Source organism: Myotis daubentonii, chromosome 2, assembly GCF_963259705.1.
Source record: "Myotis daubentonii chromosome 2, mMyoDau2.1, whole genome shotgun sequence".
Classification (NCBI taxonomy): Eukaryota; Metazoa; Chordata; class Mammalia; order Chiroptera; family Vespertilionidae; genus Myotis; species Myotis daubentonii.
The window spans coordinates 165,027,886-165,099,974 of NC_081841.1; the positions used below are offsets into that span (position 1 = coordinate 165,027,886).

A 72,089-nucleotide genomic window follows, 5' to 3' on the forward strand; every position below is an offset into this window, starting at 1 on the left:
AATTACAAATTGCTATCAAAATCCTCTAACTTCTGCTTAAACTTGTTTTAGATTTTTTTTTTTTTAATGAATAGCTTACTGGTCAAGTCATAATTACCTCACCTATTTTGGCAGAGTGTCAAGTGGCAGGCTAGTTTAGCCTCTCAGGCTGGGCTTTCCTTGACAGTGTAGCTCAACTTCTAGCTTTATGGGTGCCATCATGTTCAACCCCTGCCTTCTCCAGACACTGCCACTGGAATTGACAATGGCCTTCATCTGTAGTTTAGGATTCCTTAAATGCCACAGTCATCCTGACCCAGTCAGAAGGTCAGCAAAACTATCAGCCCACAGTGGCAGAGAAATGGTTCTGCTGCCCTAAACCTCATCTCCATTATCCCTCTCCCTGCTCCCCTCTCCTTTGGCCCAGACCACAGACCAGATTTCTGCCCTGATTTCCCTCTGAACCTCCAGTTGTAGCTGGAACAGAAACTCTGTTCTACTCCCTGAGCTTCTTGGATGACTCTCCACATCCCAGCCAGGAACTGAGCCTATGCTATGGAGGCCTCAGCAGTCACCTGCCAGGCTTTGATTTCATCTGCTCCCCAGAGAAGAAGTGTCTTGTTCAGGTCTTCATATCTGGACTTATCCAGCTACTGACCAGGCTCAAGGATGCAGAAGGATGAACCTAGGATTCTGCCAGGATCAGTCTCTGAAAAGAATTTCATTTCTCCAAGCCCTTTTCTTATCTTGTCCAGGGTCATCATCACCAAGCTCAGGAGTTAGCTAACTGAGGCTATTCCACCTGTGGACCTTCTGCTCCTTCTCCATGCCACTTAAATAGCCACCAGCAAGGGTTAGTATGTCACTGATGAGTGACAAAATTTTTATGTTAACATAATTTTTAAGAACTCACTGTTTTATACTTTTCACCCTCCACATCTACTGATTATTGGCATAGTCACTACTTGACCATGCCAAGGGTCATTTCTACTCTTGATGATGCTTTTATGGCTTTCCATATGCCTCATAGTCTCTTGGAAATGCACTTCAGGAAAAATGGAATGTCAAGTAGGTGACAAGTGGTGACATTCCGCTGATTCTTGGATAAATTGAATCAATGAATATCCAGAGGTGGTATTTCGTAGCTGTCTATATTTTTTTGTAAAGGAGGGGTCTCTGGTTTGCTTACCTTGCAGGCTATTGAGTGTACAAATGAGATTAAGAACATAAAACCACTTGTCAACTCTCAAGTGCCATACAAATGCAGCTACTTAATATAGTTAAGTGATGCCCATGCACTACTAATTTTAGTTTCTAATATGATATGAATTTATTTATTCTGCTTATGTAGTAGCTACAAATTTTTCAGATTTTAGGTACATATAAAAAGAAGATGTAACTTCTTTTTCTGCAACCCATTCTACCAATTGAAGGAGGGCTTGATTTTTTTTTAAATATATTTTATTGATTTTTTACAGAGAGGAAGGGAGAGAGATAGACAGTTAGAAACATCGATGAGAGAGAAACATCAATCAGCTGCCTCCTGCACATCCCCTACCAGGGATGTGTCCGCAACCCAGGTACATGCCCTTGACCGGAATCGAACCTGGGACCTTTCAGTCCGCAGGCCAACGCTCTATCCACTGAGCCAAACCGGTTCTGGCAAGGAGAGCTTGATTTTTGTCTAACTTAGTCAAATTGGTATTTTCTGACATTTCAGAAATTCTTCTCAGTTCTTCCCAGAGTTTGTACACTTTCTGGGGATTTTTTTTTTCTTTAAATCAAAGTTAGGCTCCTGGGAGAGTAGGTAGTAGACTCCTGGTTGATAGCTAACATCACCCTTGTTTTGGCACCCACTGCTGATGACTCAGTTCCCATTAGCCTCCAGCCAATGGTCAGTGTACTCTGTGTTCTCAAGTTCAGGTCCATGGCCCTCTATTTGCACTCCCTTCCTCGTTTGAAGTGATGGGAAGCTTTTGGAGGTCCTCATATACTACTTCAAGGGCTGCTAGATATCTTAGACACTGGCTCTGTGTGTATATCACTCTTTCTAGGACTCTGTTGCTCCACAATATGGGAACAATCTAAATCTTTGCTTTTCTGACTCACTTCCATCTCCATAGTCCAAAGAAAGTTTTTAACAAGACTAAGAGAGGAATAGATTCTTATAGAAAGCTCATCCAGCATTCTTCCCAAATCTATTTGACTAATTGAAACTTGGCTCTCATATTCCAGTGCCTAAGCTTTTGACCCTAACATCCATTCCTCAACCAATAGCCTCTGTTAAAACATTAAAACTCTATTTAAAGAGTTTATACTTCATTGCTCCTTTTCTCATGGTCATTACTATGTCTCTGATAGATGCCTCCTGAAATAAGGGAAAGGGACCTAAGGTAAAAGAAATGTTCTGTAGTATTTGGATTGTGTGGGGATAACATAGGAGCATGCATTTTTAATACTCGTTAAACTCTATACTTAACAAATGTGCATTTTCTTATATGTAAATTATACCTCAATCAAATTGATTGAAAATATTTATAAAAATGTGTGCACATATACTCTCACACACAGGATAGTATTAAAATATTACCTACATTGCACTTATCTGATCAGCTTTACCTTCTTTTCTAATGAGCAAATTCTAACTATAGTAGATATTATAAATATGACTTCTCTAATTTGAAAAATCGTTTTTCCATTCTTATTATATTGCTTTAATTCTTGAATTTTTGTTTTCCTTTAGCCTACATCAAATTCACTCTCCTTACTCCTCATTTTTCCTTTCTATAATCTGAGTGTATCAGTTTACGCTAGCTACTTTATTTCTGCTCTGTGTATGAAATACATGTTGCTGTAGTTCCATAGACATGTTTGTTCCATAGATATTTGTGCTGAGCTAGGTGAATGATGGCAAAATCCAGAGATTATTCAGATATTCCAAATGTAATAATTAAGAACCTTGGATGGAGAAGAGATTAGACAACTGCATCTCTCTCTCTACTAACCCCACACTGGCATCCGATGTTTAGTTTTCTATGGCAATGGCTGGTTCTCCATATGGATGTCTTTTTTAAATAAAATTTATTAATAATCCACATTTTTGCAAGGCATTAATAAAATACATTAAGAATAATTTTTTTTTCTCAAATGACTCCTAAAAACATAAAGCATAAAAGGATCTATATTTCTGGTTTGTTATTGATGAAGAAATGAATATTTATTTGCATTCACTATTGAAGTGATGGATCCTTAGGTCCTATGCTATTTCGTAATTCCACAGTTTTGATTTGGGGAAAAGTGTAACAAAGTGCCATCACAAAAAAATTATCATTTTTTGCATATAATTGTGCAAGTGCTCAATGCATTGATATTATGTAAATTGCAGCATAAAATTTATTCAAATAAGTGAATCACTGAAAGATCATTTTACATCTTACTCTTTGTTGCTAGTTCCTTTGCAACAAGGGTTACGCTAGTGAGTGCCCATCACTCCCCAAGGACTTTGAGAGGATCCAGGGATCCCAGAGTCACTGATAACTTCAGAAAGACAGGAGTAGGTAACTTGCAGACCCAAAGCTTATTTAAATATGGGAAACTAACAACATGTAAAACCCATATTATTATCACCAAAATCACCTGTTAAACAGCCAATTGAGCATGATAGTCAGCTTTTTATCCTCTCAGAGAAACTTGCCAATAAACAGCTTCTCACTTGATCATCCTTGGCAATCACAATCCCCCAGTGACCACAGAGGGATATCTGAATTTGGTGAAGTACATTTGGACTCTTGGCTTTATATGTCATTGGCACATGCAATTTTAATGGTTTTCTTTTGCCACTTTCAAGATTAAATTAATTTTAAAGAGTCCAAAGATGAAGAATCAAATTATTTCTACTGACCTATAACCTGTAAAAGATACTCTCAAAATTTAAATGTGTTTGTTGTTTTATATCATTATGATACTGATTCATAATGATATAAATATATTAAATATAGTTTATTACTATTACCACTATTAGTATTTTATTGAAGTCCTAAGTCAGTCAGACTTAACTAAGTCAAGGATATCACACAATCAGCATTTAGTTATTTTATTATATATAATTTTATGAAAATGAGTCAAAGCACAAGAACCCAACTGGCATTGGACAATAAGGGTGGGCATGTGGTATGGGTGATAGTCAATAGTACCATAGCCAAATTCCATTTCTCCACATAGAGTAAGAATTTGTCTCTACGATAACCGCATTATGATTCTGAAAAGTCCTGAATTGTTTTCTATATAGCACTGAAATATTCTCAAATCAGCACTGAAACAATAATAGGCTTCATTAGGAAGTTAGCCTTATAACTAATCTAAATATTCTACATTCTAGAAAAGCCAATATTGTGATTTATTTTAACTTAATATTTTAAAAATACAGATAAAGCAAAAAAAGTCATTATATCCCTGGACATAATTCTCCCATCTTTATAATATAGTAGATGCTCATCTTTAGAAGAACTTAAATTAAGTCTATCTCATGGCAGGATAAATCCTACAGATTGATTCCAGTTTTGAAATCTGAAGATTATTGAAGGAGAATATTTAAAAAAATAAAAAAAAAACTCCAACTCATTTCAATAAATTTCAAATCATAGACTGTAAACAAAATCAGTGCTTTGCTAAGTTCAAATATATGTAGAATTATTTAGTGCAGCTTCCATTTTGGAATTCATTATTTTGGTTGAATATTAAAATACATTTCCTCTATACTGGATTTCATACATTCTGATTTCCTTCATTCTTTGGAGAGTCATAGAACTCTACCAAGTATTTTTCAGGTAAATATTTTTTAAATAAAAAAAGAAAAAGGGCTTCAAATATAACTTTGGCTTGAAATTAAAACTTTAGGGTTTGGGTAGCCAAACTCTAAAAATATAAGTCCTGAAAGAAAGAAGAATTGAAATTAGGCCACATAGTTTAACCATCACATTACTTTTAAGACTTGCTGAAACACTATAGTATTCCCGAAGAAACTAAAAGAGAAATTGAGTGGGTTGTTCGTGGCCAATACACTCCCAAGTAATTCATTGTAAAGTTATGCATACTAAAAAGACTGTTTAAAGTTCCCACACACTAATGAGTCTGATGGGCTCTAAATTAGCTGGCACCTTTCATGAAAAAGATCTAGGCATCATTATGAACAGCTCAATTAAAACGTCTGTTCAGTGAGCTACATTGGGCCAAAAAGCAAATAGACGGCTTGGATAAATTAATAAAGGGAGAAATCGTGTGGAAATATTGTAATGGTCTTGCATAAACCTTGATGAGTGGGGGTACTTTCAAAGCCTCCTGCCTAAGTTTAGATGAGTAAATCAGCATCTCCCATCATGGATCATTTGACTCATTTCCAGAACAACTCTCTGCGCACAATTTTCCTGAATCTGGGAGGCAGTCGCCAGGTGCCTTGTAACATCTGAAACATCATTCTTACCACATCTGTTTGGCTGCTGATGCCTTTGGATGGGATCTGCTCACCTTTTTTCTTCTGACTCAGCTTAGGCAAACTTCCTGCCTATTTACAGAATGGATAGAAGTTGGGAAGAGGAAATGTGATGGCACATAGAAGTCTAACACCCTGGGAACAACATATTTATAAACTCTTCATACATTTATAATCTCATGTTGGAGATGGGTTCAAAGCATTTTCAGATGCATTCGAGTTTTAACCAGTTCTGAAACAGTTCCCCACTGAAAACTATAATCAGCCCAGGTCTTCCAAGCCATTCCTCTCCCTTCCAATGGTCTTTGCATCTGAGTAAGAAGAGAAAATAGATACCTGTTAAAGTGAGCGTGATCAGGATCCCTCAAGCCACTTTCTGCATGAAAAAAAAATCACCTTTATTTTTAAAAAGACCTGCAATGATCTAAAAAGACACAATCTCATGTTCTTTGGATCCATTCAGGTTCCTTGCACCAATTCTCTCCAATGGTTATACATATCTATGGTGGCTATATTGTGTGTTCACGCACGTGTGTGTGTGTGTGTGTGTGTGTGTGTGTGTGTGTGTGTGTGTGAAAGAGAGAGAGAGAGAGAGAGAGAGAGAGAGAGAGAGAGAGAGAGAGAGACTATGAATTCTTCATTTTTGTTGTCTATTATTAATGGCTCCTCCCAGGAGCTCAGTTAAGAAATGAATTTCCACAGGAAATGTTGAAAATAGCTCACTGAAGTTGCTCCTTATTATCAAATGAGCTGGTATTAGATTCTCTCATCAGGTTATATACAGTGTTTGAAACATTTTCAATCATATAATCCCAAAACAACACAGAGAAACTTAAAACCTGAAAGAAACAGCATCCTAGAAAACAGATAATCTCAGTGGGTCATTTTAACTTTTTAGCATCCAAATAGACATGCTAGTCTTTAAATTTTCAAAGTAATGCTTAGTCCACTAGACCAGCACATATGACTCTAATTGTTTGTTATTGGCACAGAAATTGAGAATACATGTATAAAACTTTCATAGCAATTGGGCACTGTCATGACACCCAAGGACATAATTTTGTATTTTACCAAATTATCAGTCAACTAGAGGCCCGGTGCACAAAATTCGGGCATGGGGGAGCGATCCCCTCAGCCCAGCCTGCACCCTCTCCAATCCAGGAACCCTTGGGGATGTCCAACTGCCGGATTAGGCCCGACCCTGTCCTAAACCGGCAGTTGGACATCCCTCTCACAATCCTTGACCACTGGCTCCTAATCACTCACCTGCCTGCCTGCCTGGTCACCCCTAACTGTGCCCCTGCCAGCCTGGTCACCCCAAACTGCCCCCCCACCAGCCTATTTGTCCCCAACTGCACCACCCCACCCACGCCAGCCTGTTCACCCCTAATTGCTCCCCATGGCCAGCCAGGTCACCCCCCAACTGCCCCCTCCCTGCCTGCCTGGTCTCTCCTAACTGCCCCCCCCTGCTGGCCTGTTCACCCCCAACTGCCCCCCTATGCTGGCTTGGTCGCCCCTAACTACCCTCCCTGCTGGCCTGGTTACCCCCCGCTGGCCTGGTTGTCCCACGCAGCCTGCTTGTTCAGTCATTTGGTCGTCCCTCACTAACCCCCCCACCAGCCTGGTTGTAGGCAGCCATCTTGTGAGGGCATGAGGATTACTTTGCATATTACCTCTTTATTATATAGAATGATAGATGTGGGATTAAAGACAAACACATAAGTAAAGAAACTTCCCTCCATCAAGGACATGGGATGCTGGAGCACTAGACTAATACATTAAATCACAGCGCTGAAAGACTAATTAAGCATTTCAGTGCAAAGATACCTTCTGCACACCAGGTTTAGCCTCTGAAGCTCCAGGTAAGAGAACACATAAGCAAATCGACATGAAATCAAAACACACCCACCTGGGAAATGCTGGGACTTGCCTTTCCACACATTGACATATTCTATGTTTCAACTTCCTGTTTCCCTCCCGTGGCTCCTGAATCAGAAAACTGAGGAGGGCCTGAGAGACTGCATATCAGCAAAAGGCAAGATCAATCATGTGCCCTCGTCTTGCTCTTAAGTTGGGGGATAAAAACCTTGAATTCTCTTTGGTATTTTTGTTTGAATTGAGGTTAGTTTCTGTTTTTAGTTTACTTCTTTGTATGATGACCTGTCTTATTTCTTATTTGAGTGTCATCAGTAAAGAAATGCAATTTAAAAAAACTGTAATGTGGATATACATATATATCCATATTGATTTTTTAATATTAACAACCATAACCTTTATCAGGTGCACAAAAAGAGGGAAGGGGTAAAATATCATAGAGATCTAATAAAACCATGAAATTTTTCATAGCTACTTTATGATGCTTTTATTTTGAAGGAGGGACATGTTGCTGGTCACTTCTATCTCATATCAAAGAGTTAATATCCACTTTTTGGAGAAATGTTTCCTAAGAGGGGAGTGCAGATCTGGTCTATGTGTGGTCCTCCAGAGCCTATCAATAAAAGAAATGCAGAACAGCATTGATTTTGCTGCTGTCGAAGTGCCCAGGCTTTGATCTGTGACCATATTGACCCCATTCCCAGAACAAACTGTAACAAAATAGAAAGATGTTTATAATATGTGGTTAATAAGAGAAAGGTTGTAAAATAGTTCCATAATGTGACTCTGTTTTTCCATTATATATGCATGGGGGTAGGGGGGCAGACTCTAAAAGATTCTAAAAATTTAACAGTGCTGTCCTCTAAGTGATAGTAATATTGTTGATTCATTTTTCCTTTGCTTGTCCATGTTTCCTATATCCCTATCATAACGTGGATTTCTCATTTTTTAAAAAAGAAGGAAAGGGAATACTTTCATCCACTTCTGGGATGGTAGAATGATGTACATAATCTGCTTGTAACATTTCTGCAAGTAGAAGCTCATCCAAACTATTTGACACTCTGCTAAGGTGTGACTATTAGGGTCACGGGAAAAAATGGGAGACTCAATTCTTTGGCTTTTTCAGGTTTCAGAATTTTCACTGTTATCAGCAGAAACAATCATAGGATTCAGTAACCTAATTACTTAAAGAACATAAAATAAATAGAAATGTGTATGTAAAAGTGTATAGAACTGCCTCAAGGGTAGGTAGTAACCTGTATATTTGCGTGGATAACCTAAAAGAAACTCTGGAGAGCTTGAAGGGATGTTTTTGGATGTCTGGGCAGCAGAGCTACACGTTTTAGGATCTGACAGTCCTGGGTTTGACCTCTGTGGCCACCACTTATGAGCAGGTAGCTTAATGTCTCTGAGTCGCAGTTTTCTCTCCTGTAAAATGAGGATATAATAACCACCTCATAGAGATTTTAAATATCTATATCACAGTCTGCGCTGAAAGTTAAACACAGTGTCTTACACAGTAAAAACAACGACGACTATCAGAGCAAGTTTACCTTTTATTCCCTCCCAGATTCCTGCCATGGCCACACTGCACCTCCCTCACCTTGGCCTTCCTCCCGTTCCTGGCCATAGGACAGGCTTTATCCCTGCACCACAGCATCTATGTATAGAGTGGAGGTCATTCCTCCCCCTTTGTCAATATTTCCTTTGGGAAAAATTGAAGGCAACATATTTCACATTCATTATAACCAACCATCACTGGGTCTAGTACACGCAAAGGAAAGAAATAAAATGCAATGTCTGAATTTTGAAAACTTCTATATAATAAAAGCATAGTATACAAATTGTCCCCTCGACCAGGAGGTCATCCAGAGGCAGGGTTGACCAGGGGTGGGGCCGGCTGGGTGGAGGAAGGGAGGCACTGGTCAGCAGCAGCAGGAGGCCCTGGCCGGCAGCAGGTGGCCAGGGGAAGGGAGTGAGGCCCTGGCCGGCAGCTGGAATCTGCTAGGGGTCCTGCCAGTGCATAGATTTCATGCACTGGGCCTCTAGTTTAATATAATAGGAATGTTAATAGGGATGGTAGAATGACCTACATAATCTGCTCTACACATGCCTAAACAAGTAGGATCTTCTCCAAAAAGGCACCATACAGAGCAAGCAAGAGTGTCGTGAATTTTACTTCAGCCAGTTTGGTCAAGCATGACTCTGGTGCTTCTCGGTGGGCAGCAGTAGCCCCTGAGGAAATGCGAGAGGGGTGGGGATTCCATTTCTACTTCTGCATGTACAGATTTGTCATTGAAAACCACTCCAAGCCTACTTCTTCCACACAATCAGACATTTGTTAAATAAGCTTTCATTAGCAAGTAAGCCACAACCTACTTCACACAATGTGTTCTGTGAACTCAGTGTCCCTTTGGGCAATCATGAATTGTGACTGTACTCTAGAATTAGATTTCTATTACCCTTAGAGTTGGTATCAGGTGGGCAGTCCTCCTAAACCAGTGCCTGAGTTCAGGGCCATTTGGGGCTCACGCCCTGTGCCTAACAGTTCTGGCTACAGACATTTCTGGATTCTTAATCCTTGTTTGTGCAGAGGAACAATGAAGGGGAGGGACAACCTATAAATATTTTAGCCACTCACTTGCTCTACATTCTTTAACTTCACAGTGAGAACCCATTCCTGACATTAAGCACAGTACATAACAAGCCACTAATTTCATCAATGACAACTCATTTTTGACATTCACTATGTTAATTAACATCATTTCAAGTGTCTGTTGGAATATGGATAGTTTTCTGCACACTTTGGGGTGGCCACCTCTGGTGTCATTTCCATGATCACTTTTATAATCTACCTTGTAGAAATCCAATGTCTTTGTGTCCTCAAACAAGTAAAAAAAATTAACATCTCAAAAATCCAAGAGGGAATCACGCCTGCAGAGGAGGCATCTATGTGGCCTGTTGCACAGTGGTCTGTGGAGAGGGAGTGCACAGCCCTTGCGGAGAAGCCGAAGCCTGGCCTCTGTTACCCTTAATCGTTGCAACAGAGGAGGTGACTCCAATGACAAAGAAAGGTCATATCTGTAGAGAAACAGGGAAAGTTTTCAAAGTTGGGTTTTTGAGTTTTTTTGAAAACTCCAAATAAGTATGTCATGACCTCTTGGATAAAATGCAGAATACACACCTTACAACTCAGGGCTATCCCCAGGCCAAAACATAAACTAGGCAAGGTGCAGCCTCAGACTCCTAAGTCCTTCTTTCTATCTGGACTTCCATTCTCCCCAGTCTTCCCTCTTCTAAAGCTCAAGTAGTCCCTCCCTATTAAAGCTAGTCTTTAAAAGAAAAAAGAAAAAGATATAAAATAGGAAATTTTAAAAATACAAGTGTACGGTTTTAGAAAAAAATATAGGGACATAGAGAGTCTCATGAAAAGTTGGTATTTTTTTGTTTGTTAGTCATCAACTGAGGAAATTTTTTCCATTGATTTTTATAGAGTGTGGAAGAGAGGGAGAGAGAGGACAGGGGTTTGGGGGAGAGAAATATTGATGTGAGAGAGTCATTTCTATTGGTTGCCTCTCACACACTCCCCAACCCGAGCCAGGGATCAAACCTGCAACACAGATACGTACCCTGGACTTGGAATAGAATCCACCACCTCTAGGTATATGGGCTGATGCTCTAACCACTGAGAACACCAACCAGAACATGGTCATTTTTATATTGATATATCCTTTGTGCTTAGAAACTTGTAATTCTTATCAACTGCCTTTAATCCTATCTAATAAAAGAGAAACATGGTAATTAGCCTACAACCGCTACCCTTCCCATTGGCTAATCAGGGCGATATGCAAATTAACTGCCAGCCAAGATGGCAGCCAGCAGCCAGGCAGCTTGAAACTAACATGAGGCTTGCTTGCTTCAGTGACGGAGGACTCCAACATTCCCCGCCTGCCGCTGCAGGCCTCTGAGCTGCAACTCTAAGCAACTATGTAACAAATATAGAAGCTAAACAAAACCCCAGAAACCTGCTTTAGTCCGCCGGGCTTCAGCCAGCAGGATAGCAACATTGTAAGCAAAGGCCAGAAACCTACTTTTAGCAGTGGAGGCCTAAGAGCTGGAGCCAAGCCTCAAAGCTAAAGCTGGCCCAGAATGAAAAAAGAAAAAAAGGAGCTGTTGGGAGCTTCAGTCACCCCCAGCATGAAAACAGCCCTCAGCCCCTCACCCAGACTGGCCAGGCACCCCAATGGGGACCCCCACCCTGAAGGATGTGTGACCAGCTGCAAACAGCCATCATCCCCTCACCCAGGCTGGCCAGGCACCCCAGTGGGGACCCCCACCCTGATCCAGGACACCCTTCAGGGCAAACTAGCTGGCACCCACCCGTGCACCAGGCCTCTACCCTATATAGTAAAAGGGTAATATGCCTCCCAGCATCGGGATCAGCGGAGCCACAAGGCCTCCTGGCACTGGGATCAGTGTGACAGGGGGCAGCGCCCAAACCCCCTGATCGGCCCTGCTCTGTGTGTGACAGGGTGTGGCGCCCCAACCCTCCCCCCCCCCACGGGCCCTGCTCTGTGTGTGACGGGGTAGAGCCATAACCTCCCCATTGGCCCTGCCCTGAGTGTGAGAGTGGCAGCGCCCCAACCCCCTGATGGGCCCTGCTCTGTGCCTGACAGGGGGCAGCGCCCCAACCCCCTGATTGGCCCTGCTCTGTGCATGACAGGGTACAGAGCCCCAACCACCCTGATGGGCCCTGCTCTGTGAGTGACAGGGGGTGGTGCCACAACCTCCCCATCGACCCTGCCTTGAGTGTGACAGGGGGCAGTGCCCCAACCCCTCAATCAGCCCTACCCTGTGCATGACTGAGGGTGGCATCACAACCTCCCGATCGCCCTGCTCTGTGCATGACAGGGGGCGGCGCCCCAACTCCCCAATCGGCCCTGCTCTGAGCCTGATCAGGGGCTGCACCTAGGGATTGGGCCTGCCCTCTGCCACCCAGGAGCAGGCCTAAGCCAGCAGGTCGTTATCTCCCATTGGGTCCCAGACTGGGAGAGGGCACAGGCCAGGCTGAGGGACCCCCCTCGCCCCCAAGTGCACAAATTTTTGTGCACCGGGCTATATATATACATATATATATATATATATATATGTATATATATATATCCATAAATTGAAATATTCTACTTCTAGGACTTTATCCTAAGAAGTATTAACTTGTACTAAATCTATAAACTATAACAGTATGTCACAGCATTAAAAGAACAAACTAAATTTACAAGAAAATAAAATTGGTTTAAAAAAACTGATACAACTTTACACAAAAATACTAAGAAGCTCTCACAATTAAATTGGACACTGTATTTCCAATAAAATCTGATAAAAACAAATTAAAAGCATATAGAAAAGTAAAATTTTATCTGCATAAAAGTTAAAGAGTGTACAATTGCCTAGAAGTTGTACTTTAACTGTCTTTGGGTGATAGGATTATGAATGACTTATTTTGTTCTCCTTTGTTTATTGGTATTTTGTAGTTTTTAAAGTGAATATGCATTATAATGGGGGCTCTATTTTGTTTTATTTGAAGAAGAAAAATCTGATACCCTAAGTGTTAATATAAGTGTCTCTATTTGTGAAACAAACTTTGGTTCCTATTTGTGAAATAATGTTTTTTTGTTTTTTGTTTGTTTTAAATTTGAAAAAGGAAACTTCCTGCATTTGGACTGTGTGCAAAAGGATGTTTCTTATCCAACATCCTTTCAAGGACATAAAGCAGCAGCTGCTCAGAGGCTCAGTCGGCCCCACAGGAGGCTGAGCTTCCTTCAAGTGCCTCCTTGCATCGGGAAGTCCCTGGGAAGCCATTTATATCTGCAATGCCAAAACCCAGGGCGCTGCAATCTTCCCACTTTGTACTCAGTGATAAATGGCATAGGTTTTCCTTATCTGTAGATGATACACTGTTAAGGTGAGAAGATGAAATGATAGAGGAGCTTTCAAAGTAGGGGAAAAAAGCAAATTGCCATAAAGCACGTCAAAATTCCTTAATAGGTGCTCACAGCCATGTCACACCAGGCTCCCCACATGAAATGTGCCCAATCATGCCTTCATGTCTTTGCTCCGTGTGGAAGGCTTTCCCACCTCCTCAGCCTAGGGTAGTTCTACTTTGTCTTTGAAACCTTACCAAATAGCTCCTCTTCCCTAGACATTACTCCACAACCCTCTGTAGAGTTCCTCACTATTCCCAGAGGGCAGAAGCAAAATTAATTTCTCCTCTCAGTGAGCATTTACAGCACTTTTTAAAAGATATTTTTATTGATTTTTTTGAGAGAGAGGAAGAGAGAGAATATCAATGTGGGAGTGAAACATTGATTGGCTGCCTCCTGCATGCCCCTAGTAGGGATCAAACCCACAACCTGGATGTATGACCTGACTGGAAATCAAACTGGTAACCTTTCAGTGCACCTGGTGACACCCAACTAACTGAGCCACACCGGCAGGGCTACAGCACTTTTTTCATGTTGCTAATATACACTGAATCAGAAAGCATTATGATAGGCAGCTTGCTGGCTTATTTCTTCTTGCCCTACAGTTAATCTACTCATACACTGGGAGCTTTTAGCCAGATAAGGGTAGAGAGAAAAGGGGTATAACACTCACAATATTTATTCAGTTCCCACTGTTCATTAGGCACCATATATAACAGGTACTTTTATTTATACTACCTTATGTTATCAAAGAAGCTAAAATATATGTAGTTTTATCTTCACTTCATAACAGAGAAAGTAGACTGTCAGAGAGGTTATGACATTTTGTCAGAGTAGCACAGCTGTTTTTTATGGACTGCATTGCCCCTCCCCCCACCCCACTCCCAATTCACGTCTAAGTCCCGGCCCCCTAGGTGATAGTATTTGGAGATGGAGCCTTTGGGAGGCAATTAGGTTTAGTGAGGTCATGAGGGCAAGGCCCTCATGATGGGATTAGTGTCCTTCCTAGAAGAGATACCAGAGAGCTTGCTCTTTTCACTGTGGGAGGACACAGCAAGCCAGGAAGAGAGCTCTCATCAGAACCCACCATGCTGGTGCCCTCATTTCCAATCTAAGACTTTCAGCTTCCAGATCTGTGAGAAAATACATTTCTGTTGTTTATGTCACTTAGTCTATAGTATTTTGCTATGACAGTGGAGCAAACAGAGCCAGCATTTAAATCCTGATTTATTTTTTTCTATAATATTATGTTTTCTCAATGAGAACTGCTTTTGGTATGCCTTTATAACTAGTATTTAATAGAATGACTGGAATATAGTAGACAAAAATGCAAAAGAAGGATGTTGTATATCAAATGAATGACTAAATAACTGAATAATGATAGATGATAGGTGATAGATAGATAGATAGATAGATAGATAGATAGATAGATAGATAAGCATTTGCAACTGAACTTTAACAACCTAAACACATACCAGTTTACATATTTTCAGTCAGAGGCAAACTATTTCTGACTGCCATGCAGCAAATGCTCTTGGTTGCAGAGACTTCGCCTATGTGTTCTGGACAGTGTGCAGAATTTCATGAGCATTCGTTCAACTATTTTGCTTGAAAGAGTTTCTCCTTGGGCATCAGTGGGAATGCTGGGAAGCTGTATTAACCTTTTGAGGTTACTGCTTTTATCAAAGAAATCATGCCTTGAGAGCATAAATGCAGAAGGAATGGGTTATATAAAGAGAACTAGGTTCAATCAAGCAATCAATTTTATAGCAATGACTATTACTTGATGTACTTGAAGAATCTCATTCAAAGCAGAACTTGAATCTTATTGAGGAAACTTTCAGAAGAATGAACGTTCACATATACTAAATTCAAATATTTTATGTGAGACTAATGACAAATGCAAATACATTTCTTGTCTGTTTCATCATATTACAATTTTTATTTGTATACAAAGCACAAATTGGGAATATTAACAAGTTCCCTAGCATTCTTTGCATTAATGATGTATTTACAAACCTAATGGCCTGTCAGAAATCACACAAACAGGTCAGAGCCACAGAGAGTAGTGCTTCTTCTGTAATTGGAGGGCTGAGCAGTTCTTACCAACTTCTACATTCAGTGATTCTACTTCTACAGTTGTAATTGTTAAAGTGAGAAGAGAGGGTTCTCTCCTCCGCCCCTCTTAATCTAATGGAATTCGACTCCATCTTCAAAACTCAATTCAAATATTTCCTGTTTCCTTAACATCAGCCCACATCCTCTCTGCATGCCCCTCAACTCTATTCCCACAGGGAAGAATCTGAATTAATCTCCCCTTCCAGGAGCGCCCACAGCACTTTGTTCATATTACTAACACAGAGTGGATCAGAGTGGATTGGAAATGGCATGCGAGTTTATTTTTCCTACCATATCCTTTGATCAGCTCCCTCCATGCCGGGAAGTTACCAGAGGGAGACTCATCATCGAGTATAATCACCCTGAGGCAGCAAATGAATGGTTCTCAGTCTGCTTCCTTAAACTGGAAAAGCACACATAGAATTTCTGTCGAGTGTTAAAAATAAAAAATGGCCCTAGCTTATTGTTTTTTTAAAAAAATATAAATTTGAATGTTAGCCCATTCTTGATTATAAAATGCATAGCTTTTTCTTCCCTTTTTAATGTGAGCATGCATATTGTGGTTTATTTTGTGATCACATCAACTCTTATTTTAATAGTGATTTTGACTCTGACATATATCATTCCAGTAATGCAAATTTTATCATTTCCTTGGTGCCATTTGCTCATTGGCTAGAATATTTGAAATACCATCCTCAAAGAACAATTTCGAATATAAATTTCAGAGGGTCACATGAGCTTTCCTATCAGCTTCTTAACCTGCAGGCTGAGAGTTATCAATCCTCAATACATGCTGGGAGCCCAGTGCTGTCAAGAACTATCAAATGCCTGTGACAGGAACCAGAAAAAAAGTCCAGGTCTCTCATAGCTCTTGTTCTTGCCATGAAACACTTCATTTCCTTCCATGACTAGTCATATAATTCTACCTTGCAAAAGAATAACATTTATGCCTCCCTCCTAAAATACATATGGCTTACATATCTCAGTGTTGCTCTCAGCTTCATAAATGTACGGGTGTAGTGAAATCCTACTCTATTAGCCGATGTTTTTTAAAAAAGATATAAATGTGAAAAAAAATATGTAAAAAGTAAAGTAGATATGAATCTCCTAAAAGAGCCATTAAGGAACAGAGCTAAAAGATGAAAGGTAAATAAATATATATTATGAGTCATGCTAATAAGGTGGTCAAGCACTCCTGAAATTAACTTGAAATGTAACATACAGAGATGAAAGGAAATGAAATAGGAAACCCTGAGATACTTATTAAACCGTCAGTGGGAATCTGGATGATGATGTCACAACTAGGAGAGGAAAGACGACGCGTGCGAAGTTGGACGAGATCCAGTTTGCGCAGTAGATTTATGCAGTTAATTTTGGCCCCTGACTACATTCAGATGAGCATTTCTCCTCGACATACACCAAGAAAATTGCTGCATTATAGCTGTGTTAATGGTAATCAGCATGCTAATGAGCACCAGAAGGTCGTTACGGCAAAGAGAGGTTCAAAGATGTATAACCTAGAGAAAACAAGAACGTAATTCTTCGGGGAATGCAAGTGTCTTGTTTGTAGGTCATAGATTATTTGTTTTGGTCACTGCATTGCACAGGGAGTTTAATTTAAGATGAAAATAAAATGAAGCTTTTTGAATTGTGAGAGCAGCCCAGCTTAATTAAGAAAAGTAGCACTGATGAGCTTTGAATTTGTGGTAAAAAAATAAATAGATATTTTTTCAGTAGACCTAAGGTAGTACTAAATAGTGCTGTCCAACGTGGAAGTATGTCTGTGGTTATGCAAAATGTGAGAAATTTATTTGTATTTATTCTTAAGTCAGAAGTTGCTTTATGGGTCTTTGGCAAGACCAGGGTGGAAAAGGTTCAGAAATTGTCACAGTATTGTGCAAACAATTTCAGAGTCAACGCCTTCTTAGAGAATTAAGAAATAGTTCATTGTTTACTTCAGATGTGCATTTTGGCTTCAAAACGTTAAGTATTTATTATGCCAGCAAAGGAAAATACTCAATGAGGAACACAGCTGCTATCACTTATTAAAACTTTCAGGAACATAAATGGTGTGCAGATTTTAAGTTAGGCTCGTAGTTTCTCCCATGAACCTCCTCCCACCAAGGGCTCTGGGAACCACATTAGCTCATCCCTTCTTATATTGTATCAATAGAAACTGGATCAGAACACACTTGCATAAACCATTATAGAGGTTCTGAGTTTTTCTTTAATAAGTCTTTTTAAACAGACTGGTTTTGCTAGTGTGCTCTTTGGGTAAGTTTCATAACCTAAGAATGATGCCTTGGAAATGAACAATGGTAATAATTTGTGTTTTTTCTGTTTGTTAGTACTTGGGATTTGTCACAGTATTCAAATGAATGGTTTTCCCACCCCAAAAAAGACAAATAAAATGGCTCTTGAAATATGATAGATAATAGATAAATAGATAGATAGATACCCACTTATATGAATGATTATGGTATAAAATCCTATATAATAAAAGCATAGTATGCAAATTGTCCCCTCGGCTGGAAGGTCATCCAGGAGTTCGACCAGGGGGCAGGGCTAGCCGAGGGAAGAGAAGCAGTACCTGGCCAGCAGCTGGCAGCTGCTAGGGATCCTACCAGTGCACAAATTTCTTGCACTGGGCCTCTAGTGTAATATAACAGCATATTATTCTATTATACTACACTAAAGGCATTTTACAATTTCCAACCTAATACCTCTCTGAATTAAAGTCTATTATTTTTTACATTTACCAGTTTCCTCTAATGAACACCTTGCTTTGTGATGTCCAGAAACTTCTTTTGTTTCAAATTTTCAAGGTTAAACACCTAAGGACCCAGCCCTAAAACTTTCTTGCTGCAAGGAAAAGCACATTTTGGATTAAGCCAGTGTTTTAATTGTTGGGATCCATGCTATCACCTTTTCTCAAAACATCTGTGATATATATCTTCTCAATGTACTAACCCATCTACACTGAATAATTTAGATGGAGAAGAATAGACTTACATGCCAATTTAGGGAGGGAAAGAAAAAGTAAAACAAAAAAGATAAAAGACAGCTAGGAAGGAATAAAGGAAGGAGGAAGGAAGGAAGGAAGGAAGGAAGGAAAGAAGGAAGGAAGGAATAGATGTGTAGAAATATAACATAAGTAGGTAAGATAATGTATCAATATAACAATATAGTGTTGAAGAAATATAATTAAAAATCAAAATATTCTTCCAACACAGGAAACCTCTCCACAAAGGTAGTAGAGAAAGAAAACACTTTTATTTTTTAAAATATATTTTATTAAATTTTTTACAGAGAGGAAGGGAGAAGGATAGAGAGTTGGAAACATCGATGAGAGAGAAACATCTATAAGCTGCCTCCTGCACACCCCCTACTGGGGATGTGCCCGCAACCAAAGTACATGCCCTTGACAGGACTCGAACCTGGGACCCTTGAGTCTGCAGGCTGACGCTCTATCCACTGAGCCAAACCGGTTAGGGCAAAAACACTTTTATTATTGAACTAGTGGCCTGGTTCACGGATTCGTGCACATTGAAAGGGAATCTGGTGCTGGTGAACCAGATTTGGGGCTGACAGGGACCCACCAGCAACCTAACCTACCAGTTGGAGCGTCTGCCCCCTGGTGATCATAGCTACTGGTCAAACTGTCAAACGGTTGAAAGATTACACATGTTCTTGAGATGCACAATAACTAGTCCTCAAGACAGAGGACTTGACAGCACAATTTGCCACAAGGAGTTCACCCTAACTTCATCTGATGGGGTGACCATCTCTTTTTGGCTAATAGGCATTATCCAGAGAAAAGACAAATTTCTTACATCTTTATGACAGGAGGTAATTATGCAACTTGGAACAAGGAACTCACTTGAGTTAGGCTCCTACCCTCCCACAGTTGATGGGAGATATGGGCACTATTGTTCCTGATGTTTTCACTTTATTAAAGAGATGACTGATTCTTTGAGAATGACATTCCCATGTCAGAAAGCTACAAAAGGGTTTTATATACAGTTAAATCCTGAACAATGCAGGGGTCAGGAGCACAACCCTAGTTATAAGTCTGTGTATAACTTGATTCCCCTAAACTTAGTTGTCCCTCAGTATCCAAGGAGGCTTGATCCCAGGACTACCCCTCCCATGCCCCAAGGATACCAGAATCCAGGGATGCTCATGTCTCTATGTGAGATGGCACAGAACAATGCATACAGTGGGCCCTTCACATCCACAAATTGCAATCAGGAATAAAAAATACTGTCTCCCATCTGCGGTTTATTGAATCCACTGAAGTGAAACCCAGGGACATGGATGGCTGACAGTATGTTTACTGAAAAAAAGTCCCCATCTAAGTGGACCTGTGCAGTTCAAATACAGACTCAACTGTATTTGAAGAGATGAGAAAGTACATGTAATAAGTTTTCTAAGGTAAATGCTCTGAGAAACAGGAGGGGAAGCCATTATTTTTCTTATTATTTTCCCTTATTTTCAACAAGAAAAAAATTAAGCCTTTTATTTTTAATTTGCATTTGTCTTTACAAAAGGTACCACTGATTTTAACCCAAAACAAACTCTGGGCTCACTCTGAGGTTTGGGTCACTTGTCCCAATAGAAGGGCGGGCAAGAGTCCGCACTGTAGCTGTTCTGGGCTCAGAGAACCAGTCTCCCAGGTCTGGGCTCTCTCATTCACTAATATGCGGGTCATCCTTGCGCAGCGGCCATGCTAATCTTCTCTGTATTGTTCTAATGTTAGTCTATGTGCTACTAAAGTGAGCAAGATCTTCTGTTTTACAGCTGCTTAGTATTATCATGTATAAATATACCACAGCTTTTTTAATCCACTTATGTATCTACTGATGGGCACAATGGCTGTTTTCAGATCTTAGCTAAATGACAATGAGGTATCAGCTTACACCTGCCAGAATGATTATCATCAACAAATCAACAAACCACAAGTGCTGGCAAGGATGTGAAGAAAAGAGTGCCCTAGTGCACTGGGGGTGGGAATGCAGACTGGTACAGCCACTCTGGAAAACAGTATGGGTTTCCTCACAAAATTAAAAATAGAACTCCCATTTGACCCAGTGATCCTATTCTTTTAATGCAAGAAACTGAATGTTTACTCTCTGCATTCTGTGCAGGCACTGTTAGTTGTCTCTCTGAATGCTTCCTTCCTTGCTACAAGGACCCTAAATCTGTATACGTAGCCACATCTGCCAGGATAGGCTGAGCTTTTCCCTGGTCTGATGCTGATTCCTGGGACGGTGGCAGCCATTCTGAGACCATGAGGACACCTAGGCAAAGGGGAGGCAGGTGACACTGAGGAGATACAGCAGATGAATGGGAGAAAATTATTCCTTGATGTTGTCATTGAGCCACAGCATTAACCAAACCTAGAGGTGCCTTACTCAAGCATGCCTATGTAAAATAATACATTTGCCTTGTTGCTTAAGTATTTCCACTGTGGTTTTTGTTACTTGAAGCAGAAAGTATTCAAACTGATATGTTGTCTTTCTCCTCCAAGGCAGATGAATAACCTGAACAATCTAGGCAAAATACTAAAGGAAACTAATGATGTTAGTAAGATTGACCCTAGGGCCCAGTCGGTGCAGCTCAGTGGTTGAGCGTCAACCTATGAACCAGGAGGTCACCGTTCAATTCCAGGTTGTGGCACATGCCTGGGCTGCAGGCTCAAACCCCAGTGTGGGGCATGCAGGAGGCAGCCGATCAATGATTCTCTCTCATAATTGATGCTTCAAAAAATAAGATTAATCCTAAGAATAATGGGTGAAAGTCCAGAGCTCTCTTTTTCAGATTCTCTCTTTCAGATCGTTAAGATGCCCCCATCATTTCTCAGAGTCTGACTGCCTGTCATCTCACCTCTAATCCCACCTCTCCGCTGACTCTGGGGTCTCTGACTAAAACACAAATCTCATGACTCTCCCACTTAAAACCCTTTCGTAGCTCCCGATGGTCTCCATGATGAAATCCAACCTACTGTGCGTGTTCTAAAAAGCCCTTCGAGACCCAGCTCCTGTCTACCTTTTTAGCTTCAGTTTCTCCTCATCACTGCCTGGCATTCTGTGCCCCAATTGCGCCAAATCTGGGAGTGTCTGAACACTGTGTCATTTCTTGCCTGCGTGCTTCGAAGGTGCTATTCCTGGGACTTGGGGTCAGCTTGCCCAGGTGTGAAAGGGTGACAGGCTCTCACTCATCCTTCTTGGCGCAGGGGAAGCCTCACTGCATCCAGAAACTGCATCCGAGAGCCCCGGAACGGTGTGCTAGGCTTTGTGTGTCAACTGTACCTCGCCCCTGCCTCTCCTGTGGCAACTCTCACAAGGAACTGCACTTCAGTTAAGTTTGTCAACCATATAGACTCTGGGTTTACTGGAAAGCAAACCTTGCTGATTTGGGTATCTTCACCACTTAGCACAGCTCCTGAGATCCTGAGAGGCAGCACCACACAGCCCACGTTCCGGCCGGGTCCCTCATATCCTGGTTGTATTTGCACAAGTAAGTTAACCTCTCTGTGCTTTAGTTTCCTTAAGTAAGTAAAAAAAAAAATGACAATTGCTGTAATCAATAACAGTAACAATAACAATAGCATTATTGTGAGGATTAAGTGGATTTATTCATGTTCAGATATTTAGAACAGTGTTCAACTCAGTAATATTATATTTTATAATTGTGGTATAATAGTATATAATTTCTAGTATTTTCTAAATATTATACTTTATAAATAGTGTTAGCACTCAATAAATATTTGTGAGCTGTAGTGAGGGATGGCCACCACTCTTTACTTCACACTCTTCTCTAGGGAGCTAAATGGTTTTGGAAGTCACAGATGGTCAGGGCAGTGATTTCTGTTCCCAAACATATTTATATTCCATCCCATGATGTCCCATGTCCCATGTCCCACACAGAGGCATTAGTGGGCACACAATGCTTGCAAGGATGCTGGAAGCTGTGCACGCTACTGCTTCTCAGATATAGCCCGCAACAAACAATAAATGTCTACATTTAATCCGAGCCCTGGTTCATCTCCTGCTTGAGGCTTAGGGCTAAGAAGTGAGGGCCAGAGAGCCCAGGAGGATGAAAAGGTGAGTTGACAGAAGCACAGCAGGGGAGTCCTGGACTCTGCATCACAAACAGTCCTGGGAGCTTTATCATCTTGGAACATCGCTTAACCCCACTAAACTCCGGTTGCTACATAGAAAATGGGGATGGTAAAGCTTATTCCTCCTACCTTACAGCATGGACATAAGAAACAGATTAAAGCCTGTGAACATTCATTTGTCAAGCACTTGATAATTTACAAAAGCAAGAGGTTTGCTAATTACCCCATCAAAAACCTTCTCAGAGCTCTAGAGTCAGTCTGTGTGACCATAGAACTCTCCTGTAATGCCCTCGAGGGACACCCCTGACTGTGAGAACTTGCATAGGACCTGACATTAATGTGTGTGTGTGTGTGTGTGTGTATGAATGCCTGACACATCTACCTACTCTCCATATTCTATCTCACATCCTAAAAAAAGCAAATTACTTATTATATTTCTATCATAAATAAAATAGAAGAATTTATTCTAATGACTACCAGACAGTAGAGTAAAATTAGCTTCAGATGACTATGAAAGCATAATGTTCCAGTTTACCAGAAACCAAGGAAACCTAGTATATCCAGCAGCAATTTTTCTTCCTTCTTATTCTTTCTTTGTGGTGAAGCTGAGAATAATGCCCTTAGGTTTTTCTCACTATATATATGTAGATGGGGAGCAGAAAGGGGCTGCAAAGGTACAGACTCAGAGATGGTACAATTAAAAAGGCCACGGTAATTTGTTGATCTTTAAAAGCAGTGTTTCTTTACTATCAAAGTCACCTCAAATCAGCAATTTTAACATAATATGATTTAGCAAAAATATTATTGTAAGCAAAAGAAAATCTTATACAAGGAAATATATTGGATGAGTATCACTCATGGTGTAATTTTAATTCTGAAAGATCTTGCTAAGAGGGCTTATTTAAATAGGTTTTCCCTGAGATGAATATTTAGGGAGGAAAATTCCTACAGGATGATTTATAGCAAAATTATATGAACAGAATGAAGGACAGAAGAATTTTATTAGAAAAGGGTCTCATTTCCACAAAATATAAATTATACCTTTTAGAAAATATATTGAATTTTATTAATATTCTGTAGACAGCCTGAAGTGTTAATCTCCACCTCTACCTATAAGACTTTCATTATGATGTACAAGGTGTATTTACCCTTTAACCAAATCATTTTTTAGCAACTTGGTGCAGCCTCCAGTTTACATATCCTACAAAATATTTCCATTGCACTTACAAAATCTTATACTTTCTATTTTGGCAACTTTTAATGATATATAGAGAGAAATGTATTATGTATATGTATTATATTATATATATATGCTTTTGGTATTACCAGGCAAGAACACATATTAATGATGAACTTGGTACATTGGATATCAGAGAAAAATGTTTCTCCAGTAGTAACTGGTGTTATTGTTTTAACCATTATTTTTAAGCAGAGATATGAATCAGTTTTAATTTTTTCAGTGCTATGATTTAAAAAAATTCTGCCTTGCTTCATTCTGAAATTTATAGTTAGAGGATTTACTCAGGGTAGACCACTGACGACTGTTTCTGCCTGGCATTTGAAAATGACCTCATTTAGACCTTGGTAACTAATATTTTTGATGAGGAAATTGACTTATTCTGATTCAAAGAACTTGGTTATAAATCCTTTTCCAGTCGCCATTGGTCTTAAAAATTGAGCCTTCCTAGGGATGGTGACTTTGTTGTAAGGAACAACGGTGAATGGACCATTGGTGCACCATGAGTTTCAGCAAGGACATACTAGAATTTAGGTTTTATATCATTTGAAAGTGAAGACTGAAAACAAGAATGAGGAGAAAGCCAGGAGATTAAAGAGAAAAGATAAGACTCATTTGACTCTTAAATATTATCAAATAGGTTTCTCTTAAATAAATATACATAGAATGTAGCAATTAATATATGACACCCCCCTAGGGTACGCAAAATGGAACACTCTCCTATCTAAAATACCTGTAAAATATGCTACTGCAAAAATATTATCCTCTATTTCTAAAGTGGGAGTAACCCAATTTTTAAGTGCTGCGCCCAAGTGAACACCAGAAGTTAAACCTTTCTTTTCAATTTAATTTTTTTTTATTGATTCCTCACTGAGTGCTACGTAGGACCCGCTTCTATTCACATCTATATGAAAAAGAGAACATTGAAGACAATCTGTCCCAAGTATCTGGGTATTTGAAACAATAACACTTTGGCCTTTCACCCAGGCCATTACATCTATCTGAAGCCCCGGGGAATTACCCAGGAGGGAGAGCTCTAGTATTTGTTGTTGGTCAAAACGGCCAACATCTCCAGGTAATGAAAAGGAAGTACAATGATACATTTTGGCACAAATATTTCTGGCTTTCCCTCAGAATAAATGCTCAAATTCAAGAATTCATAGCGTTTTTATATGGATAAAAACACCTATCAATATATGTCCCTAAAAGAATGAATGGGATGGCAAAAAAGGAAACATACTTTTAGAACTGTCCCTATCCAGCTATATGGAAACACCAGCATCGTCTTTAACCATGGAATTTTAGAGCTGTGATAATTCTGAAAAGATTTTCTGTCATCTATGGCGCCCATGTTCCCATCTGAGGATACCGAGTGGTGGAGTGTCTGAGGTCACACAGCCAACAAATAGCAAAGCCAGGAGCTGAACCACCATCTACTTGTATCTGTGTGTATCTTAACATTTGGCCCTGTTTGCCATTTTTCAGGAGCAAGGTCCCTCAGGAAAAGTTCAACAATGTTAAAGACATCAAATGAAACCTTTGCTATAAGGGGCAACAAAGGAAATTAAATCTATCACCAGTCAACAAAATGTGATTCCTCTTTACTTCCTGCACCGTTGCTCACACTCATTTTCATAATTTCGTACTGATGAAAAAATTGAAGGGTGGAGACAGAACTGGTGACTACAGACAAATCTTAATACATTTCAAATTATATGTGTGTAATGTGGCCTTATTTTTTATTATAAGTGTATTTTAGTTTTAGTCATTCATGTATTTACTTAATTCCAAAAAGAAGTTAAGATGACATAGAAGGTTCCATACTCCTTTTGTCAAGCCAAAACAATATAATCATAAGGCAACCAAGCAGCTTTCTTTTTGGTTCCATCTGATGACTTTTCCTAGTGACCTATCACTGCTGTGTATATTCAAAGATTTGCCCAAGATAACAGAGAAAGATCAAGCGGCAGTTAGCGCATACTACAATTATTCCGTAGATCAAACACAAACTGCTTTTTCACTCACATTGCTTATATCTCTACAAACCTGACCCAAATAAGAGAATATGGACCATCCATTTCTAAGGTTTATTCCTAGGTGTAGTGTAACAATTTTAGGCTTTCATCTAAATGACATGGTTTTCCCAAAAGTCTCTGTAAGCAATGACTTCCAAGCCCCAAAACAGTCAGTCCTGGCAAAACTTCTTTCTCTGTCTACTTATTCAGTTTTATGCTTTGGCCACCCAAGCTATTATTGATGAAAATTTGGAATACCAAAGGGGAAAAGAGAAGGTATAAAATATATTTTTGGCAGAATTTGGTGTCTTTAAAATAAAAAGTCACCATCCCCTTTGCTCAATGAACTCAAAGCGTCCCATTCGATGGCATCTTTTCAGATGGCCCAGAATGTATTCCTCACTCTCCTTGATTTATCCCCCCTGTTGGCCCCTGCAAGAAAGCATCATTTTTTTTTCCTTCGGCCCTCTGTCTTCTATATTTCATTTCAGGTGTCTATCGAGGCAATAGAAGATAAAGCTCTCTGCTTTCCCTTGTACTAAAGTTCTATATGGAACCGGTTCACCTGTCTGTCACTCCTCATTAAATTCTTACCCTCTTCATTCACATCCTGATCTTTGCAAATGAACATTTGCTTAATAAATGTTCCCAAGACTAACAGTGCAGCGTGAAAATCCCACACAGCAGTAAATTATTAACTCAGTCACAGAGGGAGTGCCATATATGACTTTTCAGAATGAGTTATTATGTGGATCATCATGTAATTATGAATTTTTCAAGCCATGATAGAGGAAAATTGAATATTTAATATTTTATGGACATATTCTACACTGAGGACATCTTTCAAAATTTTATGATAATTTTTAGAGTGAGCGAAGAGCAGAACAAAAGTTACAAAATAATTGCAAACTTGAATATTTAATCATGAGGGACATTGTTGGTTATTTCTCAAATTATACAATGTAACCAAGGCTGTGAACTTTCAATCATAGTGTAGTCAAATGGGGAAAAGGTGCATTAAAAACAATCTATAAATATGTTTTGGTTTTTTAAGAAGTAAGAATACAGAGCTTAATGTTGTCAAATTGAGACCTTAGTGTATGACTATTCATGTGAGACGCAATCTTGAGTGAATTATTCTGAATGAGCTATTGTTGAATAAAAATTTTTGAAGTAAGCCACTTTGAAATGTTCAAACTCAACACCTAGGAGTAAACACTAAAATATCTTAAAAACTCTTGACTAAAAATGAAATTGGTGTTTACCAAAAAATTAAAAACTGTAAGAAATATTTTATAGCTTTGATTAAAAAATTAAAGGAAAAATGAAAAGACAATTCTATGCCAAATAACAAGAATTTGTTATAAATTTCCCTATGCCTTACCTAGACTCATGCATTCATAATATAGCACAATATTTAGCATTTCAGTTATCACTCACATAGTAACATTGAAAATTTAAAAAAATTAGTGATTCCAAGTTATTTAATAAGCTCTCCTCATTACTGGGAGGGTCACTTCCCAGTGCTAATACTAATAAGCCTTGAGAACATTTGAACTCAGAGCTTCTGCACCCTGACTGCACGTCAGCATGGCCTTGCCTTACCTCCCAGAGATTCTGAATTGGCCTGAAGTGAGGCTGGACACTGATATCTTTAAAACCTTTCAAATTATTTTACTTTTCAGCCATGGTTTAGAATCACTGATACTGATAAAGCTGTCATCTTGGTTCCAGAGGTCAAAACTTCTTATATATTTTTAAAATTCCAGAGAATCAAACTTTTGTGTACACTGAGTATATAAGCACCAAGGATAAGGAAGTGACTATTAAACAGTCCTGGCTCTCAAATTGCACATGATCTAAAGAAATACAAGTAACTGCAATTCAGAGAGGTGGCATGCCAGGTGATACAGCAGTGGAGGAAAAAATCAACAGTCAAGGTACTAAATGGACTTTTTTGAAACTGAAATTTGACTATGAAAAAAAATGATTATACTGTTTCTTGCATTTGCTCATTTCTCACTTGTTTAATTATTTATTCAACAAACATTTGTTAAATGACTATATTTTCCCAGTGCTATCTTGTTTTTCTTCTCATAGATTATGGAAGATGATAGAATATAAGGAGACTATTAGTTAGCTATTGCTGTAGAGCAAACTATAATGAAATTCAAGTGATTTAAAACTACAACCATGTATTTGTTCATGGTTCTGAGATTGGAAATGTGGGCTGAGTTCGGCAGCTTTATCAGAACAGCATGTCTGAGTTATAGCTTAACCTTTTAAGATCTTTGAATAAATTACAATTTGAAAACAACAATGCCTCTACTTGCCTGAGAAATTGAATGCTTAGTGGAGTGAATCCTTCCTTTAAAAAAAAATATCTATACACTATGGAAAGCTTTCTGGGAAAAACACCAGTAGACTATCATAATGGGGACACCAATTTTCTGTTCATTCTTTACCCAGTATTGTTTCCCTGTAAATAGTAGATAGGCATCAGTTATTTCTTTCCCCATGAGACTCTCCCAATTGCAATTGGGGCCGGCACCGTCAGCAGGTGCAAGTTGGGCTGGCGCTGGCAACAGGTGCAAGCGCCGGGAGAGACCGGGGCACACAGGAGCAAAGAATTTTCAGTAACCACCAGAGACTCGCCCCAATGACAGCAAAGGGCGCCCCACCTTGGTTTGGCACCGCTCACCTGCTCCACCATCCCGCCACAGCCGATGCCCACCATGTTCTACCCACTGCCGCCTGCTGCTGACGCCCGCCATGTTCCACATGCACCCCATGATGGTCAGCGCACGTCATAGCGACAGGTTTTGGTTGTTTAGTTGTTCCACCGTTCAGTCTATTTGCATATTAGGGATATATACATATATCCCTAATATATATATACATATATATATCATATATATATATATATATATATATATATATATATATATATATAATCATAAAAGATGGCAGAGTGACCAAACAACCGGAGCATGGAGCACCTCTCATGGGCCGGGACTTGCAGCTCGCACGGTGAGGTGGGGCTTGTGCAGGGCTTGAGTGGGGCTGGCATGGCTGGTGCAGCAGAGGTAGGCCCGCAACTCGCACAGGGTGGGTCTGGGGTCCTGCGGTTTGAACATGTTGGGTCTGGGGTCCTACCAGCATGGTGGGTCTGAGTCTCACGCAATTTCACAACTGGGCCTCTAATATATATATATATATATATATATATATATATATATATATATATACATTTTCTTTATCCATTCATCTATCAGTGGACATTTAGGTTGGTTGTTTCCATATCTTGGCTATCCTATATAATAAAAGGGTAATATGCAAACTGACCCTAAGAGCAGAACCACTGGTAATGACTGGTCACTATGACACACACTGACCACCAGGGGACAGATGCTCAATGCAGGAGATGCCCCCTGGTGGTCAGTGAACTCCCACAGGGGGAGCTCTGCTCAGCCACAAGCAAGGCTGACGGCTGCCAGTATAATGGTGGTGGCGGGAGCCTCTCCCACCTCCTCAGCAGCACTAAGGATGTCCAACTGCAGCTTAGGCCTGCTGCCCGCTGGCAAGTGGGCATCCCCCGAGGGCTCCCAGGCTGCCAGAGGGATGTCTGACTGCCAGCTTAGGCCCAATTCCCTTGGGAGTGGGCCTAAGCCAACAGGTGGACATCCCCCAAGTGGTCCCAGACTGTGAGAGGGCACAGGCCGGACTGAGGGACCCCCTCCCAGTGCAAAAATTTTTGTGCACTAAGCCTCTAGTCAACACTAATAAAAGAGAAAAATGGTAATTGGCATACGACGATACCCTTTTCATTGGCTAATCAGGGCTATATGCAAATTAACTGCCAACTATGATTGGCAGTTAACTGCCAACTAAGATTGGCAGTTAACTGCCAACAAGATGGCGGTTAATTTGCATATGTAGGCACAATGCAGGGAGGCGAAAGGGAAAGCAGGAAGAAGCCCCCTGCCACTGACAGTGATCGGAAACCCAGGGCGGAGCTAAGAGCTGGGGGACAGGGCAAAGGCGGCCCTGGGGCCGCCTTTGCCCTGCCCCCCAGCCATGATCGGAGAATCAGGCGCCTTTGCAACCCTGGCCAGTGATAGCAGGAAGTAGGGGTGGAGCCAGCGATGGGAGCTGGACACGGTCGAAGCTGGCAGTCCCGGGAGCTAGGGGTCCCTTGCCTGGGCCTAAAGCAGAGCCCACGATCACGGGGCCGCTGCAGCTGCGGGTCCCCGCTGCCCGAGCTGGATGCCTCAGCCAGAGGTGTTAGGCCTGGGCAGGGGCGGAGCCTGCAACCGCGGGGAGCTGGGGGTCCCCTGCCCAGGCCTGACACCTCTGCCGGAGGCCTCAGGCCTGGTCAAGGGGCCGATTCGGTGATTGGTGATTGGAGGGTGATGAGGGTCAACTCCTCTGGCCGAGGCATCAGGCCTGGGTGGGGGGCGGAGCCGGGGATTGGGGGGATATGATGGTCCCCTTGCCCAGGCCTGAAGCCTGGGTCAGAGGCGTCAGGCTTGGGCGGGGGATGGAGCAAGCGATCAGAGGGAGATGGGGATCCCCTGCCCAGGCATGATTCCTGCGCCAGAGGCCTCAGGCCTGGGCAGGGGCTAGAGCCAGTGATCGGGGGGAGATGGGGCTCCCCTGTCCAAGCCTGACACCTCTGGCAGAGGCATCAGGCCTGGGCAAGGGGCCGATCAGGCGATCGGAGGGTGATGCGGGTATACGCCTCTGGCTGAGGCATCAGGCCTGGGCAAGGGGCAGAGCCAGCAATCGGAGGGGTCTGGGGGTCCCCTGCCCAGGCCTGATGCCTGGGCCAGAGGCATCAGGCCTGGGCTGGGGGCAGAACCAGTGATGGGGGGAAATGAGGGTCCCCTGCCCAGGCCTGACACCTCTGTCAGAGGCGTCAGGCCTGGGCAAGGGGCGATCCTGCGATTGGAGGGTGATGGGGGTCAACGCCTGAGGGCTCCCAGTATGTGAGAGGGGGCAAGCTGGGCTGAGGGACACTCCCCCCCCACACACACCCAGTGCACGAATTTCGTGCACCGGGCCCCTAGTTATAAATAATATTTCAGTGAATGCAAGAGTGTAAATGTCTCTTCAAGATTTCAATTCTTGTTCTAGCCATTTGGCTCAGTGGATAGAGCATCAGCCTGTGAACTTAAGGGTCCTGTGAACTGAAGCGTCAGCCTGTGAACTGGGTTTGATTCTGATAAAGGGCACATGCTCAGGTTGTGGGCTGGATCCCCAGTAGGGGGCATGCAGGAGTCAGCTTATCAATGATTCTCTCTCATTGTTGATATTTCTATCTCTCTCCCCCTCTCCCTTTCTTTCTGAAATCAATAAGAAATATATTTAAAACAAATAGTACAGATTTTAAAAAATATTTCAATTCTTTTGAATAAATAACCAGGAGTAAAGTTGTTGGATCATATGGTAGTTTTAGTTTTAATTTATTGAGGGACCTGTTTTCCATAGTGACTGTACTATTTCATATTCCCACCAACAGTGTAAAAGGATTTCAATATCTCTACATTATTGCCAGTACTGTGATATTTTTAATTAGAAATCAAAGCTATGGAAAAACATATAACTTGGAATAATTCAGGAAGAAACTCCCAAGTGTTTTAGAAGAAAAAACAAGACTTGCATAACTGTCTAATGAGAAGACTAAAAATGTAAAAATGACAGTTCTTCCAACACCTGTTATACATGTAATGCATTTCCAGCCACAGTTGGAATTTTCAGAAAGCAAATTTGATAAACTGTCCTGAACGTCTTCTGGTAAAGTATTTAAAATACTACTAAAAGAAGAAGAAAACTAGAAATATAAGGTGTTTTTCTATATTTTACATAAATCTTTAAAATTATATTTTAATTTGTAAATATTTGCTCATTAAATGGTAAATTATTATTAAATCATTAATATATGTAAATCTATTATTGAACTAAATATAATAATACTAGTGGCCCAGTGCACAAAATTCGTTCACATTAAAAGGGAATTAATTAGAGGAAATATTTTAATATTGCTACTTGCCCTTTCTGTATAATAGAAGTGTCACAGATGAAAGAAAATTAGTAAAATGTATATGAAAATCTCCCTCCTGTCAGAGTCTGGGGCATGCTTTGGGACCCAGAGTCAACTCCCCACTCACTTGCGTGGACCTCAAAATCACACGAGACCCAGTCCCAGCCAGCCCCACCCCTACTGGGCAAGATCCATACCTGGCTGGCCCCACCCCTGCCAAGCCCCACCAGGTGATGGGTTCAGCCTCAGGGCCCCCGTCAATCCCCACTGGGTGGGGGGCACAGCCTCAGGTTCCCCATCAAGCCCTGCCAGGCGGGGTGCTGTGGCCTCAGGTCCCTGATGGTCACTCATTACAGCTCATTATGGGAACCATGCCTCCGCTGTGGGCACAGCCATCTTGTGACAGCGTGATGGTGTGAGGGTCAATTTGCATATTACCTCTTTCTTATATAGGATTTTATTCATTAATCTGTTCCAAGTGTGTTCATTCAGTGCTAACCTTAAAACAGGGATTGTGCAGACATACTTAATACTTTCAACAATAACAAATTTTTTAAAAAATATGATCACACAAAAAAGGGTGGGACTGTACTAGTTTCTAAGGATTTAAGGAAAATAAGACAGAGACCCTGCTCTCAAGAGAGTTTACAATCCTGTGTAAAGATAGGGCAGTAAATATATAGTGACAATATAGTCTTCTCAGTGCTAGCAAAAAGGTACTCACAGGGTCCTATGGGAAACCCCAGGAAGAAGGCATGGAGCTGAGGTTTAACAGACAATAAGGTAGGTTAAAGGATGGAAATACTGACTGCTAAGGCTAAAGAAGTTGTCAAGTACCACATCATACCAAGGACTCTGTACCTTTTCTCCACTTACGCATCAGGCACAGAGGAAGCTGACAACTCATCAAACTCCCTATTTCTATTTCTGAAATTACTGTTCACCTCTAATAGAGATGCGAACAGGTATTCATTCTTCAAATGCATTGTCATCAGTGCAGATAGAGCTTGATCCAAAATAACTCCCAGAACTTAAAGCATCAATCATATTTTTGAAAATCAGTATTCACTGGTGAAATCTTATTTTTTTAAGTATATAATATTTTCATAGAAATGATTTTGCCTTGGCATTAAATTCTAAAAGGTATTTTTCTTGTGGAATTTTACATAAGATTTCCTGAGACCAGCTTCCAAAAAATACGGAAGAGGTGAAATTTTATTTTATAAAAATAAAAATGCTGACTCAATCATCTTTCTTTTCACCACCCAGTCATCAACTTGAAGACACCTAACAACCACCAAGCAAACTGAACTGAGGAAGGGCCATCAGGGTTGAAACACTGCAGGCACCAGTTTAAGCATCACTTTTGAGCTTAAACAAAATTCCCTTTCTCACCTTGCCCAGTGTGTTTCAACCAGATCCACAACACTGCAACAGGAGCTTTGTGATGTGTCTCCTATACATAACAGGAAATAACCAGCCATGCACCTGAAGTTCGTGTGCTCTTTTTCAACAGCAATGACCAAGTTGTGTTGTACAGAGCAACAGCTTTCCAGTGTAAAGAATGAACATCAGCAGAGGCTAAGGGGTGTAAAACATGGAAGACAGGAGTGTTATAGAAGTGAGGGTGTTGTGATGACAGGAGAGGAACCAACAGAGCAAACGGACGACGGGTGCAGGCAGCTGAATCCCATTCCCCCACCAGAGTGCAGGCCATGAGTCACAGCACACATGGAGCATGATGGTCAAGACTGGCTCAGAGACCAGCCTAGTAAAGCAACAAGGCCTGAAGTAGATCTGCCAATTCTGGTGAAATAGGTCCCATTATCAGATAAACACCAGGCTGATTGTCCTGCCTGGTCCAGAACTATGCCCTCTAAACACGTGTTCTCAGAGTCCCTGTGCTCAATAAAGAGTCTATTATTCCTCCCTTACCCCCAAACTGTATCTAGAAAAAGCCATTTCTTTATTTATTGAAGAGAAAGCTTGGTGAAACTTAACTGTAGTCAAAAGGCCTTTGAAGATTGTTATTTTTGTTACTGCTGCTGACATTTGATACTAATTTTATTATATCAGGTGCTAGCACTAGAAGCAAGCCCATTTTCTTATTCAGTTTGTAGACTCAGCCTGAATTTTGACCATTCCCATACATAAATTACTTCATAAAATATTATCTAGCACTTTTCCTGGGTCAGGCAACCCTGCTGGGGATACGCAGAAAGCACAAGACAGAGTTCTTGCCCTAGTGGAGCATCTAGACAAAAAGTCAACGATGACACATTTTATGAATCTCATGTCATGGGGACATGAACACGATAGTGTTCTGTGAGATCCAGGAGGCTTCCAAGAAGATGAGCTTCTTTATCCAGGTGAAGAACAGTGGAAGAGTCTTTAAGACAGAACCAATAGCAATGCAATCATGGGCCGAGCATATGGTCTGCCCAGAGAATTTGAGGCAGGTCAAAATGGTTGGATCACAAAGCATGAGAAGGGAAGTGGTAACATGAGAATGGAGAGATAGAGACAAGATCATGAAGCCATTTATGAAGGCTGAGTTATCCATCAGAGGGTTTTAAGGAAAGTGGTCTGAACCCCAAATTTAAGTTATTTCAGAGAACATATTGCTGATTGCCAAAGGCTAGGGAATGAGGGGATGGGCAAGATGGGTGAAGGTGGTCAAACGTTAAAACTTTCAATTATAAGATAAATAAGTCCCAGGGATATAATGTACACCATAGTGACTGTAGTCTAAACGAGTAGATCTTACGAATTCTCATCACAAGAAAAAAACTGTGATTATGTAAGGTGGTGGATGTTAACTAGACTTATTATGGTCATCATTTCACAATATATACATATATCAAATCATACCATTGTACATCTAAAACTAACACAATGCTATATGTAAGTGATATCTCAATTAAAAAAAATTCTTTCAGCAGGAAATTGGATCTGAATAATATGATAAAGACAAATTGGTAAAAGCAATTATCTGACCAATTTCCAGAATTCACTGAGCCCAACTTTGTAAAGGGACCCAAAATTTCCCGCCTTCAGTTCCTGCTCAGATCTTCTGAGTCTCAATTACTAACTCTTTTACAGAAAATTCCTTTAAAAAATTGACACATCATTCAAGCCCTCGCTGAGGAAGTTGAGCAGCATTACTCCTGCCCTCACAATGCTGGGTCCTCAGCCTGAGGCTCATCACGGCCACCTTCAATTTGGATTAAAACCAAGCAATCCACACACCATACATAATTGATCATGAACTTCAGCATCAGAAAGCTTTGGATATGTGGGACCTGGCTGATTGATTATGATGGGATCATGCCCACTTTAATGACAGCTAGTAAATTCCCAGGGTGGTTCTTCACTTCCTCTTTTTAATTCATGGAACTGTAAAAAAAATTGTATCACACACTTGTTAAAAATAGAAAGGAAGACTTTATTCAAAACTATAGCAATAGGGGAAAGAGATTGATCTCAGCTCTGCTGAGATAAAAGGTGAGAGGAATTTTTAACCCTGAGTTAGGCTAATGAAAAGGTATGGGAGGACTTTTAGAGGGGAGGTTGGTCAATGTTATTAGGCCATCCATGTTTGCTAATTGGCCTTCATTGAAATTAGGCTCCTACCTTCCCACAGAGACTGGGCGATAGGGGTGCCATATCTATCTCTTGCCTATGATTTTACAGTATTTCAAAGAGCTGGATCCAAGGTCCTTAAGAAAGACTTTTGGGGGGTTGGGATTATAGAAGACTTCATCTAAAAGAGGCAGAGAAAACATGGACAACTGCCAAGCTGTTTAAAGTAAATGCTCCAAGAAAAGGGAAGTCGGGCCAAGTCAGGAAGAAGTCTGTCTAAAGTTTAGTCAAACTAAGGGCAACATTAAGAAGGCCTTGGTCAAAAAGCACTTCAAATCTTATGAGCAATGATATTCTTGAGGCAGCATATTTAAAGGGAAGTATTGCTTTTCTTGGGTAAATAGAACTTAGCTGCTCAGCCCCTGGAGCTGTCATACTGGGTGAGCTGTGTTATAATTGCCAAGTCCTGTGTTGCCTGAGTGTGTTTTGCTTATGAGGAGCCTCATCCAGTCCTGGTTCTACCTGAGATACCCATGGCCATGCAAAAAGCAGAGGTGATACCAGCTAGTGTGCGTGTTGATAGCCTATCACCCTTATAGAGGAGAGTGACCATTTACTTTTGCCTTGGCCAAATATCTTGCCTATAAATCTTCATAAGCACATACGCCAAAGTGTCTTCAAATTTCCCCAAATCAACTCACCTCTTCCAAGGCTTATTCATTTGTCCATTTATTTAGCAAACATTTATGTGCCAGGCCCTGTGCTAGGCAATAGATGAACCGTGCACTCTCTCCCAAAACAGACATAAACTGTGGACTCTACCTAAAGACCCACTATCTTTCAGTGACCATAGCAAGCATGATATTAATATAACAAATATTTATTAAATATTTCTGATAACCCTTATGCCAAGTACGTGGCATCGTTTACATTATGTGTTCATAACAGCCCTATGACTTCAGTACCATTATCATCAGATCACTACTTTACAGGTGAGGAACCTGAGTCTCAGAGTGGTTTAAGTGAATTATCCCAGGTTAAGTGACCATGAACAGGTAGGACAGGGACTTGAACCTTGGCCTGTGTGACTTGAAGCCTGGGCTCCTGCTCATTTATTGTGATCCTGTCATATGCTCTACAGAGGATCATATGCCTCCTTCACCCATCCAATGTAAATTCAGCAAGTACATAGTAAACACTTCAAGAGTTTCAAATCCATATTATTAGTGGAAACGCCCCTATTTGGGGGCACAGAAGGCAAAAGACAATTTCTAAGATGACAGTAGACACTAGGATTGATGTTAAAACTCAAAGTGCTCCCAAAGCACCAGCAGGACATCTGGTTTGGTAAACACACACACACACACACACGCACACACACACAGGCACACATGTAAACAAGTCTGCCCTGAAAAAGGCCACAGTTATTAGTGTCACGTGTCCATCCCCAATTTCAAAGTACTTTCACAATTTTTGCTATATCCACATATCACCTGCACTATTATTTATTTAACTAGAGGCCCGGTGCACAAAAATTTGTGCACTGGCAGGGGCGGGGGTGGTGTCCCTCAGCCCCACTTGTGCTCTCTCACAGTCTGGGACCCCTCGGGAGATAACGACCTGCTGGCTTAGACCCGCTCCCAGTTGGCAGAGGGCAGGCCCAATCCCTAGGTGCAGCCCCTGGTCAGGCTCAGAGCAGGGCCGATTGGGGAGTTGGGGCACCGCCCCCTGTCATGCACAGAGCAGGGCAGATTGGTAGGTTGCAATGCCACCCACAGTCACACTCAGTGTAGGGCCGATTCGGGGGTTGGGGCGCCGCCCCCTGTCACACTCAAAGCAGGGTCGATGGGGAGGTTGCGGCGCCACCCCCTGTCACACACAGAACAGGGCCGATCAGGGGGTTGGGGAGCTCCCCCCGTCATGCACAGAGCAGGGCCAACCAGGGGGTTGGGGAGCTCCCCCCTGTCACGCACAGAGCAGGGCCCACCAGGGGGTTGGGGAGCTCCCCCTGTCACGCAAAGAGTAGGGCCGATAGGGGAGTTGGGGCACTGCCCCCTGTCACACACAGAGCAGAGAGGATCAGGAGGTTGAGGCGTCGCCCCCTATCACCCACAGAGCAGGGCCGATCAGGGGGTTGGGGCACTCCCCCCGTCACACTCAGGGCAGGGCCGATGGGGAGGTTGTGGCTCTACCCTGTCACACACAGAGCAGGGCTCATGGGGGGGGGGGTTGGGGCACCACACCCTGTCACACACAGAGCAGGGCCGATCAGGGGGTTGGGAGCTCCCCCCTATCAGGCACAGAGCAGGGCAGATCAGGGGGTTGGGGTGCCTTCCCCTGTCATGAACAGAGCAGGGCGGATAGGGAGGTTGCGGCCCCGCCCCCTGTCACACACAGAGCAGCAGGGTGATCAGGGATTTTGGGCGCTGCCCCTTGTCACGCTGCTCCAGGGGCCAGGAGGCCTCGCGGCTCCGCTGATCCCAGTGCTGGGAGGCCTCACAGCTCTGCTTGACACCAGGGCAGTGAGGCCTCTCTGCTCAGCTGATCCTGGTGCTGGGAGGCCTCGCGGCTCCGCTGAGACCGGTGCTTGGAGGCATATTACCCTTTTACTATATAGGTAGAGGCCTGGTGCATGGGTGGGGGCCGGCTGGTTTGCCCTGAAGGGTGTCCCGGTTCCGGGTGGGGTTCCCACTTGGGTGCCTGGCCAGCCTGGATGAGGGGATGATGGCTGTTTGCAGCTGGTCACACCCCCTTCAGGGTGGGGGTCCCCACTGGGGTGCCTGGTCAGTCTGGGTGAGGGGCTGAGGGCCGTTTTCAGGCTGGCGGGTGACTGAAGCTCCTAACCTCTCCTTTTTTTCTTTTTCTTTTTTTATTCTGGGATTTATTTACCTTCTATGGCTGTCACTGGAGCTGAGAGCCAGATTTAGCTCTGAGGCTCAGCTCCAGCTCTGAGACCTCGGCTGCTGAAAGCAGGTATCTGAGCTTTGTTTGGGTTCTGTAATTGTAACACTGTTGTGGTCCTGCTCGCTCCAGCTCTGACGGCTAAAAGCAGGTTTCTGGGGTTTTGTTTAGCTTCTATAATTGCAATATAGTTGCTTAGAGTGCAAGCTCAGAGGCTGGCAGCAGCAGGCGGGGAACCTTAGCTTCCTCCTTCACTGGAGCAAGCAAGCCTCCTGTTCGCTTCAGCTGCCTGGCTGCGGGCCGCCATCTTGGTTGGCAATTAATTTGCTTATCGCCCTGATTAGCCAATGGGAAGCGTGTCAGAGGCATGGTTAATTACCATGTTTGTCTATTATTAGATAAGATATTTATCATTAAGTGGACCCATTTTATACCATCACAGTGAATGAAGGAGAAAATGCAGCTTTAATTAGTGCCATTAAAATAAATATACTCTACTGAATGTAAATATTCATCTGTGTACAAAGTTCATCTCAATGCCACTGTGGGCATCGCACACTTAAAAACATCCAATGGTACAATGACTGGCTTCCTATAGGATATAGAATGAATTTCAAACTTCTGACAGTGTTCAAAGTTCATTAAAGTCTGGCCACAACCTGACATTCTTGAACCCCTTCCCTCTCATCTCACAGCCACATTAGATCTCACCCTTCCCACAACATCATGCTCCTTATGGCTGTGCAAAAAGACAGCTATGAATGCTGCAAAGTCCAAGCAAGGGCATAGTCTTAGGAATCGATAGACCTGTTTGAATCCCACAATTGGGCCAGTTACTTAACCTCTCAGAGCTTCCTCAGTTTTCTCACCAAAAAGAAAAACACACACACACACACACACCAATGAAATACGTCTCATTTGTAAGAATTGGGCTAGATGATATGTCCACAGCATGCCACACAGTGCAAGGCACTTTCCACAGGAAATGGCATCTGGTAGGCCTTCAAATACAAGTCACTGTCATGACTGTGTCCATGTAGCTCCCTCAAAATTGTCTGGAATTATTCTTTCTTCTTATCTTGAAAAATGCCCGTTCATTCTTCAAGCTCAAATGTCACTTCTCCTATGAGACCTTTTCTGATTGCTTCAAGTACTATCAATTCCTCCTTCCTCTGCATTTCTCTAGCATTCAGCACCCACTCAACTACAATACTTTAAGTTGGCTTTTAATTATCTGTCACTTGTTTCTCTCTTCCATTAGACCCTGAACTCTTCAGGAGCCTAGATAGCTACCAAGTGCAATACTCAACACATAGTAAGCTGCCAGATATTTGTTGAATGACTTAATGTGTTCCTTTTCCCCATACATAATTTGTATTTGAACAATGCTAAAAAATTAGGCTGAAGTTTTAGGCATGGAAGCAGGAGCAGTGAGGCAGGTGGATGGAAAGTGAGCTTTCTAGAAAATCCCCAAACATGTACATCCACTCTCTATACAGAAAGCCATTTAAGTTCTAGAATCTTTGTCTGCAAACTGCCTTGGTCTTCCCTTGGAAGCATGTGGGAATTTCTGTGACAGGAGAAGATAATGCTTACAAAACCTATTCATTGTAAACGTTGATTATTTATGAACTCTTACAGAAAAGGGACCCTCTGGATGCTGGCACATGGGAGAAGCCATTCCTCCCCGCCCCAATTTATAATATATGAATGTTGGAGTAAATCTCTTCATTAACGAGATATAGAAAGGAATTTAGGTTTCAAAGTAATCACTCGTCTCTTCAGCCACAAAGCCCTGAAGACTCTGCTTCTTGAACATTCTCTCTAATACAGTGGTTCTCAACCTTCCTAATGCAGCGACCCTTTAATACAGTTCCTCATGTTGTGGTGACCCCCAACCATAAAATTATTTTCGTTGCTACTTCATAGCTGTAATTTTGCTGCTGTTATGAATCGTAATGTAAATATCTGATATGCAGGATGTATTTTCATTGTTACAAATTGAACATAATTAAAGCATAGTGAATAATCACAAAAACAATATGTAATTATATATGTCTTTTCTGATGGTCTTAGGTGACCCCTGTGAAAGGGTCATTCGACCTCCCAAAGGGTCGCGACCCACAGGTTGAGAACCGCTGTTGGGACAGACCTTTGCTGACCGGCTTAGTACAAGCACCATTTCAGCAGGTAGATTCCCTAAAGCCAGCAGCCCAGACCAAACACAGCAACGCTGCCTGGAAGCCGGTGGGTGGCTTGGCTGGTGAGAGCCCGTCCTTCAAGCAACCAAGGCAGGAGCCCCTTAAAGGTGTTAATTTTACATGATGTGGCATGGCAAGTTTATAAATAAATAACAAATGAACATTCCCCACGGTTCCTCTCCTCTGAGTCTGTGTGTACCTGCTATAGCCCTGGCAACAGCAGCCGCTGCTCAGATGCCAGATCCGGAATTGCCCTTCAAAAATTGAGGGGGGAGGCATTTCTGTCAGGAGGACTTGATAACTTTTGATGCCTACATCACCAGATCCAGCCACCTTTGAAAAAACAGCTAACTAATCTGTCCTTTGTGGGTGGATGGGCTCGATTTAAGATTATCATCATGAGCTGCAAGAACAAAACACAGATGTTAGAGTTTCAGAAAAATGTACTGTGGGGGACTATTAGTAAAAAATACTGTTTAAAATATATAACATATGTAACTATTAAATGCATAAAAATCCCATGTACCAAGAGGCAAAACATGATGAAAGTTGTTGAATATTTTAAGTACTTATATTGCTGCATAAAATGGTTCTGTGTGGTGGAATTTTCTATTGCAGGAGATTTATGAAATTTTGTCAAAGTGGTAGATCATGGTGAAGTCAGGGGAAATACTAGCACACTTTAGGTTGCTTTCTATTTTTAATTAAGTTTGAAACTGCATCTTTGCACTTGTGAGTGTGCATATAAATACATGTAAGTGCAGATGTGATTAACAATAATGCTGATCTATTCAGACTTTCAAATTCAGTCAAAAAATGACCCCCGCCTACTGCAGAGAAAATTACTTCATTGAGGCTGGGTCTGTGTAATCAAAATGACTGGATATAGAATGACAAAATTCAACCAGCATGGTTCACCTCGCTCATTTGAACAGCCTAGGAGGCAGAAATTAAACAAGCCCTATAGGGTCCTGACCTGAATTTCCAACCTGGAGATGAGCCATCACAACTAAATGTTATGGTACTTGTCATGTTTGCCCATGTCAGTAAAGATGGGGACTGACTGAGCTTGGGTAGTTAGCTAAAATCCATTTAATGTGAATTCTGAGAGACTAAGATTGAAGAACAGTTCAAAGGCATCCAGAAAATTCACTGAGGTCCAAGTTACTGAGGAAACAAAATACTGAAGAAGCATTAATAAAGATGGAGTCAAGGACAAATAATCAGGTCATATGGAGAGTAAGACACACACAGAGTGGGGGAGGAGAGAGAGAGAGAGAGAGAGAGAGAGAGAGAGAGAGAGAGAGAGAGAGAGAGAGAATGCAAGCAGTAGACTTTCTAGATACAATCCAAGACCCTTTTCACCATAAGTTTTTGTCCACTTCGGCCCCACCTCCATTCTTGTGGCTCAACATCTCCTTCACATTTCCATTGTACCTGTAGCCAATACCATGTAACCTAGCATATAATTATATACTATTCTGTACTGTTCATGTTGTTTTATATGTGATCATTTCCATCCTAACTAGATTTAAATTCTATTTGAGGTCAGTAACTACATCTCCTGTGTCTCAATTTTCCCAAGGCCCAGCACAGCTTTATACACATCAGAAGTTTCTGCAATTGCTCATTGGTTGAGTCAATATCAAGTCATTTTTGTCCTCTATCAAGGACTGATAGCAAGTGTCATCCATTCTTCCTCCAACATGTCATATCTACACTTGTTCCAATGTTCCTGCAAAACATATAAACATATACTCTAAAATACACGAGGATATATTTCCACTTATTATGCACTTTCTTCTGTAACCTTTGTTTAACACAGCCATACACACAGATCCAATGCATTCTCTATAATAGCTGGGTAAAATGTTATTGTGTGTACCACAATTTATTCATCCATTTTTTGCCACTATTTATTACAACATTATAACAATATCACAATAAGTAATTTGTCTATATCATTTTTTACTTACAATTTTATGTCTTTGTAGATTCCCAGAGTAGAATTACAGAGTTAAAGATTATTTTGCAAAATTTAATTATTAAAGACTAGAGGCCCGGTGCATGAAATTCATTCATGGGGGAAGAGGGGGGTCAGTCCCTCAGCCCGGCCCTCACCCTCTCCAATCTGGGACCCCTTGGACATCCCTCTCACAATCCGGGACCACTGGCTCCTAACTGCTCACCTGCCTGCCTTCCTGATTGCCCCTAACCACTCTCCCTCGCCTGACTGATTGCCCCTAACTGCTCTCCCCTGCTGACCTGATCACCCCTAACCGCCTTTGCCTCAGCCCCCTCCACTGTGGCTTTGTCCAGAAGAACGTCCCATCTATCCAGTCTAATTAGCATATTATCCTTTTATTAGTATAGATACCTCCAGCTTACTTTTTCAAAATATTTTAGTAAATCATTCTTCCACCATTAATATACAGGGTGTCCCCAAAAAATGTATACACACTCTAGCAGATGATAGCTCAATTTTGAAAATGAAATATATTTTAATAAATATTGCCCTTATAATTATTCAAAGTGTGTGTATATGGTTTTTGGGACACCCAATATTCCTCACACTTTTGACAGTCCTGGAAATTATCTACCTTTTTTAATATTTACTAAGACAAAAGGATTAGCATCAGGGTAAGAGCAAAAAAAAAATACTATTTCACAGGTTTTGTGTGTGTGTGTTTTAAATACGTTTTTATTGATTTCAGAGAGAGGAATGGAGAGGGAGAGATAGAAACATCAATGAACCCATGACCCGGCAACTTCCTGGTGCATGGGATGACACTCAATCAACTTAGCCACACCAGCTGGACTACTACCTCAGTTTTGTTTTGCATTTTTCTAACTTCCAGTGAGGTTAAACCTCTTCATTGCCATTTGCATTTCTGCTTAAAAGAAATGTCTTTCATAGTTTCTGTCCATTTTTTAATATTTTATGTATAAGAACCAGAGGCCCAGTGCACGAATCATGCATGGGTGGGGTCTGGCCGACCCACTGTGATGGGGGCTGATTAGGCCAGGCCAGTGGAAGAAAGGGGGAGTGGGAGGTGGGCCAGCTGGCCCCACCCCCAATCAGGGTGGAGGAGGCTGATCAGGGGCTGGTCTGGGCCGGCGGGGGAGAAGGGCTGCGAGAGGTTGTGGAGGGCTAATTGGGGCCCCAATCAGGCTGGTTGGTCACGACAGTATGCGTCATAGCGACCTGTCATTCCGGTCATTCCGCCATTCCAGTTTCTTGACTTTTATATATATAGATAGATTCTCTATATATTATGGGTTTTTCATTTATAAATGATGCACATATTTTCTCACAGATAAATCTGATATGTTTGTATATTGTAAATTCCCTAAGGACAATGACTGTGTCTTAGAGCCTATCTCCATTTTTTTCTCGCTAGCAACCCAGGCATAGCATATAATAATGTATCCATTGAAGAAGTTCAATAAATTTATTCAACAACTTCAACCAACATCAATCAAAAGTGGTTTGGTCATATGGTTAGACTGACCTGGCAAATATTCCTTTGTAGAATGGAGCATTCAATGTCTTACAATGTCTGCTGAGTCAAGTGAGGCATTTCCTTTATAGTCCAAACTTGGCTCCCAGGTTAATGCCTATCCTTACCTTCAGCCTTACCCCTGATTAGTTCCAACACAGAGAGGACTTCACAGAATGCATTAGAGCCCAAAGAACTACTAGTCTAAAGGATATTTGAGAAAATTTGAGGAAAGGTTATTTCAGGAAAGCTTTTGGCCTGTATACACGTGTGCACACATACACAAACACACCAACACAGAGTAGTGTTTTAATTCTAGCACAAATCTGCCCATTATATGATATGTAGGCCCTCTTTGCTGATACAACAAACACAGCACATTAAAATGCACACAAATGAAGATATATTAGAGAAATGTATAAATATAGTAAACATTTACATTGTGAATATTAAAAGAAAACTGGTTTTGTATGGTGGCAAGGGAAATTACAAAATATTCTAGCAAATTCACAAATGTTTCAGGAATTTGGGGAACCATCTAGACCAGTGATGGCAAACCTATGACACACGTGTCAGAGGTGACACGCGAACTCATTTTTTTGGTTGATTTTTCTTTGTTAAATGGCATTTAAATATATAAAATAAATATCAAAAATATAAGTCTTTGTTTTACTATGGTTGCAAATATCAAAAAATTTCTATATGTGACACAGCACCAGAGTTAAGTTAGGGTTTTTCAAAATGCTGACACGCCGAGCTCAAAAGGTTCGCCATCACGGATCTAGACTGAGATAGGAGGTGGGATGTTTGTTTGAATGCGGTAAGAAGTGTGGGGACCCTGACCAGAATACACCGTTGTTCAAGGCCCATGTGCCATACGCATGTGCAAAGGCAATGACACAGCAGTTTTACTGTATGCACTGTGCAGGCATACCTTTCTATACCCAAATACTGATGTCACTATTTGGCAAAAAACCTCTTTTGTCTGGGTTGGTATAAAAATGTGTTGCTGACCAGGTGGTGCAAGGCTGCTTTGTAGGAGCTACTTTGAAGAACTGCTTTGTCTAATAGCTCCTGTGTTTACAATAGCTGCTTGATCTACAATAAAGTCTCTCCTATGCTTCTAGATCAGTGGTTCTCAACCTTGGCTGCACATTAGAATCACCTGGGAATCTTTTTAAAATCCTGATTTCTGGGCCTCATCCTCCGGAAATTCTGTTTATTTGTTATGGGGTGAGACCACAACATTAGTAACAAAGAAAAGTTTCCGGAGGATGAGGCCCAGAAATCAGGATTTTAAAAAGATTCCCAGGTGATTCTAATGTGCAGCCAAGGTTGAGAACCACTACTCTAGATACTCATGTCTTCTTCCAATTCCCAGTGTCCATGGAGGTCCAGCCCGTAGCAGCGGGGCTGTGACCCAACAGAAAGTAACCGGAAAACTTAGGGTGTGGGTGTAGAGGAAAAGAATTGGTGGATAAATAAGCAAGGGTGCTCTGAAGAATGATTTTGAAGTTTGAGACAAGGCTTATACATTCCATCAGAGAAAACTGAAGTTTGGGTCACATTGTGAAGGCTTAGTTATTTTCATCTCCAGCTGATGGCTCTACCTGCACATCTGCTACAGATTTCCCTTCTAAAAGGTTTGTAGGGACCTTGTGAGTCCTGGCACAGAAAACCAACACTTTAGTGAAGTACCTTCGTTAATTAGATACCACTAACTAATCAAGGTATTCCAAATGGAAGATTCCCTTTGGTAATTGATAAGTTACATGTAAAGAAAAGGGTTGAATTGTAGAATTCTATAGAACAGAATAAAATATAGCAAATAAAATCATATTTTTAAGAAATGTTTAGTAATACAAAAAAAAAAAATCCTCATGATATATGTAGGGGGGAAAGCAGGATATAGCCTTGACCAGTGTGGCTCAGTTGGTTTGAGCATTGTCCTGGCACCAAAAGGTTGCCAGTTTGATTCCTATCAGGGCACATGCCCAGGTTTCAGGTTCAATCTCTCTTCTCTCTCTCTCTCTCTCTCTCTCTCTCTCTCTCTCTCTCTCTCTCTTCCTTCTGCTCTCAAAAAAAATAAAAAATAAATAAAATAAAAACATATTTTTAAAAGAGTATTTTAAAAAGCAGGATATAAAATTGTATGCAGCCCTAACCGGTTTGGCTCAGTGGATAGAGCGTTGGCCTGCAGATAAAAGGTCCAGGTTTGATTCTGGTCAAGGGCATGTACGTTGGTTGCAGACACATCCCCAGCAGGAGGTGTGCAGGAGGCAGCTGATGGATGTTTCTAACTCTCTATCCCTCTCCCTTCCTTTCTGTAAAAAAATCAATAAAATATATATTTTTTAAATTGTATGTAACCTCTGACTTCATTTCAGTGAAGGACACACACTAGTATATTTTGTACATAAAAGTGAAGAAAAAAAAGATTTGAAAAAATACCATGAAATGTCAATAATGGTTAGCTCATTGGAACTTGCCAGGAATATACTTCTCTGTATTTTACAAATAATTTTAAGATGAGAATTTGTTATTTTAAGTCAGCAAAACTATTTCAAAATAAGTATCTTTTATGATAGTATGTTTTTAACAGAATCTTGGATAATAAGATTCTCAGTCATGTCTTTATTTTCTCTCAACTAATTAATCTGAAGCCAAACTTCCCCTCAACCCACTTCTCCTTCCAATAGTTTCCATTCCTTCATAGTCCTAACTATCTTAACTATCTCAATGGTGAGGGGAATGCACTTCTACCATTCTTTGCTCCCAACATTTCTGTAACCCCTCACATGTAACAAATATAAAATGAAAGAGGAGTAAAAAATTATAAATGTTGTTTTCAGATTTACGTTTAACCACTATATATCTGTTTTACTCATGAAAAAGAGTTGAGGAAGAAAGTTTGAAAGATTTCCAAGCAATAACTCACAAACTTGGTTCTGACCATTTTGGGTTTGTTTGATATGTAGGGTTTTTGTTTGTTTGTTTTTTAGGTTTTTTGTTTTGTTTTGTTTTGTTTTGTTTTGTTTTGTTTTTTGTTTTGTTTTGTTTTGAGAGAGAGAGAGACTGTGTTCCAAACTCAAATATATTTCAAAATGTTCTTTTATGCCTTGATACAATCTATATATATGAAAGCCTAAGAGACAGAATGACCGAACAACCCATCGACCAGTCGCTATGATGTGCACTGACCACCGGGGGCAGACGCTTAACACAGGAGCGGTCCCCTGGTAGTCAGTGCACACCCACAGCAGGAGTGCTGCTCAGCTGACCAACCCTTCCTGGTGGCCCACCAACCCGGCAGCAGCCACTCACTCCCTCACTAGTCCTGCAAGTCCAATCTCTGGAGAATGGACCAGACACCAACAGACCAGCGCCGCTGGCACAATCCCGACAGTGCCGTCGGCCTCCTAGAAGTCAGTCTCAGCAGGCACCGTAGCTGCTTCCCCTCTCTAGATGCTCTGCAAGAAAGAAATGATATAAAAGCAGCCACCAGGTGGCTCCCGACAACCGGTGCGAACTTCAGCAAGATGGATTCCCAGGCCAGCAAGGGCATTGCACTGCTTGCCCAGAGGGCTAATCGCATCCCAGGCCCCCCCACCCCCTTGGGATGGGCACCAGACACAGGGTTCACAGCTGGCTGGCGAGTGCCACTGCAGTGGCGCAAGTCTCTCCCGATCAGGACTGACTGGGTGTGAGCCTGCAGCAGGCACAGCGGGTCTGGATGAGCAGGAGTGGCAGGCAGGAGCAGCAGGTGGTGTTGGACTGCTGGTTTTGTCCCAATCCCTGCAGGCCACCCCAAGAGACCTCGCCTGTGCACAAAGTCATGCACCGGGTCTCTAGTATTAAATTAAAAAGTGAACAAAGACTTAAGTAGAAATATATGGGGGAATTTTATGACATGGGAAATTTGTGCTATGTTGCTACTCTTTGTGGGATTTTGTGGAACTTATTTTATTGGTATTGTTGTCATTATTATTATCTAGATTATCATGACCCGATGAAATTTGTCTCCTTATAAAGTTGGGGTACACTTAATTGTGTTCCTGCTTGTCACATTTGCACATTACAGAAAAAAATGGACAGATTGTTGACTATAGCACAGAAATACTGAATTTTTATCCCTATAGTTATGACTAAAAATCACTAGTAGGAAGCGAAGAAAGATAGAATAAAATTGTGGGGTTTTTCCCCTCATGTAAAACAACAATAAAAATGGGTCTTGCTGCCATAATGTTACTTATATGAAATCTGCAGGAATGAATTTAGGTCTTCTAGGCTCTTTCTCAAAGGGTCATTAGGATATGTGTGTGTGTGTGTGTGTGTGTGTGTGTGTGTGTGTGTGTGTGTGTTTTAATGACTGGGATTGCCGGTAAATGGTAGGACCAGCATGTGAGGTGGGCATTCTGACTCCAGAGCTCCCCACTTCAGCCTGACACCATAAGGATGAACTAACTCCCAATAATCTGTGCCACACTTGGTACCAGTGTTTGCACGTAACAGAATCCTGCCTTAACCACAAGAACTGACTTACCAATGGTGAAATTTCTGGCACCATTAAAAGTGTTGATCTTAAGTTTGAGATAGTTAGAAATAGAGTCTTTCTTTGACCAGCCTTCAACTTTTACCTTCAGTGTGAATTGGGTTTGAAGAAGTGGCAGAGAAAAGAAATCTTAACTGGGAGTCAGGACACCTGGGTCTGGTTTTAGTTCTGCCCCCAAATAACTAATGGCTCTTGCACAATTTCAGACCTCGTATTTCTCATGAACAAAATGACAGAACAAATGATATCTTACATGATATGTCTATAGCTAGCCCCCAGTCCCCCTGCCCTCTCCTGTCTCCATGGCAAGTGGTGAGAACAAGTATGTGTGTGAGTGTGTGTGCATGAGTATATGTACATGTGTGTGCACGTGCACATTGCTCATAATTTATACATGTGGAGTAAGATCTGCTCAGAAGAATGGGAAAAGTTGAAAATGAGTGAGTATTTAAAAAACTGCATTCAGGCTTCTTGGAAAGATAAAAAAGCTTTTTTTCTGCAATGGCTAAAATTACAGATAGAGATTCATTTAAAATTTGCTCTTGTCAATTTTCCTTTAACTTCTAATACCTAGGGCTTTAAATTGTATGTATCAGCACTAACTAAACAACATAGGAAAGGACAAAGTTTTTCTGAATGATATCATTGCACAGAAAAGGCAATAATTGTATCCTCTGCAGCTGCAGGTATAAACACTGATCCTGATCATTGCTCTGACTCAACCCTGTGAAAACTGGCTTGTAAACACATTGGCCCAATTTGCTTCTAACGATAGAAATCTGAGACATGCCTTTGTTTTGCCAAGCCTTGGAAAACAGAATCAACTTTGATTTAGAGAAATAAGTCCACAAAACACACTGTTGCTTTGCACATAGTTTGCACTCAATAAATATTTTTTAATTATTTGATAGCAGTGGACCTTTTGGGCTGAATAGCCCTGATATTGCTTTAAGTCCCTACTCTTTTCATGTAGCTATTACAATGTAAGAACTACCATGAATTAAATAGCAACACTTCAAAAAGGCAAGCTTGACCTATGGGCAGGAGTCAGGCTATCTATGTAGAAAACTAAGGATAAAACTTTCGAAATCTAGCTTACTGAAGAAGACGTTTGTTTGATAGCTGACATGAGGTACCTCCATTTCAACCCCATTCCCCAATCAGGACAGGTAACATTTTTATTGCTCTTTCACTATAAATTGCACACACACACACACACACACACACACACGTTTAAGGCCACTTGACTTCATAGTCCACTAAAAAAGTAATTCAAAGACGCTCATCTAATCCATTTCTTCTCAACAATGAGTCTAGTTTGACTGTAGAAAAAGAAATATTGAAGAATCTTCTGGAAAGGCTTTGAACACCCCTGGGAAAGGGCACTTTCAGGGAATGGTTAAGTACTTTGAAAGCCCTAAGGAGCTTTGTAGCTTGGGATAACCTTATCACCTCACAACAGCTTTTTGCAAACAAAAATCTTTCAAGCTTCATCAAAAAGACCAGTGAGCAACAATTTGAAGAATGAGGTTTTCCTTGTATCAGGTTATAGAGCTCAGCAGTTCCAACCTTTTTGTTCTGTTATATTTCTGATCTAAATAAGGAATTATTTATTACCAGAAGACAATGGTATTCTGATCACAAGCCTTTACAGAGCATTGACTTTGATCCTCAACCATATAGAGAGGTTTAGGGAGGAGAAGGCTACCTATTTGGTGGGAATCCTAAGATCCACTCTTAGAAGCTGCCTTTCCAGGCAGAAGACACTTGGGACTCTGGTCATTGGAAATGACCCTGTCTAGCAACTTCTTGATCTCCATTTGTTATTTTAGTGCATGCTGTCTCAGTACCTTGAAGTTTCATTTTCCCATGTGGGTGGAATTTCTTCTCCATGCCAGAAAACAAATGGATTGGTTCAAAGTTTAATTCAATGTGAATTTTTGACAGAATTATCAAGGGATTAGTTTATGTTCTTCCATGAATGTTTCCTGGTAGTAGTCTAGGGAATATTCATGATACGATACAAGTTCCTATGACACAACATTTGAACATTTCGCTCTTCCTCACATGGAATTGGGGTGTCCTTGCTAAAATGGAGCCCCAAAGATTTTTAAAATCTTGAATAAGGCAGCTGGGGAAATTGTCACTTAAAAGCAACATTTAATATACTTTGAATACTCTGTGGGGGCAGACTATTTCTTGAGTTCTGGGAAAATCATCCAAATAGCCCTTTCAGTTTTCAAATGAAAAGCAAAGATGCTCTTCTGAAACGGAGATATTTGAGACTGGTGGCTGTTAAGAGCTAAACTGCTCTGGGGTGGGGGCGGTAATAGAAAGTTGCCTCTAGTATAGACAACACTGATCTCTGCAGTTAGGTTTCCTTCAGAGAAATGTGCACTGTCCTATTATGGGTTGAGTCCTCTTGTGCCTGCTCTGGGAAACCCTGAGGGACAAAGGTAAGATGGGAGAGAGAGCGGGGATGGGGAGAGGGGGCAGGGAGTGGATGGGAGATCAGTGGTTGTCAGGAAATTTGTACCTGTGGGTCCAAGGCTGAAGGAGGAACTGTTTTCCAAGGAGACTGTGAAGCGTAGGGAAATGTAGAAATGGTTTTGAGTGTCTGTATTGGGAAATGGGGTGCCAAAATCACTATAGTTTCATTTTTAATGAATTGTGACCTTGGTTAAATATTCTCATAGTTTATTCTCACAGGTTGACTAAACTTCTACATGCATGTTACACACCAAAGGATAAGACTCCCATTGTTACATCTCTTTTTACCACATTAATATTTGACCTGTTTTAGTGGAGAAGGAAGTATGGTAGTTTTGCATTAATATGCTGTAGATTATTTTAGTCTGATGTTTTAATTACATTAAGTAGATATTTTAGTTGTAGATATTTTTTTAAATGCTTGCATTAAGGGCCTCATTCCCTAATTTTTCTTTTATTTTATTTTTATTTTTTTTATTTTTTAATTAAATCTTTATTCAGATTATTACATTTGTTCCTCTTTTTCCCCCCCATAACTCCCCTCCTCCCAGTTCCCGCCCCACCCTCCGCCCTCACTCCCCACCCACTGTCCTCATCCATAGGTGCACAATTTTTGTCCAGTCTCTTCCTGCATCTCCCACACCCCTTTCCCCCCCAAGAATAGTCAGTCCATTCCCTTTCTATGTCCCTGATTCTATTATGATCACCAGATTATTTATTCATTTGATTCTTAGATTCACTTGTTGATAGATGCATATTTGTTGTTCATAATATGTATCTTTACCTTTTTCATCTTCTTCCTGTTCTTAAAGGATACCTTTCAGCATTTCATATAATACTGGTTTGGTGGTGATGAACTCCTTTAGCTTTTCCTTATCTGTGAAGCTTTTTATCTGACCTTCAGTTCTGAATGATAGCTTTGCTGGATAAAGTAATCTTGGTTGTAGGTTCTTGGTATTCATCACTTTGAATATTTCTTGCCACTCCCTCCTGGCCTGCAAAGTTTCTTTTGAGAAATCAGCTGACAGTCGTATGGGTATTCCCGTGTAGGTAACTGAGTTTCTTTCTCTTGCTGCTTTTAAGATTCTCTCTTTGTCTTTTGCTCTTGGCATTTTAATTATGATGTGTCTTGGTGTGGTCCTCTTTGGATTCCTTTTGTTTGGGGTTCTCTGCGCTTCCTGGACCTGTAGGTCTATTTCTTTCACCAGGTGGGGGAAGTTTTCTGTCATTATTTCTTCAAATAGGTTTTCAATATCTTGCTCTCTCTCTTCTTCTGGCACCCCTATAATTCTGATGTTGGTACACTTGAAGTTGTCCCAGAGGCTCCTTACACTATCTTCGTATTTTCGGATTCTTTTTTCATTTTGGTTTTCCGGTTGGGTGTTTTTTGCTTCTTCGCATTTCAAATCTTTGACTTGATTCTTGCGCTCCTCTGGTCTGCTGTTGGGTGTCTGTATAATATTCTTTATTTCAGTCAGTGTATGCTTAATTTCTAGTTGGTTCTTTATCACAACATCGAGGGTCTCATTAGATTTCTTGAGGATCTCACTACATTTATCGGCGGTCTCACCAGTCTTTTCGAGGGCCTTACTAAGTTTATCGGCAGCTTCTAGACAGTTCTTGAGAGACCTTAAAAGTGTGGTTTTGAGCTCTATATCTTCCATTTCTGACATTTGCGTCTTGTTTCTTTGTCTCTGCATTTTTTTATCTTTTCTTGGTGCACCCCCTAGTGGTCTTTGTGGGCAGTCTTGTTGTAGTTAAGCCTTGATTGTCGGCAATACCAAGGGTGATTTGACCTCCAGGCTAACTGGCTATGAGAGTCAGCTGTGTCTGCAGTGGGAGAGCTTCTGTGCTGGATCTCTAGGGCGGTGCTAATCTAGCCTTTGCCTGAGGCTATCTGGCAAATGGCTCTGCGCAGGGCTTGGGCGGGGCGGGTCCCTGGGGATCTACAAGGCGGGTGGAACAAGCAGTTATGGCTGCTCTCAGTCCCGTCCACAGAGGCTCTGCCTCTCAGAGTCCCAGCATCCGCTGCAAACCTCGGAGAGAAAGCTGCCTTCGATTTCCGACCAAAGCCAGACAGTCCCGCTTCTCCCGTTTGAGTCTGGGTCCCTAAAGACTCGTCTGGATCTGGAGCTCAGAGTCTGAAACTCCCTCCCGATTGAAAACAGCAACCTCGCCCTCCGCCGCCAGCCCGCTCCGCGCGCACACTCTGCACCTGAGTATTTCACTTCAGCACTGCGCCTCCTCTGAGTCTGGGTATGATATTCTCTTTCCTCCTAGTTGTAGAATTTCCACTCAGACAGCCTTCCTGTGGTTCTGGATGATGTCCGTTCTGTCCTTTAGTTATATCTCTGAAGTGGTTGTTCGAGGCAGCATCTCCGGCGCTAACCTATGCCGCCATCTTGGTTTCTCTCAGTTCTCTAATTTTTCTTTTATAATTTGTGATTTATTTAAAGGAAAGGATATACTTCCTGCTACGTGTCATGAAGCATGCTAGGTAAGGCCTGCCCTTTAGAAGCTCACACTTTCTTTGGCAGGTAGATAATTGCAAGACAGTATGAAAAATATCGTAATTGAGATAATCGCATGTTTTCAGGAAGTCCTGAGGAGGCAGACACTACATGATCCTGGTGTCACTGGAAGCTTAGAGTCGGGGTGGTGAGAGGGCATGGAAGATCTTCCCTAGGTGGAAATGATGGAATAGCAATAACATGGTCAAGAAGCAAGAGGAAGGTGTTCTAAGGTGAAAAATCATAATTGACACAGGAGGTCACAAATATGCAAGATGTGTGATACGGGACTTGGTTGCATTAGGGCACAACCTTTGAGATGAGAGCCAGTGGATGAGGAGGTGGGAGGGCTTAGCCGAGGCCAACATGTCTAAGGACTTAGAAACAAAGATAAAAAGTTCCAGCATAGCCAAGTAGATACCATAAAACCCATTGCTGAATATATGATGGCAAATTTGCTTCTGGTAGAAACGACATCTAACACATTTCTTTATTTGCTTGGTAAACCCATAGTGGTTTAAATCAGCAAGTAAGTTTGTTATATGTAGGAACCCTGAGGGCAGTGAAGAGATAACTTCCTAACTCCTAATATACGAATAAGGAGAATGATTAAAAAGCAGACGTGAGAACCTAAACACTCTCCAGTTTTGGTCATTTAGTATAGTTTATTTTATGGGTCAAAAAAAAAAACTTTTTAAAAGCTAGATAGTAAATATTTTAGCTTTTGCAGGTTGTACAGTATCTATCACAGCTACTCACCTCTAGCACGAAAGCAGGTGCAGAGTATACACAAATAAATGGATGCAACTATGTCCCATTAAGTCATGAAGCTTTCCTAGCACTTAAAGAGCAGAGAGAGGGCCACATTTGGCTCCCACACATAGTTTACCAACCCCTGGCTAATGACCCCTGAAGGCAGGGCTGTATTAAAACACAGTCCCATAATTAATGTTTATAATTATGGCCTTGGCTCAGCAAGAAAAGTTTTAATTACATTTAGTAATTTAGTGTTCTTCATTTAAAAAAAAACAGAAAAATTTGTGATTTTAGAAAGAGTCTATCCAGAGTTAGAAGGAATTTTGGTGTTTAAGGGATAAACACTAAGCTATACAGAAGGTAATTATGAAAAAAAAAAAAGAATAGCACATTCCCTATGTTAGCATGGCTGAAGTTGTTATCCCTACGGATTTATGAGTGAGCGTGTATATAGTATTGATACTTGTGTTCTAGACCTGCACTGTCTGGCACCATAAGCACTAGCTTCAGATGGCTCTTGAGCACTTGAACTGTGGCTGGTATGGCTGAGGAACTCCATTTTTTGCTTTACTTATTTTGGAGTAAAAATTAAAAGCAGATACTTTAATGACTGAAAAACTTTAAAATATTTTGATGCAACTTTGGTGAACTTTCTCAACATAGTTTTTGGAAATCTAAACACAGATTGATTATTTCTCATGAAAATTTTGCATCCAACTTGAGGAGTGTATTGCATTACGTTTCTCTTGGACAACATATCTAATATATTTCTTCTGAATAGACTACCATAGGGCAGGAAGTCAACATTTTTTCTTCTGTATCTGAACAGTTGGGAGAGATGAAACCACAGAGGATCTGTGCCATAGCGAGTTAATGGGAGAGAAGTGATTTATCCATAGTTCTACTATTCCAGCTCTTCGGCTCATCCTATTGAACTGTGGTGCCTTAATAACCCTTAATGGAATCAAATCTCCCCTGAGATATCTTTAAATCTGCATTTTTTGGCTAATGTGAATTCTGATGTTTGTGAAGAGGCCGATAGTAGCAGTGATCAATTGTCATTCCCAGGTGGTAGGGCCTCTTGTCCTCCACAGGCCGTGATACTAAAGAACTGGCCCAGCACCAGCAGTTCAATCAAACATTCACATCCTGATGACCCCTTGAGAAAAATCCAAAAAAAAAAAAAATCAGATTTGTTCTTTGTTTGTCTGAAAATACCCCACAATAGCTGTATGTATGGCAGCAGAACCAGACCCAAGTTTCCTGAATCCCAAAAAAGTTTTATTTATCTCTTTCAATTCTCATTCAAAGCCAAATCAAGGGTAAAAATCAAGGGCAAAAATACCCAACAAGAATTTAATGCTAACTTTCTCCAATTTGAGATTTCAGCAATAACATTTTGTTATCATTGCACCTACACGTCTTTCCTGCCAGAAGCCAAAAGACTAATAATCAAAACATTAACATGTTGCACAGTCTGAGCACCCACCAATCAGAATGAATGCTGGCAGAGCTTGTAGGAATTTGGGTATCCACTTCATCTCAAGTCCCATATTTCTTACCTCCTGACACGTTTGCTTTACACTCCACACCCAGAGTTCCCCATGATCTCTCGAGAGCTCCGCTGACCCTGCAGCCACTTTGGCGGTGGTTCAAGAGTCCTTTCTAACTCTCCCAGATCCCCCTGTCCATGGAGCTAGTAGCCATTTCCCCAGACCTGGGCCTTCTACTAAACTGTTCATCACACAGAACCACAGCACTGCTTGACCACAGTAACACCATCATGATGACTTTGCTGAAGACTGTCCTCCATCTCTCCCATTGAATTCCATCTTCCACCTTCAGTGGCTGCAAATCCACCCTTGGATGCAGAACTGGAACCCAATTGTCCTTGTGGAAGCCTGTCCCCATCCCTCTCACTCTCTGCCCCCCGACCCGCCCCCCCCCCCCCCACCGTCAAGCCATATCTCAACCTCTCTCCAGTATATGTATGAAGATGTCCCCTATGCTCATGTAGCTTTCTTCTCATTTGCCCATGGGAGATAAATGGGTAGAAATTATATTTTACTTGGTGGTTTTTCCCCACATGTAATATTCCTTCTATATTTGTAATTTGACAAGAATGAACTATGGTTAATAATACTGAATTGTAAATTTGAAAGTTGCTAAAAAGTTGCCAAAAGTTGCTTTAAAGTTCTCATCTTAAGAAAAGAAATTTGTTACTGTGTGATTGACTCATTGTGACCATTTCACAACATATACATATATGGAATCATTATGTTGTACACCTAAAATTATTATGAAGTTATATGTCAATATCTCAATTTTAAAAATAAATAAATCAAATAAAATCTAATAAAAATAATTTTAAATGCTTTTTTCTAACCTAAGTATCTGTCATAAATAGACTGGATGAACAAACATTGAGTTATGATACATTCATTTCATGGAGTACTATTAACACATACACTGAAAGTAAATGAACTACAACTACCTTTACCAACATGGGTCCATTTCACAAACATAATGTGGCATTAAGGAAGCCAAAATCAAAACAATCTTTTGTATGATTCCATTTAAGTAAAGTTCAAATGCAATCAAAACTAAATGATTGCTAGAAGTCAGGGTAGGCGTTACCTATAAAGAAGAGCAAGAGAAAGGGGGTTATAGGTTGCTTCAAGGAGGGGTTCAGAAGGCTGGCAGGATTCTACTTCTTGCCCTGGTAGTGACTACATAGAGGAGTTAACTTTATGACAAGTCATTGAACCATAAACTTATAATTTATCCATTTTCTGTAGGTGTTTAACCCCCCAATAGAAAAGTCAAGAAACCTATTTTATAATAAATAGAAAAATAAAATAAATTATATTCAATATTTAGTGACAAAGATTAATGTTTTCTCCAGTGAAAAATAGGTAACACTACCTTGATTTGATTTGGGGTAATCCATCAGCATTTCCAATGGTTCCAGAAATTTCACCATCAGAAATTCAGCTTTTGTGGTTAAGTCATGATCCTATTATACTGATAGAAAGTATATCACAGATGTTGGGGGTTAGTTCAACCTTATAGTGTCAGGCTTAAGTGGGAGAGCTCTGCAGTCAGATTGCCCAGATCCCATTTTGGTTCTACTATTCACTATCAGTTCCAGTCACTTTTGCTATAACAAACCACCCCAAAACCTCATGACTTGAAACAGCAACCATTTTATTCTGCTCACAGATTCTGTGTGTCTGAAATTTTTGGAAGTGCTCATCTGAGTAATTCTTTTGCTCCTTGTATCATTGACTAAGATCACTCAGTGATTCTCAGCTGGCAGATGAGCTGGTCTGGAGGGTTCAAGACAGTTTCATTCACATGATGAAACTGGAGATAAAATAACTCACAGGCTCAGATTGCCCACCAAAGCATGTACAAGTGACCTCTCTGTGTAACTTGTCTTTTCCCAATATGGCAGCCTCAGGTGATCAGACATCACACATCACGTGGCAGCTCAGGGCTCTAAGTACAAGTGTTTCAGTGATCAAAGCAGAAGTGACATAGGAATGCAGACTAGTGCAACCACTGTGGAAAGCAGTATGGAGTGAACTCAAAAATTAAAAATGGAACTGCCTTATGACCCAGTGATTTCATTTCTAGGAATTTATCTGAAGAAACCCGAAGCATTTGAAAGAATATATGTAATATGTACCTTTATGTTCATTGATGTGTTATCTAAAATAGCAAAGATTTGGAAGCAGCCCAAGAGTCCATCATTAGATGAATGGGGGGGGGGGGATGCTGTGATATATTTACACAATGGAATACTACTGGGTTGTAAAAAAGAAGGAAATCTTAACCTTTGCAACAGCTTGGATGGACCTGGAGAGCATTATGCTAAGTGAACTAAGCCAGTCAGAGAAAGACAAGTACCATATGATTTCACTCATATGTGGAATCTAATGAACAAAATGAACTAATAAGCAAAAATAGAGACAGACTCATAGATAAAGAACAGGTTAACAGCTGTTGGGGGTGGTTGGGAGGTGGCTGGAGGAATAGAAGAATTGAGAAAAATAAAAAAAGAGGGAGTAAAACTCATGAACACAGACAACAGTGTGGTCACTGCTGTGGGAAACAGAGATGGGGTGAGGTGAGAGGGTGTAGGAGGAATAAATGGTGATAGATGGAGATTTGAGTTGGGGTGGTGAACACACAATACAGTGTATAGATGATGTGTTGTAGAATTATGCACCTGAAACCTGTATAATTTTTTAACCAGTGTCAATCCAATTAATCCAATAAAAAGGAAACAATAAATAAATAAAAATATAGAAAACTTGAAAAAATGCAGAAGCCAAGTAGTGTCACATTAGCCATATTCTGTTAGGTAAAGTAGTCAGAAATCCATTCAGATTCAAAGGAAAGAGATATAGATAGACCCAATCCCTTAATGGAAAGTGTCACTAGATCACATTGTCCAAGAACATGTAGGATGAGAAATCTTGTTGCAGTCATCTGAGAAAATTACCACCTACCACACTTGCCATGTGACTTGGGGTAAGTCTTTTAAACTCACCAAAACTCAGTTACTTCATTTGTAAAATGATGGTAATAATATTTAGCCACCTCGTGAGGACTGATGAGAGCAGTGCCAGGGTCTTAGGATGAGATCAGGAAACATTACTCATTTACCTCCTCATGAAGGTAGCAGGAGAGGAGAAAAGTGGAGGAAGAGAGAGAGATGGTGCTAGAGTAAAAGTCAGAGGTTGGGCACAGGTAGAGGGGCACAGAGGGGAGAAACAGGCAAGTTGAACAATAAGGGTTATTTCCAACGACGGCAAAGTGGCTCCGAAAACAATGCGGGCAAGAACAAAAAACAGACCTTCTCAGCTTCCCAATTTTTCACAGGATTGGCCTTGTTACTTTGTGAAGCCAGCTGTGGGAGATGACTTATCTGTAAAAGTCACTTCCATTAGAAACATCTGATTTTCTTCATGCTTAGGGTTGCCAAGTAAAAATGAAAGAGGGACCTGCTTTTGACACCTCCCGACACTGACAACAATGAGTAAACTTTCTTGGTCTCTGAACAAATGAACACCAACCTTTCTGGGCCTTGGTGGTGCCCTGGGATTTGCTACAGAAATGGAAGGATGAAACAAACTTTAAGTGAGATAAATGAATCTCTTCCAAACAACTCCCAGATGAGCCAGGTGAAGGGTATCTGTAATATGGGATGTTTTATTAATACTTAGTGGAAAGAGCCAAAAACTCTATGCCACTTGTCATTTGTGATATAAACCTTTTCAGCAAATGACAAAAACAGAGGCTATGTAAATTAACACTTGGCATGGAACTAACATAAGAGCTTCACAGAACTGGTTTGGTAAGCATGATGCATCTCCAGTGACAAGTTAAATGGGTTATAACATATTTTAATTGCAAAATACAGAAACATATGAAAGACAAAGTAGATAATAAACATTATTGTATGTTTTCTACATAGATTTAATGCCACCCTTTTGGTTTGTCAAGAAAGAATAGTTATTGAGCACCTACTGAATACTAAATTGGAGTTGTGTGGAAGCCATAGCTTCTGCAGTCTTGCTATGACTATACAAATTTAAGAATGGCAAAGTTATGCTAATTGTGATTCTATACTAAAGAAACTGATTATAATCTTGGACTTTGAGCTTTCAATCAAATGAACAGGGGGTCGGGGCGGGGAGCTACAGATATTTGCTCAGTTTCTATCAGGGGCGCAGGCCTGATATGTATAGTGAGTTATAAATAGTTAAGACCCAACTGCTATTGTCATGAGTATCATAACTAGTGGAGGAGACAGAGCCATACATCAATAACTCTATTATGAAGCTCATAAAGATCACAGACCATAATGAAGATAAAAACATCATTCATTGGAGATGTTTGGAAAAGTGTGAATCGTTCCAACAGGGGTGTAGTTAACAGAAAAAGCTTATTAAAGAAAGTATAATTTGAAGAGGAGCCTTAAAAAATAGACAGTGCTGCCCTAACCAGTTTGGCTCAGTGGATAGAGTGTCGGCCTGCAGACTGAAGGGTCCTGGATTCGATTCCAGTCAAGGACACATACCTCAGTTGCAGGCTCCTCCCTGGCCCAGGCCCTAAGTGGGGTGCATACAGGAGGCAACCAATCGATATGTTCCTCTCACACTGATATTTCTCTTTGTCTTCCCTCTCTCGCCCACCCTCTCTAAAAATCAATGGGAAAATATCCTTGGGTGAGGAATAAAAAGAAAAAAAAAAGCCATGTTAAGTAAATCAATATGGCCTTTGTGGTGGATATGGAATTAAAAGAGTAGATAGAGGCACAGACAAAGAAGAAGAAGAAGAAGAAGAAGAAGAAGAAGAAGAAGAAGAAGAAGAAGAAGAAGAAGAAGAAGAAGAAGAAGAAGAAGAAGAAGAAGAAGAAGAAGAAGAGGAAGAAGAAGAAGAAGAAGAAGGAGGAGGAGGAGGAGGAGGAGGAGGAGGAGGAGGAGGAGGAGGAGGAGGAGGAGAGAAATATTTGAATGCCCAGTACAATAGTTCAGACCATATTTTCCAAGATAGATAGATGCTTTAGAGCAGCTTAACTATATGAAACTTAGTGACTAAGAAGAAAAACAGTGGCAGAGATGAACTTTTCTGTTTATTTCCCACCAACTGGGTTTATTGTCATGATGAATATTCAGGAGGCGTTCCTAATTCACTAAAATATAAGAATGGTACAACAGACTAAAAGGTAAGTTATCATGATTTGATTTGATTTCTGTAGTTAGATTTTTGCCACTATATTTTTAAACTTCTCAGGACTTGATCTAATCCATTTTTAAAAAGAGCTAATTGTGTGATAATATAAGCCTTGAAGACACATGGGGGGGTGAGAAACATTAGATAAAAGATCAATTCATTTGACTACAAAATAAAAACTTTGGTACAACTATAAAAAGGCTAAAAAATGCAAGAGTAAACAACACTTGCAATAAATAAGACAGATACAAGTATAATATATTTATTACATAAACAAATCATTCAGTTTGGTAAGAAAAATCCTAAGAAATCAATAGATAACCAAAAGACTAAGATAACTAAGAGATGATTCACACACACACACACACACACACACACACACACACACACACAAATATAAATCAAAATGGGAAGTGTTCAACCTGAACAGCAGGAAAAAATGCATGCTAAAATAGTGAGATGCCATTTAACAGAAACTGTACTTTAATAGCCCATTCTGCCAAGGTTGCAATAAAACTGTTATATTTATACATTGTTATGGCAGCATTAATTGGTGCAACTCTTAGAAATCTACTTGACAAAATGTACCAAGTTATAAAAATTATGAATCTTACTCATGAGACTTGACCTAAAGAAAAATCCAAAAGAGGGAAAATTTACAAGTTTGAAGACATTAATTTCACTATAATTATAACAGTGAAAATATGAGAAAGGCAAAGTAAATTTAACAAGCAATTATGAGTGACTCTCTACATTGGGCTTTGTGAGAACAGTGAGGACAGCCAAGAAGGAAGAGCTGCTGCCATCATGAGCCCACCCAAGGCAGAGCTTCCTGTGCGTGTTTACAAATGAGAGTTCATTCAAAAACAAAGAAGGGAAGGCTATGCACCTGTCATGAGCCACACACTCCTCTAACCTCTAAGGCCAAGCTTCTGAACACAAATTAATTGCAGAGCTTTTTAAATAGATACATGTCTAAGCCTCACCATCAGGAGATTCTGACTCATTCCATTTAGCGATTTTAGTTGGCCTTTTGGATCAGTTAACCACACTGAAAATATGTAAAAAAAATACACTTTCATGCAGATGTGTTTGACATTGCTAATCAGACCATTATGCTTGTCAAATGCTCCGTTAAAGAATAGTACTGCGCAACCATGAAAAATTAAAGTGTTATAAAATTTAGCCTCCATTCATAGGCTGTTAGTAACTCTAAATCAATAATTTGTTTGCATGGATGTTGAAAGCATTTATGTTACAGAGAAAGTGTTACTATAAATGTAGACATAAATTTTGTACCGGCCATGATAAAAATGAATGACTAAAATCTAAAATGAATTCTTTGATCTCACCACTTTAAAAAACTTAGTGTCTATTATTAAGTTATTCATAAAAATATATAATTAATCTGAAACTCACTAAACATCCCTTCCTTCTCTCTCTCTCTCTCTCCCTCTCTCTCTCTCTCTCTCAGTCTCTCCCTCCCTCTTTCCCATTCCCCTCACCCTCTCCCACCATCCCTCTCTCCTACTTTCCACTACAAATGATCCCCAAAAGGAAATTCCATTTTGTCTCTATGGTATAAAAGTACTTTCTTAACTGTTCCATTTTTCCATGCTATAATTCTCCAGTTGTTTCAGATGTGCGTGATATTCACAAATCCTAATTGGTTGTATAATAGGAGCTGACAGCCTACACAGTATTAAGTCACTTCTACACCACCTATTTTCTGTATGCAAATCAGACAGAAACAAATGTTTGGCCCCAGCTGGGCAAAATGTCCCATTTAGAATTCTTTTCCTCTTCTTTGTTCTTTGATGTTCTGCAAATGAGCTTTAGAACTCCGCTCTTCACACAATTCAATTTTACAGACCCATTATCTGAGATATAATGTGGAGGTTAAATATATCAGGGCAGCCATTATGTGAAAATAATTAACAGTAATGAATAATGCACTAATTCCACTGATGAGAGATGGTTATATGTGTAATGAAGTGTTGGGGCAGCCCTGACAAATGAAATTAAAATATTTAAACACTGTTTTATGATATTACTTTGCTCATATAATTTCCTTTACCTACAATGAGCCACTTGGATTATCGTCATTATCTTGACAGCTCTGAAGGATGAAATAGTGCGGGTTAATGTGACAGCGATTAGTCAGAGGGAAAATCCATCACCCAGGGCAGAACAGGCTGAGGCAGAAAGGGCCTCCACACTGTCCTGTTTCCAACACGAGAAGAATGATACTATCAACATCACTTCAATATTAAATGGATTGAATTATCTTGTCATTCAGTTACAGCCTCTGAAGAACTTCCTATTTGTACCTGCAAAAGAAAGGTCAGCCTTTCTTAATCACCCATAAAAATATGTTGATGGATTCTTTATATCAATAATAGTGACAGGAACAGAGACAGGAAAGAAGGGTGGCGATTTAAAAGCAAGAAGTTTCTCCCTCAAGTCCTTGCAGGGGGGTTTCCCCCTAGTAATTTCTACTTAGTTGAAATTGAATTTCAGAATCCCAACCATTGAGGACACCATTGCCTGCTTACTCTCTTGACTCGGAGATGATTACATCAGACTCCTGTTTTTAAAGCAAATTCTACCTCTGCTGAACTTTATTCTATGAATAGTCTTTGGAGCAATTATTCCTAAGCTTGTCATCTTTCAAGATGCAGCAAGTTTGAATTTTTGAAACCTAGTGATGTGATCATCTAGCTGTTCTTCATTAAACTCGATTCCAGTATTCACTCCAAAACACCTGATGCCAAAGAAAGTCGTTGGTAACATGAGTGGAAGCTATCATATCGCCAATATTCACTTGCATGGTCATAATTTCAGTTTATAAACTGACAACAGGAGTATCTTTTCTAGATCTTCTACTTGTGTAAAATGTGTAAAACACTTAAAATCCTATTGTGTACTTTATTTTTCTTTTGGTTTTAACCAATTGTGAATGAATGGAGAAACTGCTGCAATTAGAACAGGTTTCTAGGGACTTTTGGTCCAGAATGTTCTTTGCCATTGATTACAAAATGACTTGTTTTGATTCTGCTCCCATGAGAGTAAAACTAAGGAAATGCTCATTAAAGAATAAAGCAAGCTTACGTTCTGCTCCACCTTCCCTTAACTAGTACCAATATATTGGAAATTCTCCTGTGCAACAAGGCATCATTATTTGAAGTGTGAAAATAGCATGTTTTGTTTCCTAATATTTAAACTTGAGTTTGAAAGTCCTTTTCCTTTATTTCAAGCCAGAATCCATTTCCAGAAAAACAAAAGCATCAGTTTGCTAGCTTGGCCCTTCTAACATCAGGACACAACACATCAAGGCAAGAGTCACATATTCGCAAACACTCTTCAAACTGTAAAATACATAACTCAAGTGTCTGCTGTTCTGCATACATAAAGCAAGAGTATAGCCATCCCGCAGATCAATGGGGTAAATATACAAACACCAGGAAAACCTCACGTGTGGATTGAAATGCTCATTTTCATCTGGGCAGACAATTAAAGTTTTGGAGATCCCAAAGTACAATATGATAAAACTCTGTTAACACCAATACCAGGGGAATAAGATAATACTGTGTAAAGGGTAAGGTTAGCTATATGTCATCAGTCTATTCATAGTTGAACTTGCAGTTATATCAAAATGGCAAGGCTCATTATGTAAGGAGTGGTGTTGTAGCTACTTACTAGATTTATGTAAATATCTAATCTAATTGCAACATTATTTTTGAATGCAAATTTATTACCAGCTCCGACCAGCACCTCAGCTATCCTTAAGAAAAGCCAAAAAGGATAAAAAGTGTGTACCACTCCAAAACAATCTTTGTGAGCAAATTAAAGAAATGTATGACATCATGTATAACATATGTTTCTATCCCAGGAAAAATGAACCCTTTAAAATAATATATCCCTTTCTTGAAAATAATATATCCCTTTCTTATGCTTCTTGTATTTGTTTTGGGGGAAAAATTACAATTTACTTCAATTATGTGACAATGAAGTGCCTCGGTAATAAATCTAACATTAAAAAAATCATTTCCAGCAAATTACTCCAATAAAATCAATGGAGGTCAGGCTCAGCTGTAGCAACAAATAAATGACATGCTATTGACAGGCTGGATAGACTTAATTGTCATTTATAAAGGTTAAGGGGATAAAACAATCTAATAGAAAGCAGATTTTACTAAACAAAAAAATGGGAGTGAGTGAGATAAATCGAGAGGGTAAAGTTCGGCATGAACAGCCTCCACAGTCTCCTGGCCTGGCTGGTCCCAGAGCAAAAATGTGAGCCATTCGAAGTCTCAGCAGCATGTGTGTTTGATTCAGTCAATATTTATCTGCTGCGGGGCTGCTTTGTGATCTTTCTCCCTTTTAGATATTGAAGTCATGAAACAGATTTTCTGCTAATAGAAAATGAAGAATTGATAAAATTGAATAACAGTAGCCAGGTTAAAAGCAGTTTGACCCATTTCAAAATTCCAGTAGCTGCATCTTTGAGAAAAGCAAACACTGAGAGACGACCGCTTCCCATATCTCTGACATGAAAGTAGCATGCTAATTGTGACAGTGTTCTTCACCAGACATAACCCTAGATTCCAAACAGTGGTGTGTTGTTTAAAAGTCGTGTTTGTAAACACTATGAAACATAATCAAGTGGATCTGGAAAGATCCTCCCAGTTAACCATTTCCCTCCTGCAGGTTGCAGCGATGTTTACAATGGCCTGGGTCAAACAGCTTTGTCTGCACAGATTTCTCAGCATAGACTCTAAAGTTTGCCTTACCTGAAAATGTCCACGATGTTTGCTCTGAATCATAAATGGAAATGTCCATGGTCTTTGCTCTGAATCACAAATGGGTTCTCAGCTATAGTTTTAATGGGAAAAAACAAAAACATTTTGAAGTGATCTAGCTCTCCTGAAACCATAACTTCATAGAATCTCAAAAAATAAAAAGGACCATAGATCATTGAATCCGACCACTTCCTTTTTCAGAAGAGAAAACACAGAAGCAGAGAGAGTAAGAGAATCTTTGTTTAAGGGCCTAGGTCAGAACTAGTGGAAATAAAAATTATTTTTTCATCTTCTTATTTCAGTTGGACTTTATAAAGATGGGAAGGTCCAAATGGACTTATTGCATATAACCATATAGAGGGGCTAAAATCATACAGAAAGGTTTGAACAAGGTCCAGGAATAATCACGATGCTTTAGTTGCTCTCACCTTACACCCCCGATTAATAATCCATTCCCAAATACACCCACCAAAGAACCCAGTGTACGAATTGAGAGTGTTTAGCTGTCTTCAATCCAACCATGATGTCAATATAAAAAAATTTTCAAAACTACAACTCAAGGATTGATTTCTCTCCTAAGATCACTATCACTTTTTTATTTCTACCAAGATGGTTTCAAAATCAACCTTGGGAACAGAAATGATCACCTTTCGTTGAACAAGTGTCTACTGGAGGGTTCCCTGTTTCTCCTGATGATGCTATCATCCTGAATTCTACTTCTCCATCTTTTATCTTCACCCAAGCAATCACATACCACCAATTCCTATGAAATGTTGCATTATCATTAGCACATTTCCCTTTCTTTTTATTCCCACCACACCAGCTTTCATGACATCATAGAGAAGCAATATCCAAGAGACTGGCTTCTGATTTTTCTCCACTCCCACTCTACCCTGCATATACCTGCAAGATTTTATCTTGACCACAGAATCCAAACACTTCAATCTCCATTTCAGATATGACCCCCATCTTTCCCAACTAATATAAATGCCTTCCTCCTAGTTTTACCCACCGGAACATGCTCCTTGTCATGCACCATTCGCCAGACACACCTTACAAGTTCCCTCCTCAGTGGTTGGCCCCACATGAAGGAGATCCATGCATTGTGCAACTCCACCAGTTCTGAAATGCCTTCTCCATATCTTCCTAACAGAATCTTACCCGTTCCTCAAGGCCAGCTAAATGGTCTCCCACAGCTCTCCCTGCTCTCTGCTCAGAAATGATTATTTATTCTTGCATTCATTCATATTAACTTAATATATATCTACTATGTGGATGATACTACTTTAGACACCAAAAGAAAATGAAACAGAAGGATTTAGAAAAACCTCTTAAGGTTACAAAGCTATGAGGTAGACAAGGCTTGTTGTTAAATATCTCCCCAGTTTAAGGAAGAAAGTAAGAAGCCCCATAGGAAAGAGATGCTAGGAGCCACAGAGGCTCAGAGGAGGGAAAAGGCCTTTACCTAGACAGAGTGATAGTGACATCTGCATTTGGAAATGAGGGATAGTCAAAGTTTGGGTAGGTGGACACGAAGATAAAAGGCATTTTATATGGAGAAAACTGGACACAGTGTTCTCTAGTGAATTACACTGCAAAGGGCAGTGGCTTTTCTGTAAATACCCTAACATTCATTCTCCCTTCCTTATGGAGTTTACCATATTTAGAGCCTTATTTGGGAGATTGGGTAAAAGAGGGGAAGGGATGAAGAAGTACAAACCTGTAGTTATAGCATAGTCACGGGAATGTAAAGAACAGCAAGGGAATATAGTCAATAACAGTGTAATAACTATGCATGGTGACAGAAGGGTACTGGAAGTATTGGGAGATCACTTTATAAAATACTAGAGGCCCGGTGCACAAAATTCATGCACTCGGGGTGGGTATCCCTCAGCCCAAATTGCGAGAGGGTGCAGGTTGAAGGACCCCACTGGTGCACAATCAGGGCCAGGGAGGGATGTGAGAGGTTGGCCAACAGGGGAGGGACCACAGGAGGGCTCCAGGGTGTGTCTGGCCCATCTTGCGCAGTCCCAATCAGCCAGACCCCAGCAGCAAACTAACCTACCAGTTGAAGCATCTTCCCCCTGGTGGTCAGTGCACATCATAGTGACTGGTTGACCAGTCAACTGTCTGCCCCCTGGTGGTCAGTGCACATCATACCGAGCGGTTGAGCGGCCTTAACATATCATTAGCATATTACACTTTGATTGGTTGAACAGCCAACCGGACACTTAGCATATTAGGCTATTATTATATAGAATAGGATTGTCTAACCATTATGCCGTACACCTGAAACCAATACAAAGTAATACTGTAATTGGAAAATTAAAAACTGTTTTAAAATAATTATTTATGTGCATATTGTATTTTCTTAAATTATAAGTCTCAGGAATAATAATCACTTCATGTAATAAAATCCATTTATGTGCCCAGTATTTTGCATAATTGTCTTTACTTTGCAAAAGTATTATCCATATTTTACAGATGAGAATGTAAAATGACTTAGCTAAGACCATTAATTAAGTTATAGAGATGGCATTTGAACTTGAGCCTGTCTGATTCGAAAACAGGTGGATAACAGATCATAAATTACTGATTATACAAAGATAAATAAAACACATACAATCCTTCCATTTAAGGAAATCTTGGTCCAGTCGGGGGCGGGGGAGGGGGTGGGGAGAACAATGCTCTGTTTACTACCTGCAGCCTGATATACTAGGTAATGGCAGCTAGGACACCCTTATTTTCATTGTCTTACTTTAAGCCTTCATCTTGTCTTGGTAATTATAAACAATCCTAACTTTTCTGCTTGGTAGAGCTCCAATTCTTCATGCCGCCATCAGAGACAGCTTTCTAAATACACAAATAAAAATATTTTTCTTCCCTACTCAAATGCTTGCGGACTCTATCACCTGTAAGATAAATTCCAAACCCCACAACCTCATCTACAAGTCACCCCTCAGGAGCCTGGTCTAACCTACCTTCCCAGCATTGCAGCCTCCACAGGCATCCCCCCCCCCCCAGCCAGAAGAGCTACTTCCACTCCCCGTTCCTGTCACCGATACTGCTCCCTCTTCCTCAGCACCCTTTCTCCTCCTCGTTCCCCTTAAAAACTCACCATCCCTTTGTGTAAAGTTTAAATGCTATTACCTCTAAGAAGCTTTTCTGACTATACTTACACATTAATCAGGATTTATGACCCTATCCCATAGTTAGTTGTGGATTTTTATCTCCCACACTGGACTGTAGAGGACATACAACATATAACTGAAAGCCAGACCCATAATAGGTCCACAAAAAAGTGTTAGTTGAATGAGTTAATGATAAAATAAATGGCACATTAGTCAAAAGATATTAAAGTAGCAGAGGGAGAAGTTTAACTGCATGAATACAACACAGGGAGTGTGCTGCTCTGTGTAGTTGCGTTGTCACAGACAGCTAGAAATATAGGCCAATAGAAATGAGATTTAAGATGAATTTCTTAAAATTGCTGTCAGACTTAGTATCCTATTCCCTACAAATCAGTGCTAGGCAACTGAGGTAACTCCTTAAACCAAGCCTGGTGGTCTTTTTCCTTGGTGCTCTGTGAACATGAGATGCTGAATACACACTCCGTAGTGACAATTACATTCCCCTTACTACAGAGTGAACCCACACTCTTCAGTGATAATTATACCTCCCTTATAAAGTGTGTGCACACGATATGAAGCACATATGATGGGGTCTGATGCCAGTTTCCTCTTTCCTCTCACAAATAATATGATGGCCCTAGGCCAGTGTTAGTTCCATATGGATGCTCTTTTGTGGGTACCCAATTGTTTCTTGCCTCTCTATGGTCTACACTGGGATATTTGCTTTTTGCCTCCTTATTGTGAACTATAGAAATGTTTTAGCTTTTGCTAATGCACTTGTTCAAAGTACTGTCAGTTATTTGGCCCATATCAATCAGATCCCAAGAAAGGATTTCATCTCTCCAATAAGCTTTTATTTTCTCTGATATGCTTTACAAAGTGCTGCACCTGCTACACTAGGTATAAAGAACAGCCCTGAGTGTAGTGCGGGCTATACAAAGGCCATTCCAGTTCTCATTGTCCTCAAGTCTTCTTCGGGGAGACTTGACCTGGTGATTGACATTTTGAGCCAATTGAAGGAGATATTGTCAGACAAACACAATTGCTCATCTCCATAATCAGGTTTCTTAGAGGGAGGTATCTGCTCCACATGGGTTTAAATGACCAGACATACTGCCTCGAAGGCAAATGAATATTGGCTACAATCTCACCAAACCACAACTTGATTGAATACTGCAGCTCTGGAGCATTCTCTGATTATTTCAACAAATTTTTACACTTAAAATATTTTTTTAAATAGTAGAAAGATTTGAGAAAAAAATTAACTGCGATTTGAACTTTTTCAATTTATTCTGAACCAAATAATTTCATCCAAGGTCCTTAATGCACTCTAGAAACTCTTAATCTGATTATGCTCTTTGATTTAAGAAAAAAAAAAGAACTATTGTTCAAAGATGGCACATTTCTCTACTCCGTACCAGGTGAATGGTGAATCAATTTGCTAATCAATTTTTTTCCCAATGCCTAGACCAATTCACAAATAAATAAGTGAATTTAAATGAAAAGAGTAATGATGCATTCAGAATGCCAAAAAAAAAGAAAGTGAACAGAAACTTATTCAATGAAGAAATTAGGATTTTCCATAAACAGTGTGTTTAGAGATACATTCGGATACAAATACCAAAACGTCAAACTAATAGAGGCTAAAATAATTAAAGGCATTTAATTATCTCACCGAGCAATCAGTCTGGAGATAAATGGTTCCAGAATTGGCCCCAGAACTTGTGATGTCAGGCTTTGCACTTATAGTAGAAAGAGAGCTGATTCAGGTCTAAGCATCTCATACTCACAGAGCAGTGATCTGAGCAAGACAAAAGCTTGGGATTATCAATATTGGCACACAAATAAAATTGGGCTGGTAGCAAGGAAAAAGAGAGGGTGGCTATTATACAGTGAGACTCACATGGTCTATGGATACTTTGTCTTCTCAGAATGTTCTCACAAACCTATATTTGAAATCAACTCCTCATGTCTAACACCACAATCCCGTAATCCACACAGCTGTTTGAAAAACCACAGCAGAATCACCCTATCCATCAGTCTAGTTCCCTCTTTCTAGAAGTAAGAGAAGAGATAAACTATCAATGTGAAGTTTTTCTTCATCAAAAATAAAACTAGGAAGTAGCAGCAAGTTCAAAATAAGCAACAGGATAGTTTGATCATGGGAGAGAGGCTGTGAATTGATAATTCATTGCAGGGGGTGGGGAAGCAAAGGGGGTAACATGGCTTTGCTAAGATTATAAAAAATAATTGGAGGCAAAACTGGTCGCAGAGCCCTGCTGGTAAGGCTCAGTGTTGAACGTTGACCCATGAACCAGAGGTCACCGTTCCATTCCTGGTCAAGGCACATACCCGGGTTTTGGGCTCAATCTCCAGGAGGCAGCACATCAATGATTCTATTCTCATCATTGATGTTTCTATCTCTCTCTCCCTCTCTCTTCCTCCCTCTCCCTTAAAAAAAAAACTGGTAGCAGAGCTAAAATAGCTATATACTCACACATCTACCAATCATCAATTCAAATGTCTCTACTCACATTTCAGCATCAATTCAAGCATCATCAACTAACTTAAGATTTTCACAATTTTAAAAATGGTAATATATATATATATATATATATATCATCCCTAATAGTAAACTGGAAATTCCACATTCCTTTGTTTTTTTCCTGGAATTATAAAAACTGTCAGACAATATTTGTTCACTAAGGACATTTCCAATAGGAAAAACATTGAATCATAGAGAATATCAGTTATGATTTAATGCTCTGAAAATTACTTTTTTACAAAATTATAAATGTATTTTGACATCTAAAGACATTTGAAGGCCTGAAGTTCTGGGACATTCTGAATTAAAATAGATTTATATTTGAAAAATGCAAGCCAGGTTTCTAGGAAAATATGTAATCAGACTACAAATATTCAATATGACAACAATATTGATAAAAGGAAGTGAAAGTGACAGTGGCAACAAATTGCTAATACTTTGAAAAAGCTATAGAAATGCCAGTAGATGATCCAATTCTAACCAATGATAAATTGTAGATATTATATTTTAAAT

At 40.5% G+C, this 72,089-nt stretch overlaps 1 non-coding gene across 1 annotated transcript; it reads right to left on the bottom strand.

The window, feature by feature from the left end:
* Window positions 1-20,115: 20,115 nt before the first annotated feature.
* Window positions 20,116-20,224, bottom strand: LOC132228936 (U6 spliceosomal RNA). Its single transcript, XR_009451535.1, has one exon. It is a non-coding gene; the product is annotated as a U6 spliceosomal RNA (small nuclear RNA).
* Between the last annotated feature and the right edge of the window lie 51,865 nt (window positions 20,225-72,089).